This window comes from Larus michahellis, unplaced genomic scaffold (genome assembly GCF_964199755.1).
Source record: "Larus michahellis unplaced genomic scaffold, bLarMic1.1 SCAFFOLD_26, whole genome shotgun sequence".
Classification (NCBI taxonomy): domain Eukaryota; kingdom Metazoa; phylum Chordata; class Aves; order Charadriiformes; family Laridae; genus Larus; species Larus michahellis.
Window position 1 is genome coordinate 1,600,745 of NW_027436225.1, and position 67,184 is coordinate 1,667,928.

Here is a 67,184-nt window from a genome sequence, read left to right on the forward strand (position 1 = left end):
CCGCGGCCCTACCGGAAAATGCTTCGGGGGCTGGCGCGGCGGCGCCAGGTGGGCGCTGGTGGCGCCGAGGCTGACGGCCGCCGGAAAGCCCGCAGCCCCACGGGCTGTGGGGCCACGCGAGCGGCTGCCAAAGAGCTTTCCAACGAGGCACGGCTTTCCCTCCTGGCTCTTCGGGCGTGGAAGCTGTGGCCAGAAACGCGGCCCTACCGGAAAATGCTTCGCAGGCTGGTGCGGCGGCGCCACGTAGGCGCCGGTGGCGCCGAGGCTGACGGCCGCCGGAAAGCCCGCAGCCCCACGGGCTGTGGGGCCACGCGAGCGGCTGCCAAAGAGTTTTCCAACAAGGCACGGCTTTTCCTCCTGGCTCTTCGGGCGTGGGAGCTGTGGCCAGAGCCGCGGCCCTACCGGAAAATGCTTCGCAGGCTGGCGCGGCGGTGACAGGTGGGCGCCGGTGGCGCCGAGGCTGACGGCCGCCGGAAAGCCCGCAGCCCCACGGGCTGTGGGGCCACGTGAGCGGCTGCCAAAGAGCTTTCCAACGAGGCACGGCTTTCCCTCCTGGCTCTTCGGGCGTGGGAGCTGTCGCCAGAGCCGCGGCCCTACCGGAAAATGCTTCGCAGGCTGGAGCGGCGGCGCCACGTGGGCGCCGGTGATGCCGAGGCTGACGGCCGCCGCAAAGCCCGCAGCCCCACGGTCTGTGGTGCCACGCGAGCGGCTGCCAAAGATCTTTCCAACGAGGCACGGCTTTTCCTCCTGGCTCTTCGAGCGTGGGAGCTGTGGCCAGAGCCGCGGCCCTACCAGAAAATGTTTCGGGGGTTGGCGCGGCGGCGACACGTAGGCGCCGGTGGCGCCGAGGCTGACGGCCGCCGGAAAGCCCGCAGCCCCACGGGCTGTGGGGCCACGCGAGCGGCTGCCAAAGAGCTTTCCAAGGAGGCACGGCTTTCCCTCCTGGCTCTTCGGGCGTGGGAGCTGTGGCCAGAGCCGCGGCCCTACCGGAAAATGCTTCGCAGGCTGGCGCGGCGGCGCCAGGTGGGCACCGGTGGCAACGAGGCTGAAGGCCGCCGCAAAGCCCGCAGCCCCACGGGCTGTGGGGCCACGCGAGCGGCTGCCAAAGAGCTTTCCAACAAGGCACGGCTTTCCCTCCTGGCTCTTCGGGCGTGGGAGCTGTGGCCAGAGCTGCGGCCCTACCAGAAAATGCTTCGGGGGCTGGCGCGGCGGCGCCATGTGGGCGCCGGTGGCACCGAGGCTGACGGCCGCTGGAAAGCCCGCAGCCCCACGGGCTGTGGGGCCACGCGAGCGGCTGCCAAAGATCTTTCCATCAAGACACGGCTTTCCCTCCTGGCTCTTCGGGCGTGGGAGCTGTGGCCAGAGCCGCGGCCCTACCGAAAAATGCTTCGGGGGCTGGCGCGGCGGCGCCAGGTGGGCGCCGGTGGTGCCGAGGCTGACGGCCGCCGCAAAGCCCGCAGCCCCACGGGCTGTGGGGCCACGCGAGCGGCTGCCAAAGAGCTTTCCAACGAGGCATGGCTTTCCCTCCTGGCTCTTCGGGCGTGGGAGCTGTGGCCAGAGCCGCGGCCCTACCGGAAAATGCTTCGCAGGCTGGCGCGGCGGCGCCAGGTGGGCGCCGGTGGCGCCGAGGCTGACGGCCGCCACAAAGCCCGCAGCCCCACGGGCTGTGGGGCCACGCGAGCGGCTGCCAAAGATCTTTCCAACGAGGCACGGCTTTCCCTCCTGGCTCTTCGGGCGTGGGAGCTGTCGCCAGAGCCGCGGCCCTACCGGAAAATGCTTCGCAGGCTGGCGCGGCGGCGCCACGTGGGCGCCGGTGGCGCCGAGGCTGACGGCCGCTGGAAAGCCCGCAGCCCCACGGTCTGTGGTGCCACGCGAGCGGCTGCCAAAGATCTTTCCAACGAGGCACGGCTTTCCCTCCTGGCTCTTCGGGCGTGGGAGCTGTGGCCAGAGCCGCGGCCCTACCGGAAAATGCTTTGCAGGCTGGCGCGGAGGCGCCACGTGGGCGCCGGTGGCGCCGAGGCTGACGGCCGCCGCAAAGCCCGCAGCTCCACGGGCTGTGGGGCCACCGGAGCGGCTGCCAAAGAGCTTTCCAACGAGGCACGGCTTTCCCTCCTGGCTCATCAGGCGTGGGAGCTGTCGCCCGAGCCGCGGCCCTACCAGAAAATGTTTCGGGGGTTGGCGCGGCGGCGACACGTAGGCGCCCGTGGCGCCGAGGCTGACGGCCGCCGCAAAGCCCGCAGCCCCACGGGCTGTGGGGCCACGCGAGCGGCTGCCAAAGAGCTTTCCAACGAGGCACGGCTTTCCCTCCTGGCTCTTCGAGCGTGGGAGCTGTGGCCAGAGCCGCGGCCCTACCGGAAAATGCTTCGCAGGCTGGCGCGGAGGTGCCAGGTGGGCGCCTGTGGCGCCGAGGCTGACGGCCGCCGCAAAGCCCGCAGCCCCACGGGCTGTGGGGCCATGCGAGCGGCTGCCAAAGAGCTTTCCAATGAGGCACGCCTTTCCCTCCTGGCTCATCAGGCGTGGGAGCTGTCGCCCGAGCCGCGGCCCTACCGGAAAATGCTTTGTGGGCTGGTGCGGCGGCACCACATGGGCGCCGGTGGCGCCGAGGCTGACGGCCGCCGCAAATCCCGCAGCCCCAAGGGCTGTGGGGCCACACGAGCGGCTGCCAAAGAGCTTTCCAACGAGGCACGGCTTTCCCTCCTGGCTCTTCGGGCGTGGGAGCTGTGGCCAGAGCCGCGGCCCTACCGGAAAATGCTACGGGGGCTGGCGCGGCGGCGCAAGGTGGGCGCCGGTGGCGCCGAGGCTGACGGCCGCCGCAAAGCCCGCAGCCCCACGGGCTGTGGGGCCACGCGAGCGGCTGCCAAAGAGCTTTCCAACGAGGCACGGCTTTCCCTCCTGGCTCTTCGAGCGTGGGAGCTGTGGCCAGAGCCACGGCCCTACCGGAAAATGCTTCGCAGGCTGGCGCGGCGGCGCCAGGTGGGCGCCAGTGTCGCCGAGGCTGACGGCCGCCAGAAAGCCCTCAGCCCCACGGGCTGTGGGGCCACGCGAGCGGCTGCCAAAGAGTTTTCCAACAAGGCACGGCTTTTCCTCCTGGCTCTTCGGGCGTGGGAGCTGTCGCCCGAGCCGCGGCCCTACCCAAAAATGTTTCGGGGGTTGGCGCGGCGGCGACACGTATTCGCCGGTGGCGCCGAGGCTGACGGCCGCCGCAAAGCCCGCAGCCCCACGGGCTGTGGGGCCACGCGAGCGGCTGCCAAAGAGCTTTCCAACGAGGCACGGCTTTCCCTCCTGGCTCTTCGAGCGTGGGAGCTGTGGCCAGAGCCGCGGCCCTACCGGAAAATGATTCAGACGCTGGCGCGGTGGCGCCAGGTGGGCGCCGGTGGCGCCGAGGCTGACCGCCGCCGCAAAGCCCGCAGCCCCACGGGCTGTGGGGCCACGCGAGCGGCTGCCAAAGAGCTTTCCAACGAGGCACGGCTTTCCCTCCTGGCTCTTCGGGCGTGGGAGCTGTGGCCAGAGCCGCGGCCCTACCGGAAAATGCTTTGCAGGCTGGCGCGGAGGCGCCACGTGGGCGCCGGTGGCGCCGAGGCTGACGGCCGCCGCAAATCCCGCAGCCCCACGGGCAGTGGGGCCACACGAGCGGCTGCCAAAGAGCTTTCCAACGAGGCACGGCTTTCCCTCCTGGCTCTTCAGGCGTGGGAGCTGTGGCCAGAGCCGCGGCCCTACCGGAAAATGCTTCGGGGGCTGGCGCGGCGGCGCCAGGTGGGCGCTGGTGGCGCCGAGGCTGACGGCCGCCGGAAAGCCCGCAGCCCCACGGGCTGTGGGGCCACGCGAGCGGCTGCCAAAGAGCTTTCCAACGAGGCACGGCTTTCCCTCCTGGCTCTTCGGGCGTGGAAGCTGTGGCCAGAAACGCGGCCCTACCGGAAAATGCTTCGCAGGCTGGTGCGGCGGCGCCACGTAGGCGCCGGTGGCGCCGAGGCTGACGGCCGCCGGAAAGCCCGCAGCCCCACGGGCTGTGGGGCCACGCGAGCGGCTGCCAAAGAGTTTTCCAACAAGGCACGGCTTTTCCTCCTGGCTCTTCGGGCGTGGGAGCTGTGGCCAGAGCCGCGGCCCTACCGGAAAATGCTTCGCAGGCTGGCGCGGCGGTGACAGGTGGGCGCCGGTGGCGCCGAGGCTGACGGCCGCCGGAAAGCCCGCAGCCCCACGGGCTGTTGGGCCACGTGAGCGGCTGCCAAAGAGCTTTCCAACGAGGCACGGCTTTCCCTCCTGGCTCTTCGGGCGTGGGAGCTGTGGCCAGAGCCGCGGCCCTACCGGAAAATGCTTCGCAGGCTGGAGCGGCGGCGCCACGTGGGCGCCGGTGATGCCGAGGCTGACGGCCGCCGCAAAGCCCGCAGCCCCACGGTCTGTGGTGCCACGCGAGCGGCTGCCAAAGATCTTTCCAACGAGGCACGGCTTTCCCTCCTGGCTCTTCGAGCGTGGGAGCTGTGGCCAGAGCCGCGGCCCTACCAGAAAATGTTTCGGGGGTTGGCGCGGCGGCGACACGTAGGCGCCGGTGGCGCCGAGGCTGACGGCCGCCGCAAAGCCCGCAGCCCCATGGCCTGTGGGGCCACGCGAGCGGCTGCCAAAGAGCTTTCCAACGAGGCACGGCTTTCCCTCCTGGCTCTTCGGGCGTGGGAGCTGTGGCCAGAGCCGCGGCCCTACCGGAAAATGATTCAGACGCTGGCGCGGCGGCGCCAGGTGGGCGCCGGTGGCGCCGAGGCTGACCGCCGCCGCAAAGCCCGCAGCCCCACGGGCTGTGGGGCCACGCGAGCGGCTGCCAAAGAGCTTTCCAACGAGGCACGGCTTTCCCTCCTGGCTCTTCGGGCGTGGGAGCTGTGGCCAGAGCCGCGGCCCTACCGGAAAATGCTTTGCAGGCTGGCGAGGAGGCGCCACGTGGGCGCCGGTGGCGCCGAGGCTGACGGCCGCCGCAAAGCCCGCAGCTCCACGGGCTGTGGGGCCACCGGAGCGGCTGCCAAAGAGCTTTCCAATGAGGCACGGCTTTCCCTCCTGGCTCATCAGGCGTGGGAGCTGTCGCCCGAGCCGCGGCCCTACCAGAAAATGTTTCGGGGGTTGGCGCGGCGGCGACACGTAGGCGCCGGTGGCGCCGAGGCTGACGGCCGCCGCAAAGCCCGCAGCCCCACGGGCTGTGGGGCCACGCGAGCGGCTGCCAAAGAGCTTTCCAACGAGGCACGGCTTTCCCTCCTGGCTCTTCGGGCGTGGGAGCTGTGGCCAGAGCCGCGGCCCTACCGGAAAATGATTCAGACGCCAGCGCGGTGGCGCCAGGTGGGTGCCGGTGGCGCCGAGGCTGACCGCCGCCGCAAAGCCCGCAGCCCCACGGGCTGTGGGGCCACGCGAGCGGCTGCCAAAGAGCTTTCCAATGAGGCACGGCTTTCCCTCCTGGCTCATCAGGCGTGGGAGCTGTCGCCGGAGCCGCGGCCCTACCGGAAAATGCTTCGTGGGCTGGCGCGGCGGCGCCAGGTGGGCGCCGGTGGCGCCGAGGCTGACGGCCGCCGCAAATCCCGCAGCCCCACGGGCTGTGGGGCCACACGAGCGGCTGCCAAAGAGCTTTCCAACGAGGCACGGCTTTCCCTCCTGGCTATTCAGGCGTGGGAGCTGTCGCCAGAGCCGCGGCCCTACCGGAAAATGCTTCGGGGGCTGGCGCGGCGGCGCCAGGTGGGCGCTGGTGGCGCCGAGGCTGACGGCCGCCGGAAAGCCCGCAGCCCCACGGGCTGTGGGGCCACGCGAGCGGCTGCCAAAGAGCTTTCCAACGAGGCACGGCTTTCCCTCCTGGCTCTTCGGGCGTGGAAGCTGTGGCCAGAAACGCGGCCCTACCGGAAAATGCTTTGTGGGCTGGCGCGGCGGCGCCACATGGGCGCCAGTGTCGCCGAGGCTGACGGCCGCCAGAAAGCCCTCAGCCCCACGGGCTGTGGGGCCACGCGAGCGGCTGCCAAAGAGTTTTCCAACGAGGCACGGCTTTTCCTCCTGGCTCTTCGGGCGTGGGAGCTGTGGCCAGAGCCGCGGCCCTACCGGAAAATGCTTCGCAGGCTGGCGCGGCGGCGCCACGTAGGCGCCGGTGGCGCCGAGGCTGACGGCCGCCGCAAAGCCCGCAGCCCCACGGTGTGTGGGGCCACGCGAGCGGCTGCCAAAGATCTTTCCAACGAGGCACGGCTTTCCCTCCTGGCTCTTCGGGCGTGGGAGCTGTGGCCAGAGCCGCGGCCCTACCGGAAAATGCTTTGCAGGCTGGCGCGGAGGCGCCACGTGGGCGCCGGTGGCGCCGAGGCTGACGGCCGCCGCCAAGCCCGCAGCTCCACGGGCTGTGGGGCCACCGGAGCGGCTGCCAAAGAGCTTTCCAACGAGGCATGGCTTTCCCTCCTGGCTCTTCGGGCGTGGGAGCTGTGGCCAGAGCCGCGGCCCTACCGGAAAATGCTTTGCAGGCTGGCGCGGAGGCGCCACGTGGGCGCCGGTGGCGCCGAGGCTGACGGCCGCCGCAAAGCCCGCAGCTCCACGGGCTGTGGGGCCACCGGAGCGGCTGCCAAAGAGCTTTCCAACGAGGCCCGGCTTTCCCTCCTGGCTCATCAGGCGTGGGAGCTGTCGCCCGAGCCGCGGCCCTACCAGAAAATGTTTCGGGGGTTGGCGCGTCGGCGACACGTAGGCGCCGGTGGCGCCGAGGCTGACGGCCGCCGCAAAGCCCGCAGCCCCACGGGCTGTGGGGCCACGCGAGCGGCTGCCAAAGAGCTTTCCAACGAGGCACGGCTTTCCCTCCTGGCTCTTCGAGCGTGGGAGCTGTGGCCAGAGCCGCGGCCCTACCGGAAAATGCTTCGCAGGCTGGCGCGGAGGTGCCAGGTGGGCGCCTGTGGCGCCGAGGCTGACGGCCGCCGCAAAGCCCGCAGCCCCACGGGCTGTGGGGCCATGCGAGCGGCTGCCAAAGAGCTTTCCAATGAGGCACGCCTTTCCCTCCTGGCTCATCAGGCGTGGGAGCTGTCGCCCGAGCCGCGGCCCTACCGGAAAATGCTTTGTGGGCTGGCGCGGCGGCGCCACATGGGCGCCGGTGGCGCCGAGGCTGACGGCCGCCGCAAATCCCGCAGCCCCAAGGGCTGTGGGGCCACACGAGCGGCTGCCAAAGAGCTTTCCAACGAGGCACGGCTTTCCGCCCTGGCTCTTCGGGCGTGGGAGCTGTGGCCAGAGCCGCGGCCCTACCGGAAAATGCTTCGGGGGCTGGCGCGGCGGCGCAAGGTGGGCGCCGGTGGCGCCGAGGCTGACGGCCGCCGCAAAGCCCGCAGCCCCACGGGCTGTGGGGCCACGCGAGCGGCTGCCAAAGAGCTTTCCAACGAGGCACGGCTTTCCCTCCTGGCTCTTCGAGCGTGGGAGCTGTGGCCAGAGCCGCGGCCCTACCGGAAAATGCTTCGCAGGCTGGCGCGGCGGCGCCAGGTGGGCGCCAGTGTCGCCGAGGCTGACGGCCGCCAGAAAGCCCTCAGCCCCACGGGCTGTGGGGCCACGCGAGCGGCTGCCAAAGAGTTTTCCAACAAGGCACGGCTTTTCCTCCTGGCTCTTCGGGCGTGGGAGCTGTCGCCCGAGCCGCGGCCCTACCCGAAAATGTTTCGGGGGTTGGCGCGGCGGCGACACGTAGGCGCCGGTGGCGCCGAGGCTGACAGCCGCCGCAAAGCCCGCAGCCCCACGGGCTGTGGGGCCACGCGAGCGGCTGCCAAAGAGCTTTCCAACGAGGCACGGCTTTCCCTCCTGGCTCTTCGAGCGTGGGAGCTGTGGCCAGAGCCGCGGCCCTACCGGAAAATGATTCAGACGCTGGCGCGGTGGCGCCAGGTGGGCGCCGGTGGCGCCGAGGCTGACCGCCGCCGCAAAGCCCGCAGCCCCACGGGCTGTGGGGCCACGCGAGCGGCTGCCAAAGAGCTTTCCAACGAGGCACGGCTTTCCCTCCTGGCTCTTCGGGCGTGGGAGCTGTGGCCAGAGCCGCGGCCCTACCGGAAAATGCTTTGCAGGCTGGCGCGGAGGCGCCACGTGGGCGCCGGTGGCGCCGAGGCTGACGGCCGCCGCAAAGCCCTCAGCCCCACGGGCTGTGGGGCCACCGGAGCGGCTGCCAAAGAGCTTTCCAATGAGGCACGGCTTTCCCTCCTGGCTCATCAGGCGTGGGAGCTGTCGCCGGAGCCGCGGCCCTACCGGAAAATGCTTCGTGGGCTGGCGCGGCGGCGCCAGGTGGGCGCCGGTGGCGCCGAGGCTGACGGCCGCCGCAAATCCCGCAGCCCCACGGGCTGTGGGGCCACACGAGCGGCTGCCAAAGAGCTTTCCAACGAGGCACGGCTTTCCCTCCTGGCTCTTCAGGCGTGGGAGCTGTGGCCAGAGCCGCGGCCCTACCGGAAAATGCTTCGGGGGCTGGCGCGGCGGCGCCAGGTGGGCGCTGGTGGCGCCGAGGCTGACGGCCGCCGGAAAGCCCGCAGCCCCACGGGCTGTGGGGCCACGCGAGCGGCTGCCAAAGAGCTTTCCAACGAGGCACGGCTTTCCCTCCTGGCTCTTCGGGCGTGGAAGCTGTGGCCAGAAACGCGGCCCTACCGGAAAATGCTTCGCAGGCTGGTGCGGCGGCGCCACGTAGGCGCCGGTGGCGCCGAGGCTGACGGCCGCCGGAAAGCCCGCAGCCCCACGGGCTGTGGGGCCACGCGAGCGGCTGCCAAAGAGTTTTCCAACAAGGCACGGCTTTTCCTCCTGGCTCTTCGGGCGTGGGAGCTGTGGCCAGAGCCGCGGCCCTACCGGAAAATGCTTCGCAGGCTGGCGCGGCGGTGACAGGTGGGCGCCGGTGGCGCCGAGGCTGACGGCCGCTGCAAAGCCCGCAGCCCCACGGGCTGTGGGGCCACGTGAGCGGCTGCCAAAGAGCTTTCCAACGAGGCACGGCTTTCCCTCCTGGCTCTTCGGGCGTGGGAGCTGTGGCCAGAGCCGCGGCCCTACCGGAAAATGCTTCGCAGGCTGGCGCGGCGGCCCCAGGTGGGCGCCGGTGGCGCCGAGGCTGACGGCCGCTGGAAAGCCCGCAGCCCCACGGTCTGTGGTGCCACGCGAGCGGCTGCCAAAGATCTTTCCAACGAGGCACGGCTTTCCCTCCTGGCTCTTCGGGCGTGGGAGCTGTGGCCAGAGCCGCGGCCCTACCGGAAAATGCTTTGCAGGCTGGCGCGGAGGCGCCACGTGGGCGCCGGTGGCGCCGAGGCTGACGGCCGCCGCAAAGCCCGCAGCTCCACGGGCTGTGGGGCCACGCGAGCGGCTGCCAAAGAGCTTTCCAACGAGGCACGGCTTTCCCTCCTGGCTCATCAGGCGTGGGAGCTGTCGCCCGAGCCGCGGCCCTACCAGAAAATGTTTCGGGGGTTGGCGCGGAGGCGCCACGTGGGCGCCGGTGGCGCCGAGGCTGACGGCCGCCGCAAAGCCCGCAGCTCCACGGGCTGTGGGGCCACCGGAGCGGCTGCCAAAGAGCTTTCCAACGAGGCACGGCTTTCCCTCCTGGCTCTTCGAGCGTGGGAGCTGTGGCCAGAGCCGCGGCCCTACCAGAAAATGTTTCGGGGGTTGGCGCGGCGGCGACACGTAGGCGCCGGTGGCGCCGAGGCTGACGGCCGCCGCAAAGCCCGCAGCCCCACGGGCTGTGGGGCCACGCGAGCGGCTGCCAAAGAGCTTTCCAACGAGGCACGGCTTTCCCTCCTGGTATCTTCGGGCGTGGGAGCTGTGGCCAGAGCCGCGGCCCTACCGGAAAATGCTTCGCAGGCTGGCGCGGAGGTGCCAGGTGGGCGCCGGTGGCGCCGAGGCTGACGGCCGCCGCAAAGCCCGCAGCCCCACGGGCTGTGGGGCCATGCGAGCGGCTGCCAAAGAGCTTTCCAATGAGGCACGGCTTTCCCTCCTGGCTCATCAGGCGTGGGAGCTGTCGCCGGAGCCGCGGCCCTACCGGAAAATGCTTCGCAGGCTGGAGCGGCGGCGCCACGTGGGCGCCGGTGATGCCGAGGCTGACGGCCGCCGCAAAGCCCGCAGCCCCACGGGCTGTGGGGCCACGCGAGCGGCTGCCAAAGAGCTTTCCAACGAGGCACGGCTTTCCCTCCTGGCTCTTCAGGCGTGGGAGCTGTGGCCAGAGCCGCGGCCCTACCAGAAAATGTTTCGGGGGTTGGCGCGGCGGCGACACGTAGGCGCCGGTGGCGCCGAGGCTGACGGCCGCCGCAAAGCCCGCAGCCCCACGGGCTGTGGGGCCATGCGAGCGGCTGCCAAAGAGCTTTCCAACGAGGCACGGCTTTCCCTCCTGGCTCTTCGGGCGTGGGAGCTGTGGCCAGAGCCGCGGCCCTACCGGAAAATGATTCAGACGCTGGCGCGGCGGCGCCAGGTGGGCGCCGGTGGCGCCGAGGCTGACCGCCGCCGCAAAGCCCGCAGCCCCACGGGCTGTGGGGCCACGCGAGCGGCTGCCAAAGAGCTTTCCAACGAGGCACGGCTTTCCCTCCTGGCTCTTCGGGCGTGGGAGCTGTGGCCAGAGCCGCGGCCCTACCGGAAAATGCTTTGCAGGCTGGCGCGGAGGCGCCACGTGGGCGCCGGTGGCGCCGAGGCTGACGGCCGCCGCAAAGCCCGCAGCTCCACGGGCTGTGGGGCCACCGGAGCGGCTGCCAAAGAGCTTTCCAATGAGGCACGGCTTTCCCTCCTGGCTCATCAGGCGTGGGAGCTGTCGCCCGAGCCGCGGCCCTACCAGAAAATGTTTCGGGGGTTGGCGCGGCGGCGACACGTAGGCGCCGGTGGCGCCGAGGCTGACGGCCGCCGCAAAGCCCGCAGCCCCACAGGCTGTGGGGCCACGCGAGCGGCTGCCAAACAGCTTTCCAACGAGGCACGGCTTTCCCTCCTGGCTCTTCGGGCGTGGGAGCTGTGGCCAGAGCCGCGGCCCTACCGGAAAATGATTCAGACGCTGGCGCGGTGGCGCCAGGTGGGTGCCGGTGGCGCCGAGGCTGACCGCCGCCGCAAAGCCCGCAGCCCCACGGGCTGTGGGGCCACGCGAGCGGCTGCCAAAGAGCTTTCCAACGAGGCACGGCTTTCCCTCCTGGCTCTTCGGGCGTGGGAGCTGTGGCCAGAGCCGCGGCCCTACCGGAAAATGCTTTGCAGGCTGGCGCGGAGGCGCCACGTGGGCGCCGGTGGCGCCGAGGCTGACGGCCGCCGCAAAGCCCGCAGCTCCACGGGCTGTGGGGCCACCGGAGCGGCTGCCAAAGAGCTTTCCAATGAGGCACGGCTTTCCCTCCTGGCTCATCAGGCGTGGGAGCTGTCGCCGGAGCCGCGGCCCTACCGGAAAATGCTTCGTGGGCTGGCGCGGCAGCGCCAGGTGGGCGCCGGTGGCGCCGAGGCTGACGGCCGCCGCAAATCCCGCAGCCCCACGGGCTGTGGGGCCACACGAGCGGCTGCCAAAGAGCTTTCCAACGAGGCACGGCTTTCCCTCCTGGCTATTCAGGCGTGGGAGCTGTCGCCAGAGCCGCGGCCCTACCGGAAAATGCTTCGGGGGCTGGCGCGGCGGCGCCAGGTGGGCGCTGGTGGCGCCGAGGCTGACGGCCGCCGGAAAGCCCGCAGCCCCACGGGCTGTGGGGCCACGCGAGCGGCTGCCAAAGAGCTTTCCAACGAGGCACGGCTTTCCCTCCTGGCTCTTCGGGCGTGGAAGCTGTGGCCAGAAACGCGGCCCTACCGGAAAATGCTTTGTGGGCTGGCGCGGCGGCGCCACATGGGCGCCGGTGGCGCCGAGGCTGACGGCCGCCGCAAATCCCGCAGCCCCAAGGGCTGTGGGGCCACACGAGCGGCTGCCAAAGAGCTTTCCAACGAGGCACGGCTTTCCCTCCTGGCTCTTCGGGCGTGGGAGCTGTGGCCAGAGCCGCGGCCCTACCGGAAAATGCTTCGCAGGCTGGCGCGGCGGCGCAAGGTGGGCGCCGGTGGCGCCGAGGCTGACGGCCGCCGCAAAGCCCGCAGCCCCACGGGCTGTGGGGCCACGCGAGCGGCTGCCAAAGAGCTTTCCAACGAGGCACGGCTTTCCCTCCTGGCTCTTCGAGCGTGGGAGCTGTGGCCAGAGCCGCGGCCCTACCGGCAAATGCTTCGCAGGCTGGCGCGGCGGCGCCAGGTGGGCGCCAGTGTCGCCGAGGCTGACGGCCGCCAGAAAGCCCTCAGCCCCACGGGCTTTGGGGCCACGCGAGCGGCTGCCAAAGAGTTTTCCAACAAGGCACGGCTTTTCCTCCTGGCTCTTCGGGCGTGGGAGCTGTGGCCAGAGCCGCGGCCCTACCGGAAAATGCTTCGCAGGCTGGCGCGGCGGTGACAGGTGGGCGCCGGTGGCGCCGAGGCTGACGGCCGCTGCAAAGCCCGCAGCCCCACGGGCTGTGGGGCCACGTGAGCGGCTGCCAAAGAGCTTTCCAACGAGGCACGGCTTTCCCTCCTGGCTCTTCGGGCGTGGGAGCTGTGGCCAGAGCCGCGGCCCTACCGGAAAATGCTTCGCAGGCTGGCGCGGCGGCGCCACGTGGGCGCCGGTGGCGCCGAGGCTGACGGCCGCTGGAAAGCCCGCAGCCCCACGGTCTGTGGTGCCACGCGAGCGGCTGCCAAAGATCTTTCCAACGAGGCACGGCTTTCCCTCCTGGCTCTTCGGGCGTGGGAGCTGTGGCCAGAGACGCGGCCCTACCGGAAAATGCTTCGCAGGCTGGCGCGGCAGCGCCAGGTGGGCGCCGGTGGCGCCAAGGCTGACTGCCGCCGCAAAGCCCGCAGCCCCACGGGCTGTGGGGCCACGCGAGCGGCTGCCAAAGAGCTTTCCAACGAGGCATGGCTTTCCCTCCTGGCTCTTCGGGCGTGGGAGCTGTCGCCAGAGCCGCGGGCCTTCCGGAAAATGCTTCGGGGGCTGGCGCGGCGGCGCCACGTAGGCGCCGGTGGCGCCGAGGCTGACGGCCGCCGCAAAGCCCGCAGCCCCACGGTGTGTGGGGCCATGCGAGCGGCTGCCAAAGAGCTTTCCAACGAGGCACGGCTTTCCCTCCTGGCTCTTTGGATGTGGGAGCTGTGGCCAGAGCCGCGGCCCTACCGGAAAATGCTTCGCAGGCTGGCGCGGCGGCGCCACGTAGGCGCCGGTGGCACCGAGGCTGACGGCTGCCGGAAAGCCCGCAGCCCCACGGGCTGTGGGGCCACGCGAGCGGCTGCCAAAGAGCTTTCCAACACGGCAAGGCTTTCCCTCCTGGGTCTTCGGGTGTGGGAGCTGTGGCCAGAGACGCGGCCCTACCGGAAAATGCTTTGCAGGCTGGCGCGGCGGCAACACGTGGGCGCCGGTGGCGCCGAGGCTGACGGCCGCCGGAAAGCCCGCAGCCCCACGGGCTGTGGGGCCACGCGAGCGGCTGCCAAAGAGCTTTCCAACGAGGCACGGCTTTCCCTCCTGGCTCTTCGGCCGTGGGAGCTGTGGCCAGAGCCGCGGCCCTACCGGAAAATGCTTCGCAGGCTGGCGCGGCGGCGCCACGTGGGCGCCGGTGGCGCCAAGGCTGACTGCCGCCGCAAAGCCCGCAGCCCCATGGGCTGTGGGGCCACGCGAGCGGCTGCCAAAGAGCTTTCCAACGAGGCACGGCTTTCCCTCCTGGCTCTTCGGGCGTTGGAGCTGTGGCCAGAGCCGCGGCCCTACCGGAAAATGCTTCGCAGGTTGGTACGGAGGCGCCACGTGGGCGCCGGTGGCGCCGAGGCTGACGGCCGCCGCAAAGCCCGCAGCCCCACGGGCTGTGGGGCCACGCGAGCGGCTGCCAAAGAGCTTTCCAACGAGGCACGGCTTTCCCTCCTGGCTCTTCGGGCGTGGGAGCTGTGGCCAGAGCCGCGGCCCTACCGGAAAATGCTTCGCAGGTTGGTACGGAGGCGCCAGGTGGGCGCCGGTGGCGCCGAGGCTGACGGCCGCCGCAAAGCCCGCAGCCCCACGGTCTGTGGGGCCACGGGAGCGGCTGCCAAAGAGCTTTCCTAATGAGGCACGCCTTTCCCTCCTGGCTCTTCGGGCGTGGGAGCTGTGGCCAGAGCCGCGGCCCTACCGGAAAATGCTTCGGGGGCCTGCGCGGCGGCGCCAGGTGGGCGCCGGTGGCGCCGAGGCTGACGGCCGCCGGAAAGCCCGCAGCCCCACGGGCTGTGGGGCCACGCGAGCGGCTGCCAAAGAGCTTTCCAACGAGGCACGGCTTTCCCTCCTGGCTCTTCGGGCGTGGAAGCTGTGGCCAGTGACGCGTCCCTACCGGAAAATGCTTCGCAGGATGGCACGGCGGCACCAGGTGGACGCCGGTGGCGCTGAGGCTGACGGCCGCCGGAAATCCCGCAGCCCCACGGGCTGTGGGGCCACGCGAGCGGCTGCCAAAGAGCTTTCCAACGAGGCATGGCTTTCCCTCCTGGCTCTTCGGGCGTGGGAGCTGTGGCCAGAGCCGCGGCCCTACTGGAAAATGCTTCGCAGGCTGGTGCGGCGGCGCCACGTAGGCGCCGGTGGAGCCGAGGCTGACGGCCGCCGCAAAGCCCGCAGCCCCACGGGCTGTGGGGCCACGCGAGCGGCTGCCAAAGAGCTTTCCAATGAGGCACGGCTTTCCCTCCTGGCTCTTCGGGCGTGGGAGCTGTGGCCAGAGCCGCGGCCCTACCAGAAAATGTTTCGGGGGCTGGCGCGGCGGCGACACGTAGGCGCCGGTGGCGCCGAGGCTGACGGCCGCCGCAAAGCCCGCAGCCCCACGGGCTGTGGGGCCACGCGAGCGGCTGCCAAAGAGCTTTCCAACGAGGCACGGCTTTCCCTCCTGGCTCTTCGGGCGTGGGAGCTGTGGCCAGAGCCGCGGCCCTACCGGAAAATGCTTCGCAGGCTGGCACGGCGGCGCCAGGTGGGCGCCGGTGGCGCCGAGGCTGACGGCCGCCGGAAAGCCCGCAGCCCCACGGGCTGTGGGGCCACGCGAGCGGCTGCCAAAGAGCTTTCCAACGAGGCACGGCTTTCCCTCCTGGGTCTTCGGGTGTGGGAGCTGTGGCCAGAGCCGCGGCCCTACCGGAAAATGCTTCGCAGGCTGGCGCGGCGGCAACACGTGGGCGCCAGAGGCGCCGAGGCTGACGGCCGCTGGAAAGCCCGCAGCCCCACGGGCTGTGGGGCCACCGGAGCGGCTGCCAAAGAGCTTTCCAATGAGGCACGGCTTTCCCTCCTGGCTCATCAGGCGTGGGAGCTGTCGCCCGAGCCGCGGCCCTACCGGAAAATGCTTCGTGGGCTGGCGCGGCGGCGCCAGGTGGGCGCCGGTGTCGCCGAGGCTGACGGCCGCCGCAAATCCCGCAGCCCCACAGGCTGTGGGGCCACACGAGCGGCTGCCAAAGAGCTTTCCAACGAGGCACGGCTTTCCCTCCTGGCACTTCAGGCATGGGAGCTGTGGCCAGAGCCGCGGCCCTACCGGAAAATGCTTCGGGGGCTGGCGCCGCGGCGCCAGGTGGGCGCCGGTGGCGCCGAGGCTGACGGCCGCCGCAAAGCCCGCAGCCCCACGGGCTGTGGGGCCACGGGAGCGGCTGCCAAAGAGCTTTCCTAATGAGGCACGCCTTTCCCTCCTGGCTCTTCGGGCGTGGGAGCTGTGGCCAGAGCCGCGGCCCTACCGGAAAATGCTTCGGGGGCCTGCGCGGCGGCGCCAGGTGGGCGCCGGTGGCGCCGAGGCTGACGGCCGCCGGAAAGCCCGCAGCCCCACGGGCTGTGGGGCCACGCGAGCGGCTGCCAAAGAGCTTTCCAATGAGGCATGGCTTTCCCTCCTGTCTCTTCGGGCGTGGAAGCTGTGGCCAGAGCCGCGGCCCTACCGGAAAATGCTTCGCAGTCTGGCGCGGCGGCGCCACGTAGGCGCCGGTGGCACCGAGGCTGACGGCCGCCGGAAAGCCCGCAGCCCCACGGGCTGTGGGGCCACGCGAGCGGCTGCCAAAGAGCTTTCCAACGAGGCATGGCTTTCCCTCCTGGCTCTTCGAGCGTGGGAGCTGTGGCCAGAGCAGCGGCCCTACCGGAAAATGCTTCGCAGGCTGGCGCGGCGGCAACACGTGGGCGCCGGTGGCGCCGAGGCTGACGGCCGCCGGAAAGCCCGCAGCCCCACGGGCTGTGGGGCCATGCGAGCGGTTGCCAAAGAGCTTTCCAACGAGGCACGGCTTTCCCTCCTGGCTCTTCGGGCATGGGAGCTGTGGCCAGAGCCGCGGCCCTACCGGAAAATGCTTCGCAGGCTGGCGCGGCGGCGCCAGGTGGGCGCCGGTGGCGCCGAGGCTGACGGCCGCCGCAAAGCCCGCAGCCCCACGGGCTGTGGGGCCACGCGAGCGGCTGCCAAAGAGCTTTCCAACGAGGCACGGATTTCCCTCCTGGCTCTTCGGGCGTGGGAGCTGTGGCCAGAGATGCGGCCCTACCGGAAAATGCTTCGCAGGCTGGCGCGGCGGTGCCAGGTGGGCGACGGTGGCGCTGAGACTGACGGCCGCCGGAAAGCCCGCAGCCCCACGGGCTGTGGGGCCACGCGAGCGGCTGCCAAAGAGCTTTCCAACGAGGCACGGCTTTCCCTCCTGGCTCTTCGGGCGTGGGAGCTGTGGCCAGAGCCGCGGCCCTACCGGAAAATGCTTCGCAGGCTGGCGCAGCGGCGCCAGGTGGGCGCCGGTGGCGCCGAGGCTGACGGCCGCCGGAAAGCCCGCAGCCCCACGGGCTGTGGGGCCACGCGAGCGGCTGCCAAAGAGCTTTCCAACGAGGCACGGCTTTCCCTCCTGGCTCTTCGGGCGTGGGAGCTGTGGCCAGAGCTGCGGCCCTAACGGAAAATGCTTTGCAGGCTGGCGCGGCGGTGCCAGGTGGGCGCCGGTGGCGCCGAGGCTGACGGCCGCCGGAAAGCCCGCAGCCCCACGGGCTGTGGGGCCACGCGAGCGGCTGCCAAAGAGCTTTCCAATGAGGCACGCCTTTCCCTCCTGGCTCATCAGGCATGGGAGCTGTCGCCCGAGCTGCGGCCCTACCGGAAAATGCTTCGTGGGCTGGCGCGGCGGCGCCAGGTGGGCGCCGGTGTCGCTGAGGCTGACGGCCGCCGGAAATCCCGCAGCCCCACGGGCTGTGGGGCCACGCGAGCGGCTGCCAAAGAGCTTTCCTACAAGGCACGGCTTTCCCTCCTGGCTCTTCGGGCGTGGGGACTGTGGCCAGAGCCGTGGCCCTACTGGAAAATGCTTCGGGGGCTGGTGCGGCGGCGCCACGTAGGCGCCGGTGGCGCCGAGGCTGACGGCCGCCGCAAAGCCCGCAGCCCCACGGTGTGTGGGGCCACGCGAGCGGCTGCCAAAGAGCTTTCCAACGAGGCACGGCTATCACTCCTGGCTCTTCGGATGTGGGAGCTGTGGCCAGAGCCGCGGCCCTACCGGAAAATGCTTCGCAGTCTGGCGCGGCGGAGCCACGTAGGCGCCGGTGGCACCGAGGCTGACGGCCGCCGGAAAGCCCGCAGCCCCACGGGCTGTGGGGCCACGCGAGCGGCTGCCAAAGAGCTTTCCAACAAGGCACGGCTTTCCCTCCTGGCTCTTCGAGCGTGGGAGCTGTGGCCAGAGCAGCGGCCCTACCGGAAAATGCTTCGCAGGATGGCGCGGCGGCAACACGTGGGTGCCGGTGGCGCCGAGGCTGACGGCCGCCGGAAAGCCCGCAGCCCCACGGGCTGTGGGGCCATGCGAGCGGTTGCCAAAGAGCTTTCCAACGAGGCACGGCTTTCCCTCCTGGCTCTTCGGGCATGGGAGCTGTGGCCAGAGCCGCGGCCCTACCGGAAAATGCTTCGCAGGCTGGCGCGGCGGCGCCAGGTGGGCGCCGGTGGCGCCGAGGCTGACGGCCGCCGCAAAGCCCGCAGCCCCACGGGCTGTGGGGCCACGCGAGCGGCTGCCAAAGAGCTTTCCAACGAGGCACGGCTTTCCCTCCTGGCTCTTCGGGCGTGGGAGCTGTGGCCAGAGATGCGGCCCTACCGGAAAATGCTTCGCAGGCTGGCGCGGCGGCGCCAGGTGGGCGCCGGTGGCGCTGAGACTGACGGCCGCCGGAAAGCCCGCAGCCCCACGGGCTGTGGGGCCACGCGAGCGGCTGCCAAAGAGCTTTCCAATGAGGCACGGCTTTCCCTCCTGGCTCTTCGGGCGTGGGAGCTGTGGCCAGAGCCGCGGCCCTACCGGAAAATGCTTCGCAGGCTGGCGCAGCGGCGCCAGGTGGGCGCCGGTGGCGCCGAGGCTGACGGCCGCCGGAAAGCCCGCAGCCCCACGGGCTGTGGGGCCACGCGAGTGGCTGCCAAAGAGCTTTCCAACGAGGCACGGCTTTCCCTCCTGGCTCCTCGGGCGTGGGAGCTGTGGCCAGAGCTGCGGCCCTACCGGAAAATGCTTTGCAGGCTGGCGCGGCGGTGCCAGGTGGGCGCCGGTGGCGCCGAGGCTGACGGCCGCCGGAAAGCCCGCAGCCCCACGGGCTGTGGGGCCACGCGAGCGGCTGCCAAAGAGCTTTCCAATGAGGCACGCCTTTCCCTCCTGGCTCATCAGGCATGGGAGCTGTCGCCCGAGCTGCGGCCCTACCGGAAAATGCTTCGTGGGCTGGCGCGGCGGCGCCAGGTGGGCGCCGGTGTCGCCGAGGCTGACGGCCGCCGCAAATCCCGCAGCCCCACAGGCTGTGGGGCCACACGAGCGGCTGCCAAAGAGCTTTCCAACGAGGCACGGCTTTCCCTCCTGGCTCTTCGGGCGTGGGAGCTGTGGCCAGAGCCGCGGCCCTACCGGAAAATGCTTCGGGGGCTGGCGCCGCGGCGCCACGTGGGCGCCGGTGGCGCCGAGGCTGACGGCCGCCGCAAAGCCCGCAGCCCCACGGGCTGTGGGGCCACGCGAGCGGCTGCCAAAGAGCTTTCCTAATGAGGCACGCCTTTCCCTCCTGGCTCTTCGGGCGTGGGAGCTGTGGCCAGAGCCGCGGCCCTACCGGAAAATGCTTCGCAGGCTGGCGCGGCGGCGCCAGGTGGGCGCCGGTGGCGCCGAGGCTGACGGCCGCCGCAAAGCCCGCAGCCCCACGGGCTGTGGGGCCACGCGAGCGGCTGCCAAAGAGCTTTCCAACGAGGCACGGCTTTCCCTCCTGGCTCTTCGGGCGTGGGAGCTGTGGCCAGAGATGCGGCCCTACCGGAAAATGCTTCGCAGGCTGGCGCGGCGGCGCCACGTAGGCGCCGGTGGCACCGAGGCTGACGGCCGCCGCAAAGCCCGCAGCCCCACGGGCTGTGGGTCCACGCAGCGGCTGCCAAAGAGCTTTCCAACGAGGCACGGCTTTCCCTCCTGGGTCTTCGGTTGTGGGAGCTGTGGCCAGAGCCGCGGCCCTACCGGAAAATGCTTCGCAGGCTGGCTCGGCAGCGCCAGGAGGGCACCGGTGGCGCCGAGGCTGACGGCCGCCGCAAAGCCCGCAGCCCCACGGGCTGTGGGGCCACGCGAGCGGCTGCCAAAGAGCTTTCCAACGAGGCACGGCTTTCCCTCCTGGCTCTTCGGGTGTGGGAGCTGTCGCCAGAGCCGCTGCCCTACCGGAAAATGCTTCGCAGGCTGGCACGGCGGCGCCAGGTGGGCGCCGGTGGCGCCGAGGCTGACGGCCGCCGGAAAGCCCGCAGCCGCACGGGCTGTGGGGCCACGCGAGCGGCTGCCAAAGAGCTTTCCAACGAGGCACGGCTTTTCCTCCTGGCTCTTTGGGCGTGGGAGTTGTGGCCAGAGCCGCGGCCCTACCGGAAAATGCTTCGCAGGCTGGCGCGGCGGCAACAGGTGGGCGCCGGTGGCGCCGAGGCTGACGGCCGCCGTAAAGCCCGCAGCCCCACGGGCTGTGGGGCCACGCGAGCGGCTGCCAAAGAGCTTTCCAACAAGGCACGGCTTTTCCTCCTGGCTCTTCGGGCGTGGGAGCTGTGGTCAGAGCCGCGGCCCTACCGGAAAATGCTTCGGGGGCTGGCGCGGCGGCGCCACGTAGGCGCCGGTGGCGCCGAGGCTGACGGCCGCCGGAAAGCCCGCAGCCCCACGGGCTGTGGGGCCACGCGAGCGGCTGCCAAAGAGCTTTCCAACGAGGCACGGCTTTCCCTCCTGGCTCTTCGGGTGTGGGAGCTGTGGCCAGTGCAGCGGCCCTACTGGAAAATGCTTCGCAGGCTGGCGCGGCGGCGCCATGTGGGCGGCGGTGGCGCCGAGGCTGACGGCCGCCGCAAAGCCCGCAGCCCCACGGGCTGTGGGGCCACGCGAGCGGCTGCCAAAGAGCTTTCCAACGAGGCACGGCTTTCCCTCCTGGCTCTTCGGGCGTGGGAGCTGTGGCCAGAGCCGCGGCCCTACCGGAAAATGCTTCGCAGGCTGGCGCGGCGGCGCCAGGTGGGCGCCGGTGGCGCCGAGGCTGACGGCCACCGGAAAGCCCAAAGCCGCACGGGCTGTGGGGCCACGCGAGCGGCTGCCAAAGAGCTTTCCAATGAGGCACGCCTTTCCCTCCTGGCTCATCAGGCGTGGGAGCTGTCGCCCGAGCCGCGGCCCTACCGGAAAATGGTTTGTGGGCTGGCGCGGCGGCGCCACATGGGCGCCGGTGGCGCCGAGGCTGACGGCCGCCGCAAATCCCGCAGCCCCAAGGGCTGTGGGGCCACACGAGCGGCTGCCAAAGAGCTTTCCAACGAGGCACGGCTTTCCCTCCTGGCTCTTCGGGCGTGGGAGCTGTGGTCAGAGCCGCGGCCCTACCGGAAAATGCTTCGGGGGCTGGCGCGGCGGCGCAAGGTGGGCGCCGGTGGCGCCGAGGCTGACGGCCGCCGCAAAGCCCGCAGCCCCACGGGCTGTGGGGCCACGCGAGCGGCTGCCAAAGAGCTTTCCAACGAGGCACGGCTTTCCCTCCTGGCTCTTCGAGCGTGGGAGCTGTGGCCAGAGCCGCGGCCCTACCGGAAAATGCTTCGCAGGCTGGCGCGGCGGCGCCAGGTGGGCGCCAGTGTCGCCGAGGCTGACGGCCGCCAGAAAGCCCTCAGCCCCACGGGCTGTGGGGCCACGCGAGCGGCTGCCAAAGAGTTTTCCAACGAGGCACGGCTTTTCCTCCTGGCTCTTCGGGCGTGGGAGCTGTGGCCAGAGCCGCGGCCCTACCGGAAAATGCTTCGCAGGCTGGCGCGGCGGCGCCACGTGGGCGCCGGTGGCGCCGAGGCTGACGGCCCCTGGAAAGCCCGCAGCCCCACGGTCTGTGGTGCCACGCGAGCGGCTGCCAAAGATCTTTCCAACGAGGCACGGCTTTCCCTCCTGGCTCTTCGGGCGTGGGAGCTGTGGCCAGAGCAGCGGCCGTACCGGAAAATGCTTCGCAGGCTGGCGCGGCAGCGCCAGGTGGGCGCCGGTGGCGCCAAGGATGACTGCCGCCGCAAAGCCCGCAGCCCCACGGGCTGTGGGGCCACGCGAGCGGCTGCCAAAGAGCTTTCCAACGAGGCATGGCTTTCCCTCCTGGCTCTTCGGGCGTGGGAGCTGTCGCCAGAGCCGCGGGCCTTCCGGAAAATGCTTCGGGGGCTGGCGCGGCAGCGCCACGTAGGCGCCGGTGGCGCCGAGGCTGACGGCCGCCGCAAAGCCCGCAGCCCCACGGTGTGTGGGGCCACGCGAGCGGCTGCCAAAGAGCTTTCCAAGGAGGCACGGCTTTCCCTCCTGGCTCTTCGGATGTGGGAGCTGTGGCCAGAGCCGCGGCCCTACCGGAAAATGCTTCGCAGGCTGGCGCGGCGGCGCCACGTAGGCGCCGGTGGCACCGAGGCTGACGGCTGCCGGAAAGCCCGCAGCCCCACGGGCTGTGGGGCCACGCGAGCGGCTGCCAAAGAGCTTTCCAACACGGCAAGGCTTTCCCTCCTGGGTCTTCGGGTGTGGGAGCTGTGGCCAGAGACGCGGCCCTACCGGAAAATGCTTTGCAGGCTGGCGCGGCGGCAACACGTGGGCGCCGGTGGCGCCGAGGCTGACGGCCGCCGGAAAGCCCGCAGCCCCACGGGCTGTGGGGCCATGCGAGCGGTTGCCAAAGAGCTTTCCAACGAGGCACGGCTTTCCCTCCTGGGTCTTCGGGCATGGGAGCTGTGGCCAGAGCCGCGGCCCTCCCGGAAAATGCTTCGGGGGCTGGCGCGGCGGCGCCAGGTGGGCGCCGGTGGCGGCGAGGCTGACGGCCGCCGCAAAGCCTGCAGCCCCACGGGCTGTGGGGCCACGCGAGCGGCTACCAAAGAGCTTTCCAACGAGGCACGGCTTTCCCTCCTGGCTCTTCGGGCGTGGGAGCTGTGGCCAGAGCCGCGGCCCTACCGGAAAATGCTTCGCAGGTTGGCGCGGCGGCGCCACGTGGGCGCCGGTGGCGCCAAGGCTGACTGCCGCCGCAAAGCCCGCAGCCCCACGGGCTGTGGGGCCACGCGAGCGGCTGCCAAAGAGCTTTCCAACGAGGCACGGCTTTCCCTCCTGGCTCTTCGGGCGTTGGAGCTGTGGCCAGAGCCGCGGCCCTACCGGAAAATGCTTCGCAGGTTGGTACGGAGGCGCCACGTGGGCGCCGGTGGCGCCGAGGCTGACGGCCGCCGCAAAGCCCGCAGCCCCACGGGCTGTGGGGCCACGCGAGCGGCTGCCAAAGAGCTTTCCAACGAGGCACGGCTTTCCCTCCTGGCTCTTCGGGCGTGGGAGCTGTGGCCAGAGCCGCGGCCCTACCGGAAAATGCTTCGGGGGCTGGCGCGGCGGCGCCAGGTGGGCGCCGGTGGCGCCGAGGCTGACGGCCGCCGCAAAGCCCGCAGCCCCACGGTCTGTGGGGCCACGGGAGCGGCTGCCAAAGAGCTTTCCTAATGAGGCACGCCTTTCCCTCCTGGCTCTTCGGGCGTGGGAGCTGTGGCCAGAGCCGCGGCCCTACCGGAAAATGCTTCGGGGGCCTGCGCGGCGGCGCCAGGTGGGCGCCGGTGGCGCCGAGGCTGACGGCCGCCGGAAAGCCCGCAGCCCCACGGGCTGTGGGGCCACGCGAGCGGCTGCCAAAGAGCTTTCCAACGAGGCACGGCTTTCCCTCCTGGCTCTTCGGGCGTGGAAGCTGTGGCCAGTGACGCGTCCCTACCGGAAAATGCTTCGCAGGATGGCACGGCGGCACCAGGTGGACGCCGGTGGCGCCGAGGCTGACGGCCGCCGGAAAGCCCGCAGCCGCACGGGCTGTGGGGCCACGCGAGCGGCTGCCAAAGAGCTTTCCAACGAGGCACGGCTTTTCCTCCTGGCTCTTTGGGCGTGGGAGTTGTGGCCAGAGCCGCGGCCCTACCGGAAAATGCTTCGCAGGCTGGCGCGGCGGCAACAGGTGGGCGCCGGTGGCGCCGAGGCTGACGGCCGCCGTAAAGCCCGCAGCCCCACGGGCTGTGGGGCCACGCGAGCGGCTGCCAAAGAGCTTTCCAACAAGGCACGGCTTTTCCTCCTGGCTCTTCGGGCGTGGGAGCTGTGGTCAGAGCCGCGGCCCTACCGGAAAATGCTTCGGGGGCTGGCGCGGCGGCGCCACGTAGGCGCCGGTGGCGCCGAGGCTGACGGCCGCCGGAAAGCCCGCAGCCCCACGGGCTGTGGGGCCACGCGAGCGGCTGCCAAAGAGCTTTCCAACGAGGCACGGCTTTCCCTCCTGGCTCTTCGGGTGTGGGAGCTGTGGCCAGTGCCGCGGCCCTACTGGAAAATGCTTCGCAGGCTGGCGCGGCGGCGCCATGTGGGCGGCGGTGGCGCCGAGGCTGACGGCCGCCGCAAAGCCCGCAGCCCCACGGGCTGTGGGGCCACGCGAGCGGCTGCCAAAGAGCTTTCCAACGAGGCACGGCTTTCCCTCCTGGCTCTTCGGGCGTGGGAGCTGTGGCCAGAGCCGCGGCCCTACCGGAAAATGCTTCGGGGGCTGGCGCGGCGGCGCCAGGTGGGCGCCGGTGGCGCCGAGGCTGACGGCCGCCGGAAAGCCCAAAGCCGCACGGGCTGTGGGGCCACGCGAGCGGCTGCCAAAGAGCTTTCCAATGAGGCACGCCTTTCCCTCCTGGCTCATCAGGCGTGGGAGCTGTCGCCCGAGCCGCGGCCCTACCGGAAAATGCTTTGTGGGCTGGCGCGGCGGCGCCACATGGGCGCCGGTGGCGCCGAGGCTGACGGCCGCCGCAAATCCCGCAGCCCCAAGGGCTGTGGGGCCACACGAGCGGCTGCCAAAGAGCTTTCCAACGAGGCACGGCTTTCCCTCCTGGCTCTTCGGGCGTGGGAGCTGTGGCCAGAGCCGCGGCCCTACCGGAAAATGCTTCGGGGGCTGGCGCGGCGGCGCAAGGTGGGCGCCGGTGGCGCCGAGGCTGACGGCCGCCGCAAAGCCCGCAGCCCCACGAGCTGTGGGGCCACGCGAGCGGCTGCCAAAGAGCTTTCCAACGAGGCACGGCTTTCCCTCCTGGCTCTTCGAGCGTGGGAGCTGTGGCCAGAGCCGCGGCCCTACCGGCAAATGCTTCGCAGGCTGGCGCGGCGGCGCCAGGTGGGCGCCAGTGTCGCCGAGGCTGACGGCCGCCAGAAAGCCCTCAGCCCCACGGGCTGTGGGGCCACGCGAGCGGCTGCCAAAGAGTTTTCCAACGAGGCACGGCTTTTCCTCCTGGCTCTTCGGGCGTGGGAGCTGTGGCCAGAGCCGCGGCCCTACCGGAAAATGCTTCGCAGGCTGGCGCGGCGGTGACAGGTGGGCGCCGGTGGCGCCGAGGCTGACGGCCGCTGCAAAGCCCGCAGCCCCACGGGCTGTGGGGCCACGTGAGCGGCTGCCAAAGAGCTTTCCAACGAGGCACGGCTTTCCCTCCTGGCTCTTCGGGCGTGGGAGCTGTGGCCAGAGCCGCGGCCCTACCGGAAAATGCTTCGGGGGCTGGCGCGGCGGCGCCACGTGGGCGCCGGTGGCGCCGAGGCTGACGGCCGCTGGAAAGCCCGCAGCCCCACGGTCTGTGGTGCCACGCGAGCGGCTGCCAAAGATCTTTCCAACGAGGCACGGCTTTCCCTCCTGGCTCTTCGGGCGTGGGAGCTGTGGCCAGAGCAGCGGCCGTACCGGAAAATGGTTCGCAGGCTGGCGCGGCAGCGCCAGGTGGGCGCCGGTGGCGCCAAGGATGACTGCCGCCGCAAAGCCCGCAGCCCCACGGGCTGTGGGGCCACGCGAGCGGCTGCCAAAGAGCTTTCCAACGAGGCATGGCTTTCCCTCCTGGCTCTTCGGGCGTGGGAGCTGTGGCCAGAGCCGCGGCCCTACCAGAAAATGTTTCGGGGGCTGGCGCGGCGGCGCCACGTAGGCGCCGGTGGCGCCGAGGCTGACGGCCGCCGCAAAGCCCGCAGCCCCACGGTGTGTGGGGCCACGCGAGCGGCTGCCAAAGAGCTTTCCAACGAGGCACGGCTTTCCCTCCTGGCTCTTCGGATGTGGGAGCTGTGGCCAGAGCCGCGGCCCTACCGGAAAATGCTTCGCAGGCTGGCGCGGCGGCGCCACGTAGGCGCCGGTGGCACCGAGGCTGACGGCTGCCGGAAAGCCCGCAGCCCCACGGGCTGTGGGGCCACGCGAGCGGCTGCCAAAGAGCTTTCCAACACGGCAAGGCTTTCCCTCCTGGGTCTTCGGGTGTGGGAGCTGTGGCCAGAGACGCGGCCCTACCGGAAAATGCTTTGCAGGCTGGCGTGGCGGCAACACGTGGGCGCCGGTGGCGCCGAGGCTGACGGCCGCCGGAAAGCCCGCAGCCCCACGGGCTGTGGGGCCATGCGAGCGGCTGCCAAAGAGCTTTCCAACGAGGCACGGCTTTCCCTCCTGGGTCTTCGGGCGTGGGAGCTGTGGCCAGAGCCGCGGCCCTACCGGAAAATGCTTCGCAGGCTGGCGCGGCGGCGCCACGTGGGCGCCGGTGGCGCCAAGGCTGACTGCCGCCGCAAAGCCCGCAGCCCCACGGGCTGTGGGGCCACGCGAGCGGCTGCCAAAGAGCTTTCCAACGAGGCACGGCTTTCCCTCCTGGCTCTTCGGGCGTTGGAGCTGTGGCCAGAGCCGCGGCCCTACCGGAAAATGCTTCGCAGGTTGGTACGGAGGCGCCACGTGGGCGCCGGTGGCGCCGAGGCTGACGGCCGCCGCAAAGCCCGCAGCCCCACGGGCTGTGGGGCCACGCGAGCGGCTGCCAAAGAGCTTTCCAACGAGGCACGGCTTTCCCTCCTGGCTCTTCGGGCGTGGGAGCTGTGGCCAGAGCCGCGGCCCTACCGGAAAATGCTTCGGGGTCTGGCGCGGCGGCGCCAGGTGGGCGCCGGTGGCGCCGAGGCTGACGGCCGCCGCAAAGCCCGCAGCCCCACGGTCTGTGGGGCCACGGGAGCGGCTGCCAAAGAGCTTTCCTAATGAGGCACGCCTTTCCCTCCTGGCTCTTCGGGCGTGGGAGCTGTGGCCAGAGCCGCGGCCCTACCGGAAAATGCTTCGGGGGCCTGCGCGGCGGCGCCAGGTGGGCGCCGGTGGCGCCGAGGCTGACGGCCGCCGGAAAGCCCGCAGCCCCACGGGCTGTGGGGCCACGCGAGCGGCTGCCAAAGAGCTTTCCAACGAGGCACGGCTTTCCCTCCTGGCTCTTCGGGCGTGGAAGCTGTGGCCAGTGACGCGTCCCTACCGGAAAATGCTTCGCAGGATGGCACGGCGGCACCAGGTGGACGCCGGTGGCGCTGAGGCTGACGGCCGCCGGAAATCCCGCAGCCCCACGGGCTGTGGGGCCACGCGAGCGGCTGCCAAAGAGCTTTCCAACGAGGCATGGCTTTCCCTCCTGGCTCTTCGGGCGTGGGAGCTGTGGCCAGAGCCGCGGCCCTACTGGAAAATGCTTCGCAGGCTGGTGCGGCGGCGCCACGTAGGCGCCGGTGGAGCCGAGGCTGACGGCCGCCGCAAAGCCCGCAGCCCCACGGGCTGTGGGGCCACGCGAGCGGCTGCCAAAGAGCTTTCCAACGAGGCACGGCTTTCCCTCCTGGCTCTTCGGGCGTGGGAGCTGTGGCCAGAGCCGCGGCCCTACCAGAAAATGTTTCGGGGGCTGGCGCGGCGGCGACACGTAGGCGCCGGTGGCGCCGAGGCTGACGGCCGCCGCAAAGCCCGCACCCCCTCGGGCTGTGGGGCCACGCGAGCGGCTGCCAAAGAGCTTTCCAACGAGGCACGGCTTTCCCTCCTGGCTCTTCGGGCGTGGGAGCTGTGGCCAGAGCCGCGGCCCTACCGGAAAATGCTTCGCAGGCTGGCACGGCGGCGCCAGGTGGGCGCCGGTGGCGCCGAGGCTGACGGCCGCCCGAAAGCCCGCAGCCCCACGGGCTGTGCGGCCACGCGAGCGGCTGCCAAAGAGCTTTCCAACGAGGCACGGCTTTCCCTCCTGGGTCTTCGGGTGTGGGAGCTGTGGCCAGAGCCGCGGCCCTACCGGAAAATGCTTCGCAGGCTGGCGCGGCGGCAACACGTGGGCGCCGGAGGCGCCGAGGCTGACGGCCGCTGGAAAGCCCGCAGCCCCACGGGCTGTGGGGCCACCGGAGCGGCTGCCAAAGAGCTTTCCAATGAGGCACGGCTTTCCCTCCTGGCTCATCAGGCGTGGGAGCTGTCGCCCGAGCCGCGGCCCTACCGGAAAATCCTTCGTGGGCTGGCGCAGCGGCGCCAGGTGGGCGCCGGTGGCGCCGAGGCTGACGGCCGCCGCAAATCCCGCAGCCCCACGGGCTGTGGGGCCACACGAGCGGCTGCCAAAGAGCTTTCCAACGAGGCACGGCTTTCCCTCCTGGCTCTTCGGGCGTGGGAGCTGTGGCCAGAGCCGCGGCCCTACCGGAAAATGCTTCGCAGGCTGGCGCGGTGGCGCCAGGTGGGCGCCGGTGGCGCTGAGACTGACGGCCGCCGGAAAGCCCGCAGCCCCACGGGCTGTGGGGCCACGCGAGCGGCTGCCAAAGAGCTTTCCAACGAGGCACGGCTTTCCCTCCTGGCTCTTCGGGCGTGGGAGCTGTGGCCAGAGCCGCGGCCCTACCGGAAAATGCTTCGCAGGCTGGCGCAGCGGCGCCAGGTGGGCGCCGGTGGCGCCGAGGCTGACGGCCGCCGCAAAGCCCGCAGCCCCACGGGCTGTGGGGCCACGCGAGCGGCTGCCAAAGAGCTTTCCAACGAGGCACGGCTTTCCCTCCTGGCTCTTCGGGCGTGGGAGCTGTGGCCAGAGCCGCGGCCCTACCGGAAAATGCTTTGCAGGCTGGCGCGGCGGTGCCAGGTGGGCGCCGGTGGCGCCGAGGCTGACGGCCGCCGCAAAGCCCGCAGCCCCACGGGCTGTGGGGCCACGCGAGCGGCTGCCAAAGAGCTTTCCAATGAGGCACGCCTTTCCCTCCTGGCTCATCAGGCATGGGAGCTGTCGCCCGAGCCGCGGCCCTACCGGAAAATGCTTCGTGGGCTGGCGCGGCGGCGCCACATGGGCGCCGGTGTCGCCGAGGCTGACGGCCGCCGCAAATCCCGCAGCCCCACAGGCTGTGGGGCCACACGAGCGGCTGCCAAAGAGCTTTCCAACGAGGCACGGCTTTCCCTCCTGGCTCTTCAGGCGTGGGAGCTGTGGCCAGAGCCGCGGCCCTACCGGAAAATGCTTCGGGGGCTGGCGCCGCGGCGCCACGTGGGCGCCGGTGGCGCCGAGGCTGACGGCCGCCGCAAAGCCCGCAGCCCCACGGGCTGTGGGGCCACGCGAGCGGCTGCCAAAGAGCTTTCCAACGAGGCACGGCTTTCCCTCCTGGCTCTTCGGGCGTGGGAGCTGTGGCCAGAGCCGCGGCCCTACCGGAAAATGCTTCGCAGGCTGGCGCGGCGGCGCCAGGTGGGCGCCAGTGTCGCCGAGGCTGACGGCCGCCAGAAAGCCCGCAGCCCCACGGGCTGTGGGGCCACGCGAGCGGCTGCCAAAGAGCTTTCCAACGAGGCATGGCTTTCCCTCCTGGCTCTTCGGGCGTGGGAGCTGTCGCCAGAGCCGCGGCCCTACTGGAAAATGCTGCGGGGGCTGGCGCGGCGGCGCCAGGTGGGCGCCGGTGGCGCCGAGGCTGACGGCCGCCGCAAAGCCCGCAGCCCCACGGTCTGTGGGGCCACGCGAGCGGCTGCCAAAGAGTTTTCCAACAAGGCACGGCTTTTCCTCCTGGCTCTTCGGGCGTGGGAGCTGTGGCCAGAGCCGCGGCCCTACCAGAAAATGTTTCGGGGGCTGGCGCGGCGGCGACACGTAGGCGCCGGTGGCGCCGAGGCTGACGGCCGCCGCAAAGCCCGCACCCCCTCGGGCTGTGGGGCCACGCGAGCGGCTGCCAAAGAGCTTTCCAACGAGGCACGGCTTTCCCTCCTGGCTCTTCGGGCGTGGGAGCTGTGGCCAGAGCCGCGGCCCTACCGGAAAATGCTTCGCAGGCTGGCACGGCGGCGCCAGGTGGGCGCCGGTGGCGCCGAGGCTGACGGCCGCCCGAAAGCCCGCAGCCCCACGGGCTGTGCGGCCACGCGAGCGGCTGCCAAAGAGCTTTCCAACGAGGCACGGCTTTCCCTCCTGGGTCTTCGGGTGTGGGAGCTGTGGCCAGAGCCGCGGCCCTACCGGAAAATGCTTCGCAGGCTGGCGCGGCGGCAACACGTGGGCGCCGGAGGCGCCGAGGCTGACGGCCGCTGGAAAGCCCGCAGCCCCACGGGCTGTGCGGCCACGCGAGCGGCTGCCAAAGAGCTTTCCAACGAGGCACGGCTTTCCCTCCTGGCTCTTCGGGTGTGGGAGCTGTCGCCAGAGCCGCTGCCCTACCGGAAAATGCTTCGCAGGCTGGCACGGCGGCGCCAGGTGGGCGCCGGTGGCGCCGAGGCTGACGGCCGCCGCAAAGCCCGCAGCCCCACGGGCTGTGGGGCCACGCGAGCGGCTGCCAAAGAGCTTTCCAACGAGGCACGGCTTTTCCTCCTGGCTCTTCGGGCGTGGGAGTTGTGGCCAGAGCCGCGGCCCTACCGGAAAATGCTTCGCAGGCTGGCGCGGCGGCAACAGGTGGGCGCCGGTGGCGCCGAGGCTGACGGCCGCCGTAAAGCCCGCAGCCCCACGGGCTGTGGGGCCACGCGAGCGGCTGCCAAAGAGCTTTCCAACGAGGCACGGCTTTTCCTCCTGGCTCTTCGGGCGTGGGAGCTGTGGCCAGAGCCGCGGCCCTACCGGAAAATGCTTCGGGGGCTGGCGCGGCGGCGCCACGTAGGCGCCGGTGGCGCCGAGGCTGACGGCCGCCGGAAAGCCCGCAGCCCCACGGGCTGTGGGGCCACGCGAGCGGCTGCCAAAGAGCTTTCCAACGAGGCACGGCTTTCCCTCCTGGCTCTTCGCGTGTGGGAGCTGTGGCCAGTGCAGCGGCCCTACTGGAAAATGCTTCGCAGGCTGGCGCGGCGGCGCCATGTGGGCGGCGGTGGCGCCGAGGCTGACGGCCGCCGCAAAGCCCGCAGCCCCACGGGCTGTGGGGCCACGCGAGCGGCTGCCAAAGAGCTTTCCAACGAGGCACGGCTTTCCCTCCTGGCTCTTCGGGCGTGGGAGCTGTGGCCAGAGCCGCGGCCCTACCGGAAAATGCTTCGGGGGCTGGCGCGGCGGCGCCAGGTGGGCGCCGGTGGCGCCGAGGCTGACGGCCGCCGGAAAGCCCAAAGCCGCACGGGCTGTGGGGCCACGCGAGCGGCTGCCAAAGAGCTTTCCAACAAGGCACGGCTTTCCCTCCTGGCTCTTCGGGCGTGGGAGCTGTGGCCAGAGCCGCGGCCCTACCGGAAAATGCTTCGGGGGCTGGCGCGGCGGCGCCAGGTGGGCGCCGGTGGCGCCGAGGATGACGGCCGCCGTAAAGCCCGCAGCCCCACGGGCTGTGGGGCCACATGAGCGGCTGCCAAAGAGTTTTCCACCGAGGCACGGCTTTCCCTCCTGGCTCTTCGGGCGTGGGAGCTGTGGCCAGAGCCGCGGCCCTACCGGAAAATGCTTCGGGGGCTGGCGCGGCAGCGCTACGTAGGCGCCGGTGGCGCCGAGGCTGACGGCCGCGGCAAAGCCCGCAGCCCCACGGGCTGTGGGGCCACGCGAGCGGCTGCCAAAGAGCTTTCCAACGAGGCACGGCTTTCCCTCCTGTCTCTTCGGGCGTGGGAGCTGTGGCCAGAGCCGCGGCCCTACCGGAAAATGCTTCGGGGGCTGGCGCGGCGGCGCCAGGTGGGCGCCGGTGGCGCCGAGGCTGACGGCCGCCGCAAAGCCCGCAGCCCCATGGGCTGTGGGGCCACGCGAGCGGCTGCCAAAGAGCTTTCCAACGAGGCACGGCTTTCCCTCCTGGCTCTTCGGGCGTGGGAGCTGTGGCCAGAGCCGCGGCCCTACCGGAAAATGGATTCGCAGGCTGGCACGGCGGCGCCAGGTGGGCGCCGGTGGCGCCGAGGCTGACGGCCGCCGGAAAGCCCGTAGCCCTACGGGCTGTGGGGCCACGCGAGCGTCTGCCAAAGAGCTTTCCAACGAGGCACGGCTTTCCCTCCTGGCTCTGCGGGCGTGGGAGCTGTGGCCAGAGCCGCGACCCTACCAGAAAATGCTTCGCAGGCTGGTGCGGCGGCGCTACGTAGGCGCCGGTGGCGCCGAGGCTGACGGCCGCCGGAAAGCCCCCAGCCCCACGGGCTGTGGGGCCACGCGAGCGGCTGCCAAAGAGCTTTCCAACAAGGCACGGCTTTTCCTCCTGGCTCTTCGGGCGTGGGAGCTGTGGCCAGAGCCGCGGCCCTACCGGAAAATGCTTCGCAGGCTGGCACGGCGGCGCCACGTGTGCGCCGGTGGCGCCGAGGCTGACGGCTGCCGGAAAGCCCGCAGCCCCACAGGCTGTGGGGCCACGCGAGCGGCTGCCAAAGAGCTTTCCAACGAGGCACGGCTTTCCCTCCTGGCTCTTCGGGTGTGGGAGCTGTGGCCAGTGAAGCGGCCCTACTGGAAAATGCTTCGCAGGCTGGCGCGGCGGCGCCAGGTGGGCGGCGGTGGCGCCGAGGCTGACGGCCGCCGCAAAGCCCGCAGCCCCACGGGCTGTGGGGCCACGCGAGCGGCTGCCAAAGAGCTTTCCAACGAGGCACGGCTTTCCCTCCTGGCTCTTCGGGCGTGGGAGCTGTGGCCAGAGCCGCGGCCCTACCGGAAAATGCTTCGCAGGCTGGCGCGGCGGCGCTACGTAGGCGCCGGTGGCACCGAGGCTGACGGCCGCCGGAAAGCCCGCAGCCCCACGGGCTGTGGGGCCACGCGAGCGGCTGCCAAAGAGCTTTCCAACAAGGCACGGCTTTTCCTCCTGGCTCTTCGGGCGTGGGAGCTGTGGCCAGAGCCGCGGCCCTACCGGAAAATGCTTCGCAGGCTGGCACGGCGGCGCCAGGTGGGCGCCGGTGGCGCCGAGGCTGACGGCCGCCGGAAAGCCCGCAGCCCCACGGGCTGTGGGGCCACGCGAGCGGCTGCCAAAGAGCTTTCCAACGAGGCACGGCTTTCCCTCCTGGCTCTTCGGGCGTGGGAGCTGTGGCCAGAGCCGCGGCCCTACCGGAAAATGCTTCGGGGGCTGGCGCGGCGGCGCCAGGTGGGCGCCGGTGGCGCCGAGGCTGACGGCCGCCGCAAAGCCCGCAGCCCCACGGGCTGTGGGGCCACGCGAGCGGCTGCCAAAGAGCTTTCCAACGAGGCACGGCTTTTCCTCCTGGCTCTTCGGGCGTGGGAGCTGTGGCCAGAGACGCGGCCCTACCGGAAAATGCTTCGCAGGCTGGCGCGGCGGAGCTACGTAGGCGCCGGTGGCGCCGAGGCTGACGGCCTCCGCAAAACCCGCAGGCCCACGGGCTGTGGGGCCACGCGAGCGGCTGCCAAAGAGCTTTCCAAGGAGGCACGGCTTTTCCTCCTGGCTCTTCGGGCGTGGGAGCTGTGGCCAGAGACGCGGCCCTACCGGAAAATGCTTCGCAGGCTGGTGCGGCGGCGCCAGGTGGGCGCCGGTGGAGCCGAGGCTGACGGCCGCCGGAAAGCCCGCAGCCCCACGGGCTGTGGGGCCACGCGAGCGGCTGCCAAAGAGCTTTCCAACAAGGCACGGCTTTTCCTCCTGGCTCTTCGTGCATGGGAGCTGTGGCCAGAGCCGCGGCCCTACCGGAAAATGCTTCGCAGGCTGGCACGGCGGCGCCACGTGTGCGCCGGTGGCGCCGAGGCTGACGGCCGCCGCAAAGCCCGCAGCCCCACGGGCTGTGGGGCCACACGAGCGGCTGCCAAAGAGCTTTCCAACGAGGCACGGCTTTCCCTCCTGGCTCTTCGGGCGTGGGAGCTGTGGCCAGAGCCGCGGCCCTACCGGAAAATGCTTCGGGGGCTGGCGCGGCGGCGCCAGGTGGGCGCCGGTGGCGCCGAGGCTGACGGCCGCCGCAAAGCCCGCAGCCCCACGGGCTGTGGGGCCACGCGAGCGGCTGCCAAAGAGCTTTCCAACGAGGCACGGCTTTTCCTCCTGGCTCTTCGGGCGTGGGAGCTGTGGCCAGAGACGCGGCCCTACCGGAAAATGCTTCGCAGGCTGGCGCGGCGGCGCTACGTAGGCGCCGGTGGCGCCGAGGCTGACGGCCTCCGCAAAACCCGCAGGCCCACGGGCTGTGGGGCCACGCGAGCGGCTGCCAAAGAGCTTTCCAAGGAGGCACGGCTTTTCCTCCTGGCTCTTCGGGCGTGGGAGCTGTGGCCAGAGCTGCGGCCCTACCGGAAAATGCTTCGCAGGCTGGCGCGGCGGCGCCACGTGGGCGCCGGTGGAGCCGAGGCTGACGGCCGCTGGAAAGCCCGCAGCCCCACAGGCTGTGGGGCCACGTGAGCGGCTGCCAAAGAGCTTTCCAACGAGGCACGGCTTTCCCTCCTGGCTCTTCGGGCGTGGGAGCTGTGGCCAGAGATGCGGCCCTACCGGAAAATGCTTCGCAGGCTGGCGCGGCGGCGCCACGTGGGCGCCGGTGGCGCCGAGGCTGACGGCCGCCGCAAAGCCCGCAGCCCCACGGGCTGTGGGGCCACGCAAGCGGCTGCCAAAGAGCTTTCCAACGAGGCATGGCTTTCCCTCCTGGCTCTTCGGGCGTGGGAGCTGTGTCCAGAGCCGCGGCCCTAGTGGAAAATCATTCGGGGGCTGGCGCAGCGGCGACACGTAGGCGCCGGTGGCGCCGAGGCTGACGGCCGCCGCAAAGCCCGCAGCCCCACAGGCTGTGGGGCCACGTGAGCGGCTGCCAAAGAGCTTTCCAACGAGGCACGGCTTTCCCTCCTGGCTCTTCGGGCATGGGAGCTGTGGCCAGTGCAGCGGCCCTACTGGAAAATGCTTCGCAGGCTGGCGCGGCGGCGCCATGTGGGCGCCGGTGGCGCCGAGGCTGACGGCCGCCGCAAAGCCCGCAGCCCCACGGGCTGTGGGGCCACGCGAGCGGCTGCCAAAGAGCTTTCCAACGAGGCACGGCTTTCCCTCCTGGCTCTTCGGGCGTGGGAGCTGTGGCCAGAGCCGCGGCCCTACCGGAAAATGCTTCGGGGGCTGGCGCGGCGGCGCCAGGTGGGCGCCGGTGGCGCCGAGGCTGACGGCCGCCGGAAAGCCCGCAGCCCCACGGGCTGTGGGGCCACGCGAGCGGCTGCCAAAGAGCTTTCCAACAAGGCACGGCTTTCCCTCCTGGCTCTTCGGGCGTGGGAGCTGTGGCCAGAGCCGCCGCCCTACCGGAAAATGCTTCGGGGGCTGGCGCGGCGGCGCCAGGTGGGCGCCGGTGGCGCCGAGGCTGACGGCCGCCGTAAAGCCCGCAGCCCCACGGGCTGTGGGGCCACATGAGCGGCTGCCAAAGATTTTTCCACCGAGGCACGGCTTTCCCTCCTGGCTCTTCGGGCGTGGGAGCTGTGGCCAGAGCCGCGGCCCTACCGGAAAATGCTTCGGGGGCTGGCGCGGCAGCGCTACGTAGGCGCCGGTGGCGCCGAGGCTGACGGCCGCGGCAAAGCCCGCAGCCCCACGGGCTGTGGGGCCACGCGAGCGGCTGCCAAAGAGCTTTCCAACGAGGCACGGCTTTCCCTCCTGGCTCTTCGGGCGTGGGAGCTGTGGCCAGAGATGCGGCCCTACCGGAAAATGCTTCGCAGGCTGGCGCGGCGGCGCCACGTAGGCGCCGGTGGCACCGAGGCTGACGGCCGCCGGAAAGCCCGCAGCCCCACGGGCTGTGGGTCCACGCAGCGGCTGCCAAAGAGCTTTCCAACGAGGCACGGCTTTCCCTCCTGGGTCTTCGGGTGTGGGAGCTGTGGCCAGAGACGCGGCCCTACCGGAAAATGCTTCGCAGGCTGGCTCGGCAGCGCCAGGAGGGCACCGGTGGCGCCGAGGCTGACGGCCGCCGCAAAGCCCGCAGCCCCACGGGCTGTGGGGCCACGCGAGCGGCTGCCAAAGAGCTTTCCAACGAGGCACGGCTTTCCCTCCTGGCTCTTCGGGTGTGGGAGCTGTCGCCAGAGCCGCTGCCCTACCGGAAAATGCTTCGCAGGCTGGCGCGGCGGCGCCACCTGGGCGCCGGTGGCGCCGAGGCTGACGGCCGCCGCAAAGCCCGCAGCCCCACGGGCTGTGGGGCCACGCGAGCGGCTGCCAAAGAGCTTTCCAACGAGGCACGGCTTTTCCTCCTGGCTCTTTGGGCGTGGGAGTTGTGGCCAGAGCCGCGGCCCTACCGGAAAATGCTTCGCAGGCTGGCGCGGCGGCAACAGGTGGGCGCCGGTGGCGCCGAGGCTGACGGCCGCCGTAAAGCCCGCAGCCCCACGGGCTGTGGGGCCACGCGAGCGGCTGCGAAAGAGCTTTCCAACAAGGCACGGCTTTTCCTCCTGGCTCTTCGGGCGTGGGAGCTGTGGCCAGAGCCGCGGCCCTACCGGAAAATGCTTCGGGGGCTGGCGCGGCGGCGCCACGTGGGCGCCGGTGGCGCCGAGGCTGACGGCCGCCGCAAAGCCCGCAGCCCCACGGGCTGTGGGGCCACGCGAGCGGCTGCCAAAGAGCTTTCCAACGAGGCACGGCTTTCCCTCCTGGCTCTTCGGGTGTGGGAGCTGTGGCCAGTGCAGCGGCCCTACTGGAAAATGCTTCGCAGGCTGGCGCGGCGGCGCCATGTGGGCGGCGGTGGCGCCGAGGCTGACGGCCGCCGCAAAGCCCGCAGCCCCACGGGCTGTGGGGCCACGCGAGCGGCTGCCAAAGAGCTTTCCAACGAGGCACGGCTTTCCCTCCTGGCTCTTCGGGCGTGGGAGCTGTGGCCAGAGCCGCGGCCCTACCGGAAAATGCTTCGGGGGCTGGCGCGGCGGCGCCAGGTGGGCGCCGGTGGCGCCGAGGCTGACGGCCGCCGGAAAGCCCAAAGCCGCACGGGCTGTGGGGCCACGCGAGCGGCTGCCAAAGAGCTTTCCAACAAGGCACGGCTTTCCCTCCTGGCTCTTCGGGCGTGGGAGCAGTGGCCAGAGCCGCAGCCCTACCGGAAAATGCTTCGGGGGCTGGCGCGGCGGCGCCAGGTGGGCGCCGGTGGCGCCGAGGATGACGGCCGCCGTAAAGCCCGCAGCCCCACGGGCTGTGGGGCCACATGAGCGGCTGCCAAAGAGTTTTCCACCGAGGCACGGCTTTCCCTCCTGGCTCTTCGGGCGTGGGAGCTGTGGCCAGAGCCGCAGCCCTACCGGAAAATGCTTCGGGGGCTGGCGCGGCAGCGCTACGTAGGCGCCGGTGGCGCCGAGGCTGACGGCCGCCGCAAAGCCCGCAGCCCCACGGGCTGTGGGGCCACGCGAGCGGCTGCCAAAGAGCTTTCCAACGAGGCACGGCTTTCCCTCCTGGCTCTTCGGGCGTGGGAGCTGTGGCCAGAGCCGCGGCCCTACCGGAAAATGCTTCGGGGGCTGGCGCGGCGGCGCCAGGTGGGCGCCGGTGGCGCCGAGGCTGACGGCCGCCGCAAAGCCCGCAGCCCCATGGGCTGTGGGGCCACGCGAGCGGCTGCCAAAGAGCTTTCCAACGAGGCACGGCTTTCCCTCCTGGCTCTTCGGGCGTGGGAGCTGTGGCCAGAGCCGCGTACCTACCGGAAAATGGATTCGCAGGCTGGCACGGCGGCGCCACGTGGGCGCCGGTGGCGCCGAGGCTGACGGCCGCCGGAAAGCCCGCAGCCCTACGGGCTGTGGGGCCACGCGAGCGTCTGCCAAAGAGCTTTCCAACGAGGCACGGCTTTCCCTCCTGGCTCTGCGGGCGTGGGAGCTGTGGCCAGAGCCGCGACCCTACCAGAAAATGCTTCGCAGGCTGGTGCGACGGCGCTACGTAGGCGCCGGTGGCGCCGAGGCTGACGGCCGCCGGAAAGCCCGCAGCCCCACGGGCTGTGGGGCCACGCGAGCGGCTGCCAAAGAGCTTTCCAACAAGGCACGGCTTTTCCTCCTGGCTCTTCGTGCGTGGGAGCTGTGGCCAGAGCCGCGGCCCTACCGGAAAATGCTTCGCAGGCTGGCACGGCGGCGCCACGTGTGCGCCGGTGGCGCCGAGGCTGACGGCTGCCGGAAAGCCCGCAGCCCCACAGGCTGTGGGGCCACGCGAGCTGCTGCCAAAGAGCTTTCCAACGAGGCACGGCTTTCCCTCCTGGCTCTTCGGGTGTGGGAGCTGTGGCCAGAGCCGCGGCCCTACCGGAAAATGCTTCGCAGGCTGGCGCGGCGGCGCTACGTAGGCGCCGGTGGCACCGAGGCTGACGGCCGCCGGAAAGCCCGCAGCCCCACGGGCTGTGGGGCCACGCGAGCGGCTGCCAAAGAGCTTTCCAACAAGGCACGGCTTTTCCTCCTGGCTCTTCGGGCGTGGGAGCTGTGGCCAGAGACGCGGCCCTACCGGAAAATGCTTCGCAGGCTGGCAAGGCGCCAGGTGGGCGCCGGTGGCGCCGAGGCTGACGGCCGCCGCAAAGCCCGCAGCCCCACGGGCTGTGGGGCCACGCGAGCGGCTGCCAAAGAGCTTTCCAACGAGGCACGGCTTTCCCTCCTGGCTCTTCGGGCGTGGGAGCTGTGGCCAGAGCCGCGGCCCTACCGGAAAATGCTTCGGGGGCTGGCGCGGCGGCGCCAGGTGGGCGCCGGTGGCGCCGAGGCTGACGGCCGCCGCAAAGCCCGCAGCCCCACGGGCTGTGGGGCCACGCGAGCGGCTGCGAAAGAGCTTTCCAACAAGGCACGGCTTTTCCTCCTGGCTCTTCGGGCGTGGGAGCTGTGGCCAGAGCCGCGGCCCTACCGGAAAATGCTTCGCAGGCTGGCGCGGCGGCGCCACGTAGGCGCCGGTGGCGCCGAGGCTGACGGCCGCCGCAAAGCCCGCAGCCCCACGGGCTGTGGGGCCACGCGAGCGGCTGCCAAAGAGCTTTCCAACGAGGCACGGCTTTCCCTCCTGGCTCTTCGGGTGTGGGAGCTGTGGCCAGTGCAGCGGCCCTACTGGAAAATGCTTCGGGGGCTGGCGCGGCGGCGCCATGTGGGCGGCGGTGGCGCCGAGGCTGACGGCCGCCGCAAAGCCCGCAGCCCCACGGGCTGTGGGGCCACGCGAGCGGCTGCCAAAGAGCTTTCCAACGAGGCACGGCTTTCCCTCCTGGCTCTTCGGGCGTGGGAGCTGTGGCCAGAGCCGCGGCCCTACCGGAAAATGCTTCGGGGGCTGGCGCGGCGGCGCCAGGTGGGCGCCGGTGGCGCCGAGGCTGACGGCCGCCGGAAAGCCCAAAGCCGCACGGGCTGTGGGGCCACGCGAGCGGCTGCCGAAGAGCTTTCCAACAAGGCACGGCTTTCCCTCCTGGCTCTTCGGGCGTGGGAGCTGTGGCCAGAGCCGCAGCCCTACCGGAAAATGCTTCGGGGGCTGGCGCGGCGGCGCCAGGTGGGCGCCGGTGGCGCCGAGGATGACGGCCGCCGTAAAGCCCGCAGCCCCACGGGCTGTGGGGCCACATGAGCGGCTGCCAAAGAGTTTTCCACCGAGGCACGGCTTTCCCTCCTGGCTCTTCGGGCGTGGGAGCTGTGGCCAGAGCCGCGGCCCTACCGGAAAATGCTTCGGGGGCTGGCGCGGCAGCGCTACGTAGGCGCCGGTGGCGCCGAGGCTGACGGCCGCCGCAAAGCCCGCAGCCCCACGGGCTGTGGGGCCACGCGAGCGGCTGCCAAAGAGCTTTCCAACGAGGCACGGCTTTCCCTCCTGGCTCTTCGGGCGTGGGAGCTGTGGCCAGAGCCGCGGCCCTACCGGAAAATGCTTCGGGGGCTGGCGCGGCGGCGCCAGGTGGGCGCCGGTGGCGCCGAGGCTGACGGCCGCCGCAAAGCCCGCAGCCCCATGGGCTGTGGGGCCACGCGAGCGGCTGCCAAAGAGCTTTCCAACGAGGCACGGCTTTCCCTCCTGGCTCTTCGGGCGTGGGAGCTGTGGCCAGAGACGCGTACCTACCGGAAAATGGATTCGCAGGCTGGCACGGCGGCGCCACGTGGGCGCCGGTGGCGCCGAGGCTGACGGCTGCCGGAAAGCCCGCAGCCCTACGGGCTGTGGGGCCACGCGAGCGTCTGCCAAAGAGCTTTCCAACGAGGCACGGCTTTCCCTCCTGGCTCTGCGGGCGTGGGAGCTGTGGCCAGAGCCGCGACCCTACCAGAAAATGCTTCGCAGGCTGGTGCGACGGCGCTACGTAGGCGCCGGTGGCGCCGAGGCTGATGGCCGCCGGAAAGCCCGCAGCCCCACGGGCTGTGGGGCCACGCGAGCGGCTGCCAAAGAGCTTTCCAACAAGGCACGGCTTTCCCTCCTGGCTCTTCGGGCGTGGGAGCTGTGGCCAGAGCCGCGGCCCTACCGGAAAATGCTTCGCAGGCTGGCACGGCGGCGCCACGTGTGCGCCGGTGGCGCCGAGGCTGACGGCTGCCGGAAAGCCCGCAGCCCCACAGGCTGTGGGGCCACGCGAGCGGCTGCCAAAGAGCTTTCCAACGAGGCACGGCTTTCCCTCCTGGCTCTTCGGGTGTGGGAGCTGTGGCCAGTGCAGCGGCCCTACTGGAAAATTCTTCGCAGGCTGGTGCGGCGGCGCCAGGTGGGCGGCGGTGGCGCCGAGGCTGACGGCCGCCGCAAAGCCCGCAGCCCCACGGGCTGTGGGGCCACGCGAGCGGCTGCCAAAGAGCTTTCCAACAAGGCACGGCTTTTCCTCCTGGCTCTTCGTGCATGGGAGCTGTGGCCAGAGCCGCGGCCCTACCGGAAAATGCTTCGCAGGCTGGCACGGCGGCGCCACGTGTGCGCCGGTGGCGCCGAGGCTGACGGCCGCCGCAAAGCCCGCAGCCCCACGGGCTGTGGGGCCACGCGAGCGGCTGCCAAAGAGCTTTCCAACGAGGCACGGTTTTCCCTCCTGGCTCTTCGGGCGTGGGAGCTGTGGCCAGAGCCGCGGCCCTACCGGAAAATGCTTCGGGGGCTGGCGCGGCGGCGCCAGGTGGGCGCCGGTGGCGCCGAGGCTGACGGCCGCCGCAAAGCCCGCAGCCCCACGGGCTGTGGGGCCACGCGAGCGGCTGCCAAAGAGCTTTCCAACGAGGCACGGCTTTTCCTCCTGGCTCTTCGAGCGTGGGAGCTGTGGCCAGAGACGCGGCCCTACCGGAAAATGCTTCGCAGGCTGGCGCGGCGGCGCTACGTAGGCGCCGGTGGCGCCGAGGCTGACGGCCTCCGCAAAACCCGCAGGCCCACGGGCTGTGGGGCCACGCGAGCGGCTGCCAAAGAGCTTTCCAAGGAGGCACGGCTTTTCCTCCTGGCTCTTCGGGCGTGGGAGCTGTCGCCAGAGCTGCGGCCCTACCGGAAAATGCTTCGCAGGCTGGCGCGGCGGCGCCACGTGGGCGCCGGTGGAGCCGAGGCTGACGGCCGCTGGAAAGCCCGCAGCCCCACGGGCTGTGGGGCCACGTGAGCGGCTGCCAAAGAGCTTTCCAACGAGGCACGGCTTTCCCTCCTGGCTCTTCGGGCGTGGGAGCTGTGGCCAGAGATGCGGCCCTACCGGAAAATGCTTCGCAGGCTGGCGCGGCGGCGCCACGTGGGCGCCGGTGGCGCCGAGGCTGACGGCCGCCGCAAAGCCCGCAGCCCCACGGGCTGTGGGGCCACGCAAGCGGCTGCCAAAGAGCTTTCCAACGAGGCATGGCTTTCCCTCCTGGCTCTTCGGGCGTGGGAGCTGTGGCCAGAGCCGCGGCCCTAGTGGAAAATCATTCGGGGGCTGGCGCAGCGGCGACACGTAGGCGCCGGTGGCGCCGAGGCTGACGGCCGCCGCAAAGCCCGCAGCCCCACGGGCTGTGGGGCCACGTGAGCGGCTGCCAAAGAGCTTTCCAACGAGGCACGGCTTTCCCTCCTGGCTCTTCGGGCATGGGAGCTGTCGCCAGAGCCGCGGCCCTACCGGAAAATGCTTCGCAGGCTGGCGCGGCGGCGCCAGGTGGGCGCCGGTGGCTCCGAGGCTGACGGCCGCCGCAAAACCCGCAGCCCCACGGGCTGTGGGGCCACGCGAGCAGCTGCCAAAGAGCTTTCCAACGAGGCACGGCTTTCCCTCCTGGCTCTTCGGGCGTGGGAGCTGTGGCCAGAGCCGCGGCCCTACCGGAAAATGCTTCAGGGGCTAGCGCGGCGGCGCCAGGTGGGCGCCGGTGGCGCCGAGGCTGACGGCCGCCGGAAAGCCCGCAGCCCCACGGGCTGTGGGGCCACGCGAGCGGCTGCCAAAGAGCTTTCCAACAAGGCACGGCTTTCCCTCCTGGCTCTTCGGGCGTGGGAGCTGTGGCCAGAGCCGCGGCCCTACCGGAAAATGCTTCGGGGGCTGGCGCGGCGGCGCCAGGTGGGCGCCGGTGTCGCCGAGGCTGACGGACGCCGCAAAGCCCGCAGCCCCACGGGCTGTGGGGCCACGCGAGCGGATGCCAAAGAGCTTTCCAAGGAGGCACGGCTTTTCCTCCTGGCTCTTTGGGCGTGGGAGCTGTGGCCAGAGCCGCGGCCCTACCGGAAAATGCTTCGCAGGCTGGCGCGGCGGCGCCACGCAGGCGCCGGTGGCGCCGAGGCTGACGGCCGCCGCAAAGCCCGCAGCCCCACGGGCTGTGGGGCCATGCAAGCGGCTGCCAAAGAGCTTTCCAACGAGGCACGGCTTTCCCTCCTGGCTCTTCGGGCGTGGGAGCTGTGGCCAGAGCCGCGGCCGTACCGGAAAATGCTTCGCAGGCTGGTGCGGCAGCGCTACGTAGGCGCCGGTGGCGCCGAGGCTGACGGCCGCCGCAAAGCCCGCAGCCCCACGGGCTGTGGGGCCACACGAGCGGCTGCCAAAGAGCTTTCCAACGAGGCACGGCTTTCCCTCCTGGCTCTTCGGGCGTGGGAGCTGTGGCCAGAGCCGCGGCCCTACCGGAAAATGCTTCGGGGGCTGGCGCGGCGGCGCCAGGTGGGCGCCGGCGGCGCCGAGGCTGACGGCCGCCGCAAAGCCCGCAGCCCCACGGGCTGTGGGGCCACACGAGCGGCTGCCAAAGAGCTTTCCAACGAGGCACGGCTTTTCCTCCTGGCTCTTCGGGCGTGGGAGCTGTGGCCAGAGACGCGGCCCTACCGGAAAATGCTTCGCAGGCTGGCGCGGCGGCGCTACGTAGGCGCCGGTGGCGCCGAGGCTGACGGCCTCCGCAAAACCCGCAGGCCCACGGGCTGTGGGGCCACGCGAGCGGCTGCCAAAGAGCTTTCCAAGGAGGCACGGCTTTCCCTCCTGGCTCTTCGGGCCTGGGAGCTGTGGCCAGAGCCGCGGCCCTACCGGAAAATGCTTCGGGGGCTGGTGCGGCGGCGCCAGGTGGGCGCCGGTGGCGCCGAGGCTGACGGCCGCCGCAAAGCCCGCAGCCCCACGGGCTGTGGGGCCACGCGAGCGGCTGCCAAAGAGTTTCCAACGAGGCACGGCTTTCCCTCCTGGCTCTTCGGGCGTGGGAGCTGTGGCCAGAGCCGCGGCCCTACCGGAAAATGCTTCGGGGGCTGGCGCGGCGGCGCCAGGTGGGCGCCGGTGGCGCCGAGGCTGACGGCCGCCGTAAAGCCCGCAGCCCCACGGGCTGTGGGGCCATGCGAGCAGCTGCCAAAGAGCTTTCCAATGAGGCACGGCTTTCCCTCCTGGCTCTTCGGGTGTGGGAGATGTGGCCAGAGCCGCGGCCCTACCGGAAAATGCTTGGCAGGCTGGCGCAGCGGCGCCAGGTGGGCGCTGGTGGCGCCGAGGCTGACGGCCGCCGGAAAGCCCGCAGCCCCACGGGCTGTGGGGCCACGCGAGCGGCTGCCAAAGAGCTTTCCAACGAGGCACGGCTTTCCCTCCTGGCTCTTCGGGTGTGGGAGCTGTGGCCAGAGCCACGGACCTACCGGAAAATGCTTCGGGGGCTGGCGCGGCGGCGCCAGGTGGGCGCCGGTGGCGCCGAGGCTGACGGCCGCCGGAAAGCCCGCAGCCCCACGGGCTGTGGGGCCACGCGAGCGGCTGCCAAAGAGCTTTCCAAGGAGGCACGGCTTTTCCTCCTGGCTCTTCGGGCGTGGGAGCTGTCGCCAGAGCTGCGGCCCTACCGGAAAATGCTTCGCAGGCTGGCGCGGCGGCGCCACGTGGGCGCCGGTGGAGCCGAGGCTGACGGCCGCTGGAAAGCCCGCAGCCCCACGGGCTGTGGGGCCACGTGAGCGGCTGCCAAAGAGCTTTCCAACGAGGCATGGCTTTCCCTCCTGGCTTTTCGGGCGTGGGAGCTGTGTCCAGAGCCGCGGCCCTAGTGGAAAATCATTCGGGGGCTGGCGCAGCGGCGACACGTAGGCGCCGGTGGCGCCGAGGCTGACGGCCGCCGCAAAGCCCGCAGCCCCACAGGCTGTGGGGCCACGTGAGCGGCTGCCAAAGAGCTTTCCAACGAGGCACGGCTTTCCCTCCTGGCTCTTCGGGCATGGGAGCTGTGGCCAGAGCCGCGGCCCTACCGGAAAATGCTTCGCAGGCTGGCGCGGCGGCGCCAGGTGGGCGCCGGTGGCTCCGAGGCTGACGGCCGCCGCAAAACCCGCAGCCCCACGGGCTGTGGGGCCACGCGAGCAGCTGCCAAAGAGCTTTCCAACGAGGCACGGCTTTCCCTCCTGGCTCTTCGGGCGTGGGAGCTGTGGCCAGAGCCGCGGCCCTACCGGAAAATGCTTCAGGGGCTAGCGCGGCGGCGCCAGGTGGGCGCCGGTGGCGCCGAGGCTGACGGCCGCCGGAAAGCCCGCAGCCCCACGGGCTGTGGGGCCACGCGAGCGGCTGCCAAAGAGCTTTCCAACAAGGCACGGCTTTCCCTCCTGGCTCTTCGGGCGTGGGAGCTGTGGCCAGAGCCGCGGCCCTACCGGAAAATGCTTCGGGGGCTGGCGCGGCGGCGCCAGGTGGGCGCCGGTGGCGCCGAGGATGACGGCCGCCGTAAAGCCCGCAGCCCCACGGGCTGTGGGGCCACATGAGCGGCTGCCAAAGAGTTTTCCACCGAGGCACGGCTTTCCCTCCTGGCTCTTCGGGCGTGGGAGCTGTGGCCAGAGCCGCGGCCCTACCGGAAAATGCTTCGGGGGCTGGCGCGGCAGCGCTACGTAGGCGCCGGTGGCGCCGAGGCTGACGGCCGCCGCAAAGCCCGCAGCCCCACGGGCTGTGGGGCCACGCGAGCGGCTGCCAAAGAGCTTTCCAACGAGGCACGGCTTTCCCTCCTGGCTCTTCGGGCGTGGGAGCTGTGGCCAGAGCCGCGGCCCTACCGGAAAATGCTTCGGGGGCTGGCGCGGCGGCGCCAGGTGGGCGCCGGTGGCGCCGAGGCTGACGGCCGCCGCAAAGCCCGCAGCCCCATGGGCTGTGGGGCCACGCGAGCGGCTGCCAAAGAGCTTTCCAACGAGGCACGGCTTTCCCTCCTGGCTCTTCGGGCGTGGGAGCTGTGGCCAGAGACGCGTACCTACCGGAAAATGGATTCGCAGGCTGGCACGGCGGCGCCACGTGGGCGCCGGTGGCGCCGAGGCTGACGGCTGCCGGAAAGCCCGCAGCCCTACGGGCTGTGGGGCCACGCGAGCGTCTGCCAAAGAGCTTTCCAACGAGGCACGGCTTTCCCTCCTGGCTCTGCGGGCGTGGGAGCTGTGGCCAGAGCCGCGACCCTACCAGAAAATGCTTCGCAGGCTGGTGCGACGGCGCTACGTAGGCGCCGGTGGCGCCGAGGCTGATGGCCGCCGGAAAGCCCGCAGCCCCACGGGCTGTGGGGCCACGCGAGCGGCTGCCAAAGAGCTTTCCAACAAGGCACGGCTTTCCCTCCTGGCTCTTCGGGCGTGGGAGCTGTGGCCAGAGCCGCGGCCCTACCGGAAAATGCTTCGCAGGCTGGCACGGCGGCGCCACGTGTGCGCCGGTGGCGCCGAGGCTGACGGCTGCCGGAAAGCCCGCAGCCCCACAGGCTGTGGGGCCACGCGAGCGGCTGCCAAAGAGCTTTCCAACGAGGCACGGCTTTCCCTCCTGGCTCTTCGGGTGTGGGAGCTGTGGCCAGTGCAGCGGCCCTACTGGAAAATTCTTCGCAGGCTGGTGCGGCGGCGCCAGGTGGGCGGCGGTGGCGCCGAGGCTGACGGCCGCCGCAAAGCCCGCAGCCCCACGGGCTGTGGGGCCACGCGAGCGGCTGCCAAAGAGCTTTCCAACAAGGCACGGCTTTTCCTCCTGGCTCTTCGTGCATGGGAGCTGTGGCCAGAGCCGCGGCCCTACCGGAAAATGCTTCGCAGGCTGGCACGGCGGCGCCACGTGTGCGCCGGTGGCGCCGAGGCTGACGGCCGCCGCAAAGCCCGCAGCCCCACGGGCTGTGGGGCCACGCGAGCGGCTGCCAAAGAGCTTTCCAACGAGGCACGGTTTTCCCTCCTGGCTCTTCGGGCGTGGGAGCTGTGGCCAGAGCCGCGGCCCTACCGGAAAATGCTTCGGGGGCTGGCGCGGCGGCGCCAGGTGGGCGCCGGTGGCGCCGAGGCTGACGGCCGCCGCAAAGCCCGCAGCCCCACGGGCTGTGGGGCCACGCGAGCGGCTGCCAAAGAGCTTTCCAACGAGGCACGGCTTTTCCTCCTGGCTCTTCGAGCGTGGGAGCTGTGGCCAGAGACGCGGCCCTACCGGAAAATGCTTCGCAGGCTGGCGCGGCGGCGCTACGTAGGCGCCGGTGGCGCCGAGGCTGACGGCCTCCGCAAAACCCGCAGGCCCACGGGCTGTGGGGCCACGCGAGCGGCTGCCAAAGAGCTTTCCAAGGAGGCACGGCTTTTCCTCCTGGCTCTTCGGGCGTGGGAGCTGTCGCCAGAGCTGCGGCCCTACCGGAAAATGCTTCGCAGGCTGGCGCGGCGGCGCCACGTGGGCGCCGGTGGAGCCGAGGCTGACGGCCGCTGGAAAGCCCGCAGCCCCACGGGCTGTGGGGCCACGTGAGCGGCTGCCAAAGAGCTTTCCAACGAGGCACGGCTTTCCCTCCTGGCTCTTCGGGCGTGGGAGCTGTGGCCAGAGATGCGGCCCTACCGGAAAATGCTTCGCAGGCTGGCGCGGCGGCGCCACGTGGGCGCCGGTGGCGCCGAGGCTGACGGCCGCCGCAAAGCCCGCAGCCCCACGGGCTGTGGGGCCACGCAAGCGGCTGCCAAAGAGCTTTCCAACGAGGCATGGCTTTCCCTCCTGGCTCTTCGGGCGTGGGAGCTGTGGCCAGAGCCGCGGCCCTAGTGGAAAATCATTCGGGGGCTGGCGCAGCGGCGACACGTAGGCGCCGGTGGCGCCGAGGCTGACGGCCGCCGCAAAGCCCGCAGCCCCACGGGCTGTGGGGCCACGTGAGCGGCTGCCAAAGAGCTTTCCAACGAGGCACGGCTTTCCCTCCTGGCTCTTCGGGCATGGGAGCTGTCGCCAGAGCCGCGGCCCTACCGGAAAATGCTTCGCAGGCTGGCGCGGCGGCGCCAGGTGGGCGCCGGTGGCTCCGAGGCTGACGGCCGCCGCAAAACCCGCAGCCCCACGGGCTGTGGGGCCACGCGAGCAGCTGCCAAAGAGCTTTCCAACGAGGCACGGCTTTCCCTCCTGGCTCTTCGGGCGTGGGAGCTGTGGCCAGAGCCGCGGCCCTACCGGAAAATGCTTCAGGGGCTAGCGCGGCGGCGCCAGGTGGGCGCCGGTGGCGCCGAGGCTGACGGCCGCCGGAAAGCCCGCAGCCCCACGGGCTGTGGGGCCACGCGAGCGGCTGCCAAAGAGCTTTCCAACAAGGCACGGCTTTCCCTCCTGGCTCTTCGGGCGTGGGAGCTGTGGCCAGAGCCGCGGCCCTACCGGAAAATGCTTCGGGGGCTGGCGCGGCGGCGCCAGGTGGGCGCCGGTGTCGCCGAGGCTGACGGACGCCGCAAAGCCCGCAGCCCCACGGGCTGTGGGGCCACGCGAGCGGATGCCAAAGAGCTTTCCAAGGAGGCACGGCTTTTCCTCCTGGCTCTTTGGGCGTGGGAGCTGTGGCCAGAGCCGCGGCCCTACCGGAAAATGCTTCGCAGGCTGGCGCGGCGGCGCCACGCAGGCGCCGGTGGCGCCGAGGCTGACGGCCGCCGCAAAGCCCGCAGCCCCACGGGCTGTGGGGCCATGCAAGCGGCTGCCAAAGAGCTTTCCAACGAGGCACGGCTTTCCCTCCTGGCTCTTCGGGCGTGGGAGCTGTGGCCAGAGCCGCGGCCGTACCGGAAAATGCTTCGCAGGCTGGTGCGGCAGCGCTACGTAGGCGCCGGTGGCGCCGAGGCTGACGGCCGCCGCAAAGCCCGCAGCCCCACGGGCTGTGGGGCCACACGAGCGGCTGCCAAAGAGCTTTCCAACGAGGCACGGCTTTCCCTCCTGGCTCTTCGGGCGTGGGAGCTGTGGCCAGAGCCGCGGCCCTACCGGAAAATGCTTCGGGGGCTGGCGCGGCGGCGCCAGGTGGGCGCCGGCGGCGCCGAGGCTGACGGCCGCCGCAAAGCCCGCAGCCCCACGGGCTGTGGGGCCACACGAGCGGCTGCCAAAGAGCTTTCCAACGAGGCACGGCTTTTCCTCCTGGCTCTTCGGGCGTGGGAGCTGTGGCCAGAGACGCGGCCCTACCGGAAAATGCTTCGCAGGCTGGCGCGGCGGCGCTACGTAGGCGCCGGTGGCGCCGAGGCTGACGGCCTCCGCAAAACCCGCAGGCCCACGGGCTGTGGGGCCACGCGAGCGGCTGCCAAAGAGCTTTCCAAGGAGGCACGGCTTTCCCTCCTGGCTCTTCGGGCCTGGGAGCTGTGGCCAGAGCCGCGGCCCTACCGGAAAATGCTTCGGGGGCTGGTGCGGCGGCGCCAGGTGGGCGCCGGTGGCGCCGAGGCTGACGGCCGCCGCAAAGCCCGCAGCCCCACGGGCTGTGGGGCCACGCGAGCGGCTGCCAAAGAGTTTCCAACGAGGCACGGCTTTCCCTCCTGGCTCTTCGGGCGTGGGAGCTGTGGCCAGAGCCGCGGCCCTACCGGAAAATGCTTCGGGGGCTGGCGCGGCGGCGCCAGGTGGGCGCCGGTGGCGCCGAGGCTGACGGCCGCCGTAAAGCCCGCAGCCCCACGGGCTGTGGGGCCATGCGAGCAGCTGCCAAAGAGCTTTCCAATGAGGCACGGCTTTCCCTCCTGGCTCTTCGGGTGTGGGAGATGTGGCCAGAGCCGCGGCCCTACCGGAAAATGCTTGGCAGGCTGGCGCAGCGGCGCCAGGTGGGCGCTGGTGGCGCCGAGGCTGACGGCCGCCGGAAAGCCCGCAGCCCCACGGGCTGTGGGGCCACGCGAGCGGCTGCCAAAGAGCTTTCCAACGAGGCACGGCTTTCCCTCCTGGCTCTTCGGGTGTGGGAGCTGTGGCCAGAGCCACGGACCTACCGGAAAATGCTTCGGGGGCTGGCGCGGCGGCGCCAGGTGGGCGCCGGTGGCGCCGAGGCTGACGGCCGCCGGAAAGCCCGCAGCCCCACGGGCTGTGGGGCCACGCGAGCGGCTGCCAAAGAGCTTTCCAAGGAGGCACGGCTTTTCCTCCTGGCTCTTCGGGCGTGGGAGCTGTCGCCAGAGCTGCGGCCCTACCGGAAAATGCTTCGCAGGCTGGCGCGGCGGCGCCACGTGGGCGCCGGTGGAGCCGAGGCTGACGGCCGCTGGAAAGCCCGCAGCCCCACGGGCTGTGGGGCCACGTGAGCGGCTGCCAAAGAGCTTTCCAACGAGGCATGGCTTTCCCTCCTGGCTTTTCGGGCGTGGGAGCTGTGTCCAGAGCCGCGGCCCTAGTGGAAAATCATTCGGGGGCTGGCGCAGCGGCGACACGTAGGCGCCGGTGGCGCCGAGGCTGACGGCCACCGCAAAGCCCGCAGCCCCACAGGCTGTGGGGCCACGTGAGCGGCTGCCAAAGAGCTTTCCAACGAGGCACGGCTTTCCCTCCTGGCTCTTCGGGCATGGGAGCTGTGGCCAGAGCCGCGGCCCTACCGGAAAATGCTTCGCAGGCTGGCGCGGCGGCGCCAGGTGGGCGCCGGTGGCTCCGAGGCTGACGGCCGCCGCAAAACCCGCAGCCCCACGGGCTGTGGGGCCACGCGAGCAGCTGCCAAAGAGCTTTCCAACGAGGCACGGCTTTCCCTCCTGGCTCTTCGGGCGTGGGAGCTGTGGCCAGAGCCGCGGCCCTACCGGAAAATGCTTCAGGGGCTAGCGCGGCGGCGCCAGGTGGGCGCCGGTGGCGCCGAGGCTGACGGCCGCCGGAAAGCCCGCAGCCCCACGGGCTGTGGGGCCACGCGAGCGGCTGCCAAAGAGCTTTCCAACAAGGCACGGCTTTCCCTCCTGGCTCTTCGGGCGTGGGAGCTGTGGCCAGAGCCGCGGCCCTACCGGAAAATGCTTCGGGGGCTGGCGCGGCGGCGCCAGGTGGGCGCCGGTGTCGCCGAGGCGGACGGCCGCCGCAAAGCCCGCAGCCCCACGGGCTGTGGGGCCACGCGAGCGGATGCCAAAGAGCTTTCCAAGGAGGCACGGCTTTTCCTCCTGGCTCTTTGGGCGTGGGAGCTGTGGCCAGAGCCGCGGCCCTACCGGAAAATGCTTCGCAGGCTGGCGCGGCGGCGCCACGCAGGCGCCGGTGGCGCCGAGGCTGACGGCCGCCGCAAAGCCCGCAGCCCCACGGGCTGTGGGGCCATGCAAGCGGCTGCCAAAGAGCTTTCCAACGAGGCACGGCTTTCCCTCCTGGCTCTTCGGGCGTGGGAGCTGTGGCCAGAGCCGCGGCCGTACCGGAAAATGCTTCGCAGGCTGGTGCGGCAGCGCTACGTAGGCGCCGGTGGCGCCGAGGCTGACGGCCGCCGCAAAGCCCGCAGCCCCACGGGCTGTGGGGCCACACGAGCGGCTGCCAAAGAGCTTTCCAACGAGGCACGGCTTTCCCTCCTGGCTCTTCGGGCGTGGGAGCTGTGGCCAGAGCCGCGGCCCTACCGGAAAATGCTTCGGGGGCTGGCGCGGCGGCGCCAGGTGGGCGCCGGCGGCGCCGAGGCTGACGGCCGCCGCAAAGCCCGCAGCCCCACGGGCTGTGGGGCCACGCGAGCGGCTGCCAAAGAGCTTTCCAACGAGGCACGGCTTTTCCTCCTGGCTCTTCGGGCGTGGGAGCTGTGGCCAGAGACGCGGCCCTACCGGAAAATGCTTCGGGGGCTGGCGCGGCGGCGCCAGGTGGGCGCCGGTGGCGCCGAGGCTGACGGCCGCCGTAAAGCCCGCAGCCCCACGGGCTGTGGGGCCATGCGAGCAGCTGCCAAAGAGCTTTCCAATGAGGCACGGCTTTCCCTCCTGGCTCTTCGGGTGTGGGAGATGTGGCCAGAGCCGCGGCCCTACCGGAAAATGCTTGGCAGGCTGGCGCAGCGGCGCCAGGTGGGCGCTGGTGGCGCCGAGGCTGACGGCCGCCGGAAAGCCCGCAGCCCCACGGGCTGTGGGGCCACGCGAGCGGCTGCCAAAGAGCTTTCCAACGAGGCACGGCTTTCCCTCCTGGCTCTTCGGGTGTGGGAGCTGTGGCCAGAGCCACGGACCTACCGGAAAATGCTTCGGGGGCTGGCGCGGCGGCGCCAGGTGGGCGCCGGTGGCGCCGAGGCTGACGGCCGCCGGAAAGCCCGCAGCCCCACGGGCTGTGGGGCCACGCGAGCGGCTGCCAAAGAGCTTTCCAAGGAGGCACGGCTTTTCCTCCTGGCTCTTCGGGCGTGGGAGCTGTCGCCAGAGCTGCGGCCCTACCGGAAAATGCTTCGCAGGCTGGCGCGGCGGCGCCACGTGGGCGCCGGTGGAGCCGAGGCTGACGGCCGCTGGAAAGCCCGCAGCCCCACGGGCTGTGGGGCCACGTGAGCGGCTGCCAAAGAGCTTTCCAACGAGGCATGGCTTTCCCTCCTGGCTCTTCGGGCGTGGGAGCTGTGTCCAGAGCCGCGGCCCTAGTGGAAAATCATTCGGGGGCTGGCGCAGCGGCGACACGTAGGCGCCGGTGGCGCCGAGGCTGACGGCCGCCGCAAAGCCCGCAGCCCCACAGGCTGTGGGGCCACGTGAGCGGCTGCCAAAGAGCTTTCCAACGAGGCACGGCTTTCCCTCCTGGCTCTTCGGGCATGGGAGCTGTGGCCAGAGCCGCGGCCCTACCGGAAAATGCTTCGCAGGCTGGCGCGGCGGCGCCAGGTGGGCGCCGGTGGCTCCGAGGCTGACGGACGCCGGAAAACCTGCAGCCCCACGGGCTGTGGGGCCACGCGAGCAGCTGCCAAAGAGCTTTCCAACGAGGCACGGCTTTCCCTCCTGGCTCTTCGGGCGTGGGAGCTGTGGCCAGAGCCGCGGCCCTACCGGAAAATGCTTCGGGGGCTAGCGCGGCGGCGCCAGGTGGGCGCCGGTGGCGCCGAGGCTGACGGCCGCCGGAAAGCCCGCAGCCCCACGGGCTGTGGGGCCACGCGAGCGGCTGCCAAAGAGCTTTCCAACAAGGCACGGCTTTCCCTCCTGGCTCTTCGGGCGTGGGAGCTGTGGCCAGAGCCGCGGCCCTACCGGAAAATGCTTCGGGGGCTGGCGCGGCGGCGCCAGGTGGGCGCCGGTGTCGCCGAGGCGGACGGCCGCCGGAAAGCCCGCAGCCCCACGGGCTGTGGGGCCACGCGAGCGGATGCCAAAGAGCTTTCCAAGGAGGCACGGCTTTTCCTCCTGGCTCTTCGGGCGTGGGAGCTGTGGCCAGAGCCGCGGCCCTACCGGAAAATGCTTCGCAGGCTGGCGCGGCGGCGCCACGCAGGCGCCGGTGGCGCCGAGGCTGACGGCCGCCGCAAAGCCCGCAGCCCCACGGGCTGTGGGGCCATGGAAGCGGCTGCCAAAGAGCTTTCCAACGAGGCACGGCTTTCCCTCCTGGCTCTTTGGGCGTGGGAGCTGTGGCCAGAGCCGCGGCCGTACCGGAAAATGCTTCGCAGGCTGGTGCGGCAGCGCTACGTAGGCGCCGGTGGCGCCGAGGCTGACGGCCGCCGCAAAGCCCGCAGCCCCACGGGCTGTGGGGCCACACGAGCGGCTGCCAAAGAGCTTTCCAACGAGGCACGGCTTTCCCTCCTGGCTCTTCGGGCGTGGGAGCTGTGGCCAGAGCCGCGGCCCTACCGGAAAATGCTTCGGGGGCTGGCGCGGCGGCGCCAGGTGGGCGCCGGCGGCGCCGAGGCTGACGGCCGCCGCAAAGCCCGCAGCCCCACGGGCTGTGGGGCCACGCGAGCGGCTGCCAAAGAGCTTTCCAACGAGGCACGGCTTTTCCTCCTGGCTCTTCGGGCGTGGGAGCTGTGGCCAGAGACGCGGCCCTACCGGAAAATGCTTCGCAGGCTGGCGCGGCGGCGCTACGTAGGCGCCGGTGGCGCCGAGGCTGACGGCCGCCGCAAAACCCGCAGGCCCACGGGCTGTGGGGCCACGCGAGCGGCTGCCAAAGAGCTTTCCAAGGAGGCACGGCTTTTCCTCCTGGCTCTTCGGGCGTGGGAGCTGTCGCCAGAGCCACGGCCCTACCGGAAAATGCTTCGCAGGCTGGCGCGGCGGCGCCACGTGGGCGCCGGTGGAGCCGAGGCTGACGGCCGCCGCAAAGCCCGCAGCCCCACGGGCTGTGGGGCCACGTGAGCGGCTGCCAAAGAGCTTTCCAACGAGGCACGGCTTTCCCTCCTGGCTCTTCGGGCGTGGGAGCTGTGGCCAGAGATGCGGCCCTACCGGAAAATGCTTCGCAGGCTGGCACGGCGGCGCCACGTGGGCGCCGGTGGCGCCGAGGCTGACGGCCGCCGCAAAGCCCGCAGCCCCACGTGCTGTGGGGCCACGCAAGCGGCTGCCAAAGAGCTTTCCAACGAGGCATGGCTTTCCCTCCTGGCTCTTCGGGCGTGGGAGCTGTGTCCAGAGCCGCGGCCCTAGTGGAAAATCATTCGGGGGCTGGCGCAGCGGCGACACGTAGGCGCCGGTGGCGCCGAGGCTGACGGCCGCCGCAAAGCCCGCAGCCCCACGGGCTGTGGGGCCACGCGAGCGGCTGCCAAAGAGCTTTCCAACGAGGCACGGCTTTCCCTCCTGGCTCTTCGGGCGTGGGATCTGTGGACAGAGCAGGGCCCTACCGGAAAATGCTTCGCAGGCTGGCGCGGCGGCGCCACGTGGACGCCGGTGGCGCCGAAGCTGACGGCCACCGCAAAGCCCGCAGCCCCACGGGCTGTGGGGCCACGCGAGCGGCTGCCAAAGAGCTTTCCAACGAGGCACGGCTTTCCCTCCTGGCTCTGTGGGCGTGGGAGCTGTGGCCAGAGACGCGGCCCTACCGGAAAATGCTTCGCAGGCTGGCGCGGCGGCGCCAGGTGGGCGCCGGTGGCGCCGAGGCTGACGGCCGCCACAAAGCCCGCAGCCCCACGGTGTGTGGGTCCACGCGAGCGGCTGCCAAAGAGCTTTCCAACGAGGCACGGCTTTCCCTCCTGGCTCTTCGGGTGTGGGAGCTGTGGCCAGAGCCACGGACCTACCGGAAAATGCTTCGGGGGCTGGCGCGGCGGCGCCAGGTGGGCGCCGGTGGCGCCGAGGCTGACGTCCGCCGCAAAGCCCGCAGCCCCACGGGCTGTGGGGCCACGCGAGCGGCTGCCAAAGAGCTTTCCAACAAGGCACGGCTTTCCCTCCTGGCTCTTCGAGCGTGGGAGCAGTGGCCAGACCCGCGGCCCTACGGGAAAATGCTTCGCAGGCTGGTGCGGCGGCGCTACGTAGGCGCCGGTGGCACCGAGGCTGACGGCCGCCGGAAAGCCCGCAGCCCCACGGGCTGTGGGGCCACGCGAGCGTCTGCCAAAGAGCTTTCCAACGAGGCACGGCTTTCCCTCCTGGCTCTTCGGGCGTGGGAGCTGTGGCCAGAGCTGCGGCCCTACCGGAAAATGCTTCGGGGGCTGGCGCGGCGGCGCCAGGTGGGCGCCGGTGGCGCCGAGGCTGACGGCCGCCGCAAAGCCCGCAGCCCCACGGGCTGTGGGGCCACGCGAGCGGCTGCCAAAGAGCTTTCCAACGAGGCACGGCTTTCCCTCCTGGCTCTTCGGGCGTGGGAGCTGTGGCCAGAGCCGCGTACCTACCGGAAAATGGATTCGCAGGCTGGCACGGCGGCGCCACGTGGGCTCCGGTGGCGCCGAGGCTGACGGCCGCCGCAAAGCCCGCAGCCCCATGGGCTGTGGGGCCACGCGAGTGGCTGCCAAAGAGCTTTCCAACGAGGCACGGCTTTTCCTCCTGGCTCTTCGGGCGTGGGAGCTATGGCCAGAGCGGCGGCCCTACCGGAAAATGCTTCGGGGGCTGGCGCGGCGGCGCCAGGTGGGCGCCGGTGGCGCCGAGGCTGACGGCCGCCGGAAAGCCCGCAGCCCCACGGGCTGTGGGGCCACGCGAGCGGCTGCCAAAGAGCTTTCCAATGAGGCACGGTTTTCCCTCCTGGCTCTTCGGGCGTGGGAGCTGTGGCCAGAGCCGCGGCCCTACCGGAAAATGCTTGGCAGGCTGGCGCGGCGGAGCCAGGTGGGCGCCGGTGGCGCCGAGGCTGACGGCCGCCGGAAAGCTAGCAGCCCCACGGGCTGTGGGGCCACGCGAGCGGCTGCCAAAGAGCTTTCCAACGAGGCACGGCTTTCCCTCCTGGCTCTTCGGGCGTGGGAGCTGTGGCCAGAGCCGCGGCCCTACCGGAAAATGCTTCGCAGGCTGGCGCGGCGGCGCCAGGTGGGTGCCGGTGGCGCCGAGGCTGATGGCCGCCGGAAAGCCCGCAGCCCCACGGGCTGTGGGGCCACGCGAGCGGCTGCCAAAGAGCTTTGCAACGAGGCACGGCTTTCCCTCCTGGCTCTTCGGGCGTGGGAGCTGTGGCCAGAGCTGCGGCCCTACCGGAAAATGCTTCGGGGGCTGGTGCGGCGGTGCCAGGTGGGCACCGGTGGCAACGAGGCTGACGGCCGCCGGAAAGCCCGCAGCCCCACGGGCTGTGGGGCCACGCGAGCAGCTGCCAAAGAGCTTTCCAACGAGGCACGGCTTTCCCTCCTGGCTCTTCGGGTGTGGGAGCTGTGGCCAGAGCCGCGGCCCTACCGGAAAATGCTTCGCAGGCTGGCGCTGCAGCGCCAGGTGGGCGCCGTTGGCGCCAAGGCTGACGGCCGCCGGAAAGCCCGCAGCCCCACGGGCTGTGGGGCCACGCGAGCGGCTGCCAAAGAGCTTTCCAACGAGGCACGGCTTTCCCTCCTGGCTCTTCGGGCGTGGGAGCTGTGGCCAGAGCCGCGGCCCTACCAGAAAATGCTTCGCAGGCTGGCGCGGCGGCGCCAGGTGGGCGCCGGTGGCGCCGAGGCTGACGGCCGCCACAAAGCCCGCAGCCCCACGGTGTGTGGGGCCACGCGAGCGGCTGCCAAAGAGCTTTCCAACGAGGCACGGCTTTCCCTCCTGGCTCTTCGGGCGTGGGAGCTGTGGCCAGAGCCGCGGACCTACCGGAAAATGCTTCGCAGGCTGGGGCGGCGGCGCCAGGTGGGCGCCGGTGGCGCCGAGGCTGACGGCCGCCGGAAAGCCCGCAGCCCCACGGTGTGTGGGGCCACGCGAGCGGCTGCCAAAGAGCTTTCCAAGGAGGCACGGCTTTTCCTCCTGGCTCTTCGGGCGTGGGAGCTGTGGCCAGAGCCGCGGCCCTAACGGAAAATGCTTCGCAGGCTGGCGCCGCGGCGCCAGGTTGGCGCCGGTGGCACTGAGGCTGACGGCCGCCGGAAAGCCCGCAGCCCCACGGTTTGTGGGGCCACGCAAGCGGCTGCCAAAGAGCTTTCCAACGAGGCACGGCTTTCCCTCCTGGCTCTTCGGGCGTGGGAGCTGTGGCCAGAGCCGCGGCCCTACCGGAAAATGCTTCGGGGGCTGGCGAGGCGGCGCCAGGTGGGCGCCGGTGGCGCCGAGGCTGACGGCCGCTTCAAAGCCCGCAGCCCCACGGGCTGTGGGGCCACGCGAGCGGCTGCCAAAGAGCTTTCCAACGAGGCACGGCTTTCCCTCCTGGCTCTTCGGGCGTGGGAGCTGTGGCCAGAGTCGCGGCCCTACCGGAAAATGCTTCGCAGGCTGGCGCGGCGGCGCCACGTGGGCGCCGGTGGCGCTGAGGCTGATGGCCACCACAAAGCCCGCAGCCCCACGGGCTGTGGGGCCACGAGAGCGTCTGCTAAAGAGCTTTCCAACCGGGCAAGGCTTTCCCTCCTGGCTCTTCGGGTGTGGCAGCTGTGGCCAGAGCCGCGGCCCTACCGGAAAATGCTTCGGGGGCTGGCGCGGCGGCGCCAGGTGGGCGCCGGTGGCGCCGAGGCTGACGGCCGCCGCAAAGCCCGCAGCCCCACGGGCTGTGGGGCCACGCGAGTGGCTGCCAAAGAGCTTTCCAACGAGGCACGGCTTTCCCTCCTGGCTCTTCGGGCGTGGGAGCTGTGGCCAGAGCCGCGGCCCTACCGGAAAATGCTTCGGGGGCTGGCGCGGCGGCGCCAGGTGGGCGCCGGTGGCCCCGAGGATGACGGCCGCCGTAAAGCCCGCAGTCCCACGGGCTGTGGGGCCACATGAGCGGCTGCCAAAGAGTTTTCCAACAAGGCACGGCTTTCCCTCCTGGCTCTTCGGGCGTGGGAGCTGTGGCCAGAGCCGCGGCCCTACCGGAAAATGCTTCGCAGGCTGGTGCGGCAGCGCTACGTAGGCGCCGGTGGCGCCGAGGCTGACGGCCGCCGCAAAGCCCGCAGCCCCACGGGCTGTGGGGCCACGCGAGCGGCTGCCAAAGAGCTTTCCAACAAGGCACGGCTTTTCCTCCTGGCTCTTCGGGCGTGGGAGCTGTGGCCAGAGCCGCGGCCCTACCGGAAAATGCTTCGCAGGCTGGCACGGCGGCGCCAGGTGGGCGCAGGTGGTGCCGAGGCTGCCGGCCGCCGGAAAGCCCGCAGCCCCACGGGCTGTGGGGCCACGCGAGCGGCTGCCAAAGAGCTTTCCAACGAGGCACGGCTTTCCCTCCAGGCTCTTCGGGCGTGGGAGCTGTGGCCAGAGCCGCGGCCCTACCGGAAAATGCTTCGGGGGCTGGCGCGGCGGCGCCAGGTGGGCGCCGGTGGCGCCGAGGCTGACGGCCGCCGTAAAGCCCGCAGCCCCACGGGCTGTGGGGCCACATGAGCGGCTGCCAAAGAGTTTTCCAAGGAGGCACGGCTTTCCCTCCTGGCTCTTCGGGCGTGGGAGCTGTGGCCAGAGACGCGGCCCTACCGGAAAATGCTTTGGGGGCTGGCGCTGCGGCGCCACGTGTGCGCCGGTGGCGCCGAGGCTGACGGCCGCCGGAAAGCCCGCAGCCCCACGGGCTGTGGGGCCACGCCAGCGGCTGCCAAAGAGCTTTCCAACAAAGCACAGCTTTTCCTCCTGGCTCTTCGGGCGTGGGAGCTGTGTCCAGAGCCGCGGCCCTACCGGAAAATGCTTCGGGGGCTGGTGCGGTGGCGCCAGGTGGGCGCCGGTGGCGCCGAGGCTGACGGCCGCCGCAAAGCCCGCAGCCCCACGGGCTGTGGGGCCACGCGAGCGGCTGCCAAAGAGCTTTCCAACGAGGCACGGCTTTCCCTCCTGGCTCTTCGGGCGTGGGAGCTGTGGCCAGAGCCGCGGCCCTACCGGAAAATGCTTCGCGGGCTGGAGCGGCGGCGCCACGTAGGCGCCGGTGACGCCGAGGCTGACGGCCGCCGGAAAGCCCGCAGCCCCACGGGCTGTGGGGCCACGCGAGCGGCTGCCAAAGAGCTTTGCAACGAGGCACGGCTTTCCCTCCTGGCTCTTCGGGCGTGGGAGCTGTGGCCAGAGACGCGACCCTACCGGAAAATGCTTCGGGGGCTGGCGCGGCGGCGCTACGTAGGCGCCGGTGGCGCCGAGACTGACGGCCTCCTCAAAACCCGCAGCCCCACGGGCTGTGGGGCCACGCGAGCGGCTGCCAAAGAGCTTTCCAACGAGGCACGGCTTTCCCTACTGGCTCTTCGGGCGTGGGAGCTGTGGCCAGAGACGCGGCCCTACCGGAAAATGCTTCGCAGGCTGGCGCGGCGGCGCCACGTGGGCGCCGGTGGAGCCGAGGCTGACGGCCGCTTTAAAGCCCGCAGCCCCACGGGCTGTGGGGCCACGCGAGCGGCTGCCAAAGAGCTTTCCAACGAGGCACGGCTTTTCCTCCTGGCTCTTCGGGCGTGGGAGCTGTTTCCAGAGCCGCGGCCCTACCGGAAAATGCTTCGCAGGCTGGCGCAGCGGCGCCAGGTGGGCGCCGGTGGTGCTGAGGCTGACGGCCGCCGGAAAGCCCGCAGCCCCACGGGCTGTGGGGCCACGCGAGCGGCTGCCAAAGAGCTTTCCAAGGAGGCACGGCTTTCCCTCCTGGCTCTTCGGGCGTGGGAGCTGTGGCCAGAGCCGCAGCCCTACCGGAAAATGCTTCGGGGGCTAGCGCGGCGGCGCCAGGTGGGCGCCGGTGGCGCCGAGGCAGACGGCCACCGGAAAGCCCGCAGCCCCACGGGCTGTGGGGCCACGCGAGCGGCTGCCAAAGAGCTTTCCAAGGAGGCACGGCTTTTCCTCCTGGCTCTTCGGGCGTGGGAGCTGTGGCCAGAGCCGCGGCCCTACCGGAAAATGCTTCGGGGGCTGGCGCGGCGTTGCCAGGTGGGCACCGGTGGCAACGAGGCTGACGGCCGCCGGAAAGCCCGCAGCCCCACGGGCTGTGGGGCCACACGAGCGGCTGCCAAAGAGCTTTCCAACGAGGCACGGCTTTCCCTCCTGGCTCTTCGGGCGTGGGAGCTGTCGCCAGAGCCGCGGCCCTACCGGAAAATGCTTCGGGGGCTGGCGCGGCGTTGCCAGGTGGGCACCGGTGGCAACGAGGCTGACGGCCGCCGGAAAGCCCGCAGCCCCACGGGCTGTGGGGCCACGCGAGCGGCTGCCAAAGAGCTTTCCAACGAGGCACGGCTTTCCCTCCTGGCTCTTCGGGCGTGGGAGCTGTGGCCAGAGCCGCGGCCCTACCGGAAAATGCTTCAGGGGCTGGCGCGGCGGCGCCAGGTGGGCGCCGGTGGCGCCGAGGCTGACGGCCACCACAAAGCGCGCAGCCCCACGGTGTGTGGGGCCACGCGAGCAGCTGCCAAAGAGCTTTCCAACGAGGCACGGCTTTCCCTCCTGGCTCTTCGGGTGTGGGAGCTGTGGCCAGAGCCGCGGACCTACCGGAAAATGCTTCGGGGGCTGGCGCGGCGGCGCCAGGTGGGCGCCGGTGGTGCCGAGGCTGACGGCCGCCGGAAAGCCCGCAGCCCCACGGGCTGTGGGGCCATGCGAGCGGCTGCCAAAGAGCTTTCCAACAAGGCACGGCTTTTCCTCCTGGCTCTTCGGGCGTGGGAGCTGTGGCCAGAGCCGCGGCCCTACTGGAAAATGCTTCGCAGGCTGGCGCCGCGGCGCCAGGTGGGCGCCGGTGGTGCTGAGGCTGACGGCCGCCGGAAAGCCCGCAGCCCCACGGGCTGTGGGGCCACGCGAGCGGCTGCCAAAGAGCTTTCCAAGGAGGCACGGCTTTCCCTCCTGGCTCTTCGGGCGTGGGAGCTGTGGCCAGAGCCGCGGCCCTACCGGAAAATGCTTCGCAGGCTGACACGGCGGCGCCAGGTGGGCGCCGGTGGCGCCGAGGCTGACGGCCGCCGCAAAGCCCGCAGCCCCACGGAGTGTGGGGCCACGCGAGCAGCTGCCAAAGAGCTTTCCAATGAGGCACGGCTTTCCCTCCTGGCTCTTCGGGCGTGGGAGCTGTGGCCAGAGACGCGGCCCTACCGGAAAATGCTTCACAGGCTGGCGCGGCGGCGCCACGTGGGCGCCGGTGGCGCCGAGGCTGACGGCCACCGGAAAGCCCGCAGCCCCACGGGCTGTGGGGCCACGCGAGCGGCTTCCAAAGAGCTTTCCAATGAGGCACGGCTTTCCCTCCTGGCTCTTCGGGCGTTGGAGCTGTGGCCAGAGCCGCGGCCCTACCGGAAAATGCTTCGCAGGCTGACACGGCGGCGCCAGGTGGGCGCCGGTGGCGCCGAGGCTGACGGCCGCCGCAAAGCCCGCAGCCCCACGGAGTGTGGGGCCACGCGAGCAGCTGCCAAAGAGCTTTCCAATGAGGCACGGCTTTCCCTCCTGGCTCTTCGGGCGTGGGAGCTGTGGCCAGAGACGCGGCCCTACCGGAAAATGCTTCACAGGCTGGCGCGGCGGCGCCACGTGGGCGCCGGTGGCGCCGAGGCTGACGGCCGCCGCAAAGCCCGCAGCCCCATGGGCTGTGGGGCCACGCGAGCGGCTGCCAAAGAGCTTTCCAACGAGGCACGGCTTTCCCTCCTGGCTCTTCGGGCGTGGGAGCTGTGGCCAGAGACGCGGCCCTACCGGAAAATGCTTCGGGGGCTGGCGCGGCGGCGCCACGTGGGCGCCGGTGGTGCCGAGGCTGACGGCCGCCGCAAAGCCCGCAGCCCCATGGGCTGTGGGGCCACGCGAGCGGCTGCCAAAGAGCTTTGCAACGAGGCACGGCTTTCCCTCCTGGCTCTTCGGGCGTGGGAGCTGTTTCCAGAGCCGCGGCCCTACCGGAAAATGCTTCACAGGCTGGCGCGGCAGTGCTACGTAGGCGCCGGTGGCGCCAAGGCTGACGGCCGCCGCAAAGCCCGCAGCCCCACGGGCTGTGGGGCCACGCGAGCGGCTGCCAAAGAGCTTTGCAACGAGGCACGGCTTTCCCTCCTGGCTCTTCGGGCGTGGGAGCTGTGGCCAGAGCCGCGGCCCTACCGGAAAATGCTGCGGGGGCTGGCGCGGCGGCGCCAGGTGGGCGCCGGTGGCGCCGAGGCTGACGGCCGCCGCAAAGCCCGCAGCCCCACGGAGTGTGGGGCCACGCGAGCGGCTGCCAAAGAGCTTTCCAACGAGGCACGGCTTTCCCTCCTGGCTCTTCGGGCGTGGGAGCTGTGGCCAGAGACGCGGCCCTACCGGAAAATGCTTCGGGGGCTGGCGCGGCGGCGCCAGGTGGGCGCCGGTGGTGCCGAGGCTGACGGCCGCCGCAAAGCCCGCAGCCCCACGGGCTGTGGGGCCACGCGAGCGGCTGCCAAAGAGCTTTCCAACGAGGCACGGCTTTCCCTACTGGCTCTTCGGGCGTGGGAGCTGTTTCCAGAGCCGCGGCCCTACCGGAAAATGCTTCACAGGCTGGCGCGGCAGTGCTACGTAGGCGCCGGTGGCGCCAAGGCTGACGGCCGCCGCAAAGCCCGCAGCCCCACGGGCTGTGGGGCCACGCGAGCGGCTGCCAAAGAGCTTTCCAACGAGGCACGGCTTTCCCTCCTGGCTCTTCGGGCGTGGGAGCTGTTGCTAGAGACGCGGCCCTACCGGAAAATGCTTCGGGGGCTGGCGCGGCGGCGCCAGGTGGGCGCCGGTGGCGCCGAGGCTGACGGCCGCCGCAAAGCCCGCAGCCCCACGGGCTGTGGGGCCACGCGAGCGGCTGCCAAAGAGCTTTGCAACGAGGCACAGCTTTCCCTACTGGCTCTTCGGGCGTGGGAGCTTTTTCCAGAGCCGCGGCCCTACCGGAAAATGCTTCACAGGCTGGCTCGGCAGTGCTACGTAGGCGCCGGTGGCGCCAAGGCTGACGGCCGCCGCAAAGCCCGCAGCCCCACGGGCTGTGGGGCCACGCGAGCGGCTGCCAAAGAGCTTTCCAACGAGGCACAGCTTTCCCTCCTGGCTCTTCGGGCGTGGGAGCTGTGGCCAGAGCCGCGGCCCTAACGGAAAATGCTTCGGGGGCTGGCGCGGCGGCGCCAGGTGGGCGCCGGTGGCGCCGAGGCTGACGGCCGCCGCAAAGCCCGCAGCCCCACGGGCTGTGGGGCCACGCGAGCGGCTGCCAAAGAGCTTTCCAACGAGGCACGGCTTTCCCTCCTGGCTCTTCGGGCATGGGAGCTGTGGCCAGAGCCGCGGCCCTACTGGAAAATGCTTCGCAGGCTGACGCGGCGGCACCAGGTGGGCGCCGGTGGCGCCGAGGCTGACGGCCGCCGCAAAGCCCGCAGCCCCACGGGCTGTGGGGCCACGCGAGCGGCTGCCAAAGAGCTTTGCAACGAGGCACGGCTTTCCCTCCTGGCTCTTCGGGCGTGGGAGCTGTTTCCAGAGCCGCGGCCCTACCGGAAAATGCTTCACAGGCTGGCTCGGCAGTGCTACGTAGGCGCCGGTGGCGCCAAGGCTGACGGCCGCCGCAAAGCCCGCAGCCCCACGGGCTGTGGGGCCACGCGAGCGGCTGCCAAAGAGCTTTCCAACGAGGCACAGCTTTCCCTCCTGGCTCTTCGGGCGTGGGAGCTGTCGCCAGAGCCGCGGCCCTACCGGAAAATGCTTCGGGGGCTGGCGCGGCGTTGCCAGGTGGGCACCGGTGGCAACGAGGCTGACGGCCGCCGGAAAGCCCGCAGCCCCACGGGCTGTGGGGCCACGCGAGCGGCTGCCAAAGAGCTTTCCAACGAGGCACGGCTTTCCCTCCTGGCTCTTCGGGCGTGGGAGCTGTGGCCAGAGCCGCGGCCCTACCGGAAAATGCTTCAGGGGCTGGCGCGGCGGCGCCAGGTGGGCGCCGGTGGCGCCGAGGCTGACGGCCACCACAAAGCGCGCAGCCCCACGGTGTGTGGGGCCACGCGAGCAGCTGCCAAAGAGCTTTCCAACGAGGCACGGCTTTCCCTCCTGGCTCTTCGGGTGTGGGAGCTGTGGCCAGAGCCGCGGACCTACCGGAAAATGCTTCGGGGGCTGGCGCGGCGGCGCCAGGTGGGCGCCGGTGGTGCCGAGGCTGACGGCCGCCGGAAAGCCCGCAGCCCCACGGGCTGTGGGGCCATGCGAGCGGCTGCCAAAGAGCTTTCCAACAAGGCACGGCTTTTCCTCCTGGCTCTTCGGGCGTGGGAGCTGTGGCCAGAGCCGCGGCCCTACTGGAAAATGCTTCGCAGGCTGGCGCCGCGGCGCCAGGTGGGCGCCGGTGGTGCTGAGGCTGACGGCCGCCGGAAAGCCCGCAGCCCCACGGGCTGTGGGGCCACGCGAGCGGCTGCCAAAGAGCTTTCCAAGGAGGCACGGCTTTCCCTCCTGGCTCTTCGGGCGTGGGAGCTGTGGCCAGAGCCGCGGCCCTACCGGAAAATGCTTCGCAGGCTGGCGCGGCGGCGCCAGGTGGGCGCCGGTGGTGCCGAGGCTGACGGCCGCCACAAAGCCCGCAGCCCCACTGTGTGTGGGGCCACGCGAGCGGCTGCCAAAGAGCTTTCCAACGAGGCACAGCTTTCCCTCCTGGCTCTTCGGGCATGAGAGCTGTGGCCAGAGACGCGGCCCTACCGGAAAATGCTTCTGGGGCTGGCGCGGCGGCGCCAGGTGGGCGCCGGTGGCGCCGAGGCTGACGGCCGCCGCAAAGCCCGCAGCCCCACGGGCTGTGGGGCCACGCGAGCGGCTTCCAAAGAGCTTTCCAATGAGGCACGGCTTTCCCTCCTGGCTCTTCGGGCGTGGGAGCTGTGGCCAGAGCCGCGGCCCTACCGGAAAATGCTTCGCAGGCTGACACGGCGGCGCCAGGTGGGCGCCGGTGGCGCCGAGGCTGACGGCCGCCGCAAAGCCCGCAGCCCCACGGAGTGTGGGGCCACGCGAGCAGCTGCCAAAGAGCTTTCCAATGAGGCACGGCTTTCCCTCCTGGCTCTTCGGGCGTGGGAGCTGTGGCCAGAGACGCGGCCCTACCGGAAAATGCTTCGGGGGCTGGCGCGGCGGCGCCAGGTGGGCGCCGGTGGCGCCGAGGCTGACGGCCGCCGCAAAGCCCGCAGCCCCATGGGCTGTGGGGCCACGCGAGCGGCTGCCAAAGAGCTTTCCAACGAGGCACGGCTTTCCCTCCTGGCTCTTCGGGCGTGGGAGCTGTGGCCAGAGCCGCGGCCCTACCGGAAAATGCTTCGGGGGCTGGCGCGGCGGCGCCACGTGGGCGCCGGTGGTGCCGAGGCTGACGGCCGCCGCAAAGCCCGCAGCCCCACGGGCTGTGGGGCCACGCGAGCGGCTGCCAAAGAGCTTTGCAACGAGGCACGGCTTTCCCTCCTGGCTCTTCGGGCGTGGGAGCTGTTTCCAGAGCCGCGGCCCTACCGGAAAATGCTTCACAGGCTGGCGCGGCAGTGCTACGTAGGCGCCGGTGGCGCCAAGGCTGACGGCCGCCGCAAAGCCCGCAGCCCCACGGGCTGTGGGGCCACGCGAGCGGCTGCCAAAGAGCTTTCCAACGAGGCATGGCTTTCCCTCCTGGCTCTTCGGGCGTGGGAGCTGTGGCCAGAGCCGCGGCCCTACCGGAAAATGCTGCGGGGGCTGGCGCGGCGGCGCCAGGTGGGCGCCGGTGGCGCCGAGGCTGACGGCCGCCGCAAAGCCCGCAGCCCCACGGAGTGTGGGGCCACGCGAGCGGCTGCCAAAGAGCTTTCCAACGAGGCACGGCTTTCCCTCCTGGCTCTTCGGGCGTGGGAGCTCTGGACAGAGACGCGGCCCTACCGGAAAATGCTTCGGGGGCTGGCGCGGCGGCGCCAGGTGGGCGCCGGTGGTGCCGAGGCTGACGGCCGCCGCAAAGCCCGCAGCCCCACGGGCTGTGGGGCCACGCGAGCGGCTGCCAAAGAGCTTTCCAACGAGGCACGGCTTTTCCTCCTGGCTCTTCGGGCGTGGGAGCTATGGCCAGAGCGGCGGCCCTACCGGAAAATGCTTCGGGGGCTGGCGCGGCGGCGCCAGGTGGGCGCCGGTGGCGCCGAGGCTGACGGCCGCCCGAAAGCCCGCAGCCCCACGGGCTGTGGGGCCACGCGAGCGGCTGCCAAAGAGCTTTCCAATGAGGCACGGTTTTCCCTCCTGGCTCTTCGGGCGTGGGAGCTGTGGCCAGAGCCGCGGCCCTACCGGAAAATGCTTGGCAGGCTGGCGCGGCGGAGCCAGGTGGGCGCCGGTGGCGCCGAGGCTGACGGCCGCCGGAAAGCTAGCAGCCCCACGGGCTGTGGGGCCACGCGAGCGGCTGCCAAAGAGCTTTCCAACGAGGCACGGCTTTCCCTCCTGGCTCTTCGGGCGTGGGAGCTGTGGCCAGAGCCGCGGCCCTACCGGAAAATGCTTCGCAGGCTGGCGCGGCGGCGCCAGGTGGGTGCCGGTGGCGCCGAGGCTGATGGCCGCCGGAAAGCCCGCAGCCCCACGGGCTGTGGGGCCACGCGAGCGGCTGCCAAAGAGCTTTCCAACGAGGCACGGCTTTCCCTCCTGGCTCTTCGGGCGTGGGAGCTGTGGCCAGAGCTGCGGCCCTACCGGAAAATGCTTCGGGGGCTAGCGCGGCGGCGCCAGGTGGGCGCCGGTGGCGCCGAGGCAGACGGCCACCGGAAAGCCCGCAGCCCCACGGGCTGTGGGGCCACGCGAGCGGCTGCCAAAGAGCTTTCCAAGGAGGCACGGCTTTTCCTCCTGGCTCTTCGGGCGTGGGAGCTGTGGCCAGAGCCGCGGCCCTACCGGAAAATGCTTCGGGGGCTGGCGCGGCGTTGCCAGGTGGGCACCGGTGGCAACGAGGCTGACGGCCGCCGGAAAGCCCGCAGCCCCACGGGCTGTGGGGCCACACGAGCGGCTGCCAAAGAGCTTTCCAACGAGGCACGGCTTTCCCTCCTGGCTCTTCGGGCGTGGGAGCTGTCGCCAGAGCCGCGGCCCTACCGGAAAATGCTTCGGGGGCTGGCGCGGCGTTGCCAGGTGGGCACCGGTGGCAACGAGGCTGACGGCCGCCGGAAAGCCCGCAGCCCCACGGGCTGTGGGGCCACGCGAGCGGCTGCCAAAGAGCTTTGCAACGAGGCACGGCTTTCCCTCCTGGCTCTTCGGGCGTGGGAGCTGTGGCCAGAGCCGCGGCCCTACCGGAAAATGCTTCAGGGGCTGGCGCGGCGGCGCCAGGTGGGCGCCGGTGGCGCCGAGGCTGACGGCCACCACAAAGCGCGCAGCCCCACGGTGTGTGGGGCCACGCGAGCAGCTGCCAAAGAGCTTTCCAACGAGGCACGGCTTTCCCTCCTGGCTCTTCGGGTGTGGGAGCTGTGGCCAGAGCCGCGGACCTACCGGAAAATGCTTCGGGGGCTGGCGCGGCGGCGCCAGGTGGGCGCCGGTGGTGCCGAGGCTGACGGCCGCCGGAAAGCCCGCAGCCCCACGGGCTGTGGGGCCATGCGAGCGGCTGCCAAAGAGCTTTCCAACAAGGCACGGCTTTTCCTCCTGGCTCTTCGGGCGTGGGAGCTGTGGCCAGAGCCGCGGCCCTACTGGAAAATGCTTCGCAGGCTGGCGCCGCGGCGCCAGGTGGGCGCCGGTGGCGCCGAGGCTGACGGCCGCCGGAAAGCCCGCAGCCCCACGGGCTGTGGGGCCACGCGAGCGGCTGCCAAAGAGCTTTCCAAGGAGGCACGGCTTTCCCTCCTGGCTCTTCGGGCGTGGGAGCTGTGGCCAGAGCCGCGGCCCTACCGGAAAATGCTTCGCAGGCTGACACGGCGGCGCCAGGTGGGCGCCGGTGGCGCCGAGGCTGACGGCCGCCGCAAAGCCCGCAGCCCCACGGAGTGTGGGGCCACGCGAGCAGCTGCCAAAGAGCTTTCCAATGAGGCACGGCTTTCCCTCCTGGCTCTTCGGGCGTGGGAGCTGTGGCCAGAGACGCGGCCCTACCGGAAAATGCTTCACAGGCTGGCGCGGCGGCGCCACGTGGGCGCCGGTGGCGCCGAGGCTGACGGCCACCGGAAAGCCCGCAGCCCCACGGGCTGTGGGGCCACGCGAGCGGCTTCCAAAGAGCTTTCCAATGAGGCACGGCTTTCCCTCCTGGCTCTTCGGGCGTTGGAGCTGTGGCCAGAGCCGCGGCCCTACCGGAAAATGCTTCGCAGGCTGACACGGCGGCGCCAGGTGGGCGCCGGTGGCGCCGAGGCTGACGGCCGCCGCAAAGCCCGCAGCCCCACGGAGTGTGGGGCCACGCGAGCAGCTGCCAAAGAGCTTTCCAATGAGGCACGGCTTTCCCTCCTGGCTCTTCGGGCGTGGGAGCTGTGGCCAGAGACGCGGCCCTACCGGAAAATGCTTCACAGGCTGGCGCGGCGGCGCCACGTGGGCGCCGGTGGCGACGAGGCTGACGGCCGCCGCAAAGCCCGCAGCCCCAT